This window comes from Myotis brandtii, unplaced genomic scaffold (assembly GCF_000412655.1).
Source record: "Myotis brandtii unplaced genomic scaffold, ASM41265v1 scaffold177, whole genome shotgun sequence".
In the NCBI taxonomy this organism is placed as follows: Eukaryota; Metazoa; Chordata; class Mammalia; order Chiroptera; family Vespertilionidae; genus Myotis; species Myotis brandtii.
This window is the reverse complement of record NW_005356555.1, coordinates 497,751-565,992: the sequence shown is the minus strand read 5'-3', so window position 1 is coordinate 565,992 and position 68,242 is coordinate 497,751. Positions and strand designations below refer to the sequence as shown.

At 39.3% G+C, this 68,242-nt stretch overlaps 1 protein-coding gene across 3 annotated transcripts; it reads right to left on the bottom strand.

Moving 5' to 3' along the window:
• Positions 1 to 7,633: 7,633 nt before the first annotated feature.
• LRRC8C (leucine rich repeat containing 8 family, member C) lies at positions 7,634 to 60,668 on the bottom strand. 3 transcript variants are annotated; one of them, XM_005863357.2, is made up of 3 exons: positions 60,544 to 60,668; positions 40,371 to 40,512; positions 7,634 to 14,106 (listed from the first exon to the last, which is right to left on the bottom strand). In XM_005863357.2, exons 2-3 carry the CDS (start codon positions 40,506 to 40,508, stop codon positions 11,833 to 11,835), a joined length of 2,412 nt encoding a protein of 803 aa, XP_005863419.1. In that variant the 5' UTR covers positions 40,509 to 40,512; positions 60,544 to 60,668; the 3' UTR covers positions 7,634 to 11,832. The 3 variants fall into 3 exon arrangements, with proteins under 3 accessions (XP_005863419.1, XP_014392832.1, XP_005863420.1); XM_014537346.1 differs by lacking the exon at positions 60,544 to 60,668 and adding an exon at positions 40,872 to 41,485; XM_005863358.2 differs by lacking the exons at positions 40,371 to 40,512; positions 60,544 to 60,668 and adding an exon at positions 40,193 to 40,358.
• Positions 60,669 to 68,242: the final 7,574 nt, after the last annotated feature.

Below are 68,242 nucleotides of genomic sequence, written 5' to 3'. Positions count from 1 at the left end.
TGTTACCAAACCTTAAAGATACACAACCGAAGGTTGTCTGAGGTTGCTGGCTAACTTTATTTTTCACTGAGTTACTCTCTCTTTTTGATTATTTTATTCTTTGTGTGTCAGAGCTGAACTCAGGAGCCAAAATATTTTTATACATATATAGATACATACCCATAGCCTGGTGGATTTGTATGCAGTATACTACATCCACCCATTCTAATAGCATTTATTTAATTTTGATTTGAAATGGAAGGAAGGACAATGTCCCAAATGAGTTATCTTTAACAGAAAAGCCAAAATTTTAACTTTCATTACACATATAAAATTGATTATCACCAATGGCCATTCTGAATTTTGTATAGTACTAGGTTAGAATCTTGCTTAACCCTTATTTTAAAATGCATTTACATAAACAAATACTCAAATTGTCAGATTTTTAGAAACTATATCTGATATGATTTTATTTATCAATTATATTACACATTCAAGTTAGCTTTTAAGCCCAGATTTCAAGTAGTGGAGGAAAAAAAAAGCTGTATTCCAGGGTAAAACCCTTAAAAGAAAATAAAAAAACAGAACTGTAAACACACATGCTTGCAAACAAACATTAGTCGTGAAATCCCTAGCAACAAGTCACTGAATTTTTCTCTGTCAGCGCGCGTGTCAGCTGCCAAAGAATAGACTTAACTGAAGAAGTGCCCACATGCTGGCAGGGGCCGGCCCACTCTGGCCAGCCAGATTCTGCTAGATTGTAATATTTAAGGTCGAATTTCGACCTATGGTACACAGCTGTTCGATTCCTGTTCAGTGTACATGCCCAGGTTGCAGTCTGATCCCCAGTAGGGGATGTGCAGGAAGCAGCCAATCAATGATTCTCTCTCATTGTTGATGTTTCTATCACTCTCTCCCTTCCTCTCTGAAATAAATAAAAAAAATATTTAAAAAATATATAAAGACTACAGTTTTATTCTTCACTGGATCAAATCTAGTGATTCTGTTTTAATAATCACTCCAGAATCCACTGAAATGGGTGATGGACATTTTAAGGGCTCAGACCTGAGTTTTCCTATAATAACTAGAACAGTTAAAGACAGCAAGTCAGTTAAACAACAACAACCAAGGGGCATTACTGATTGACCCTAGCGTTGGGTCTTACGTTTGCATTGTGTGTATGCAAGGTGTATACTACATTGCCATTTTTGTTTGACTTTTCACTACTGAATGGCAGTGTGGTTCAAACAGATCTATGCACATAGAAAAAGAGGAAGTTACTTCCTTTAGGGCAGTGGTTCCCAAACTTATTTGGCCTACCGCCCCCTTTCCAGAAAAAATATTACTCAGTGCCCCCTGTCTAATTGAGTATTAGCAAGATAGCATCAACTGGACTTTCGCATCATATATTTTATGATTTCACAATTAAGTAACTGTTGCCCTGGCTGGTGTTCTCAATGGTTAGAGCATTGGCCCATGAACCTCGTGTTTGATTCCAGGTCAAGGGCACATACATGGGTTGCTGGTTTGATCCCTGGCCTGGTCGCATGCAAGAGGCAATCAATCAATTTATACCTCTCACCTCTCTCTCTCTCTCTCACCCACCCCCCCCTTCCACTGTCTCTAAAAATCAATGGAAAAAATATCTTCAGTTGAGGATTAACAACAACAAAAAAATTAGATAAACATTTTTTTCAATGCCCTTCCATGTTTCAATGAACTACAAGGTAGTTTATAGTTCTTGAATGATATAAAATTTTCAATAGTGTAAAAAAACATTTTTGCTATATATTGCATCATTAAGTTTAAAGAATGTACAATGAATATGGAATGCTCTAGAGTTACTTTTTGAGAATCATTCTGTCAAATATATTATGTTTTCATATACAATATTGTAGCACTGTTTTATCTCTGACCTCCCAATTATCTATATATCTATATATATATAAAAGCCTAAGTGACCATTATGCTCTCAGCTCTACATTCTGATGAAATTACTGTCTTTTTCCCTAGTATTCCCTATATTTTCTCCAGAAAAAAAATGTATTTAATTATCCAAATAATATTATTTTCCTCAATAATGACTTTATGTTTTTATTTTCTGATTCTTTTAATTTTAAAAATTATTTTCAAATGTCTAGTAAGAAGTTATATAATATCTTAGTTCTGTGTTTTATCTCAGAATTTGTAAAAATTTGAAACCATATATACAAAAATGTTGCTAAATTTTAAGAGTAATTACTGTTGCCTTTATGATTTTTCATAAGAACAAGAAACAGCCCTAGCTGGTTTGGCTCAGTGGATAGAGCGTTGGCCTGCAGAGTGAAGGGTCCCAGGTTCAATTCCAGTCAAGGGCACATGCTGGGTTGCAGGCCAGATCCCCAGTAGGGGGCGAGCAGGAGGCAGCCAATCAATGATTCTCTCTCATCATTGATGTTTTTATCTCTCTCTCCCTCTCCCTTCCTCTCTGAAACCAATAAAAATATATTTAAAAAAAAGAGAAAAGAACAAGAAACAAGTGCTCTTATATAATTACCTAGATATTTCTAAATTATTTGTTTTGCCTGGAGGATCAGGATTTTTTTCTTTTTCTTTTCTTTTCTTTCTTTTTTTTTTTTTTTAACAAATCTTAGAAGTTTTACTAAGTTATATCTTAGAATTAACTGCTACAGGTCAATTTTTCCCCCAGGCACACAAAGGACCTCTTCAATAATAGCTCTTTTGCCCGGCTGGTGTTGCTCAGTGGTTGAGCATCAACCTATGAACCAGAAGGTCAAGGTTTGATTCCCAGTCAGGGCACATGCCCAGGTTGTGGGCTTGATCCCCCAGTGTGGGGCATGCAGGAGGCAGCCAGCCAATCAATGATTCTCTCTCATCATTGAGGTCTCTCTCTCTCTCTCTTTCTCCCTCTCCCTTCCTCTCTGAAATCAATAAAAATATATATTAAAATAATAATAATAGCTCTTTTTAAAAGCCTTTTCTGCTCTCTAGACTGTACTGGCCTCTTATTGTTACTAAAATTAAATACTCTTTAATTTCAAGCGAGTCCCACAAGATCTGAATAACTTAGCCTGAAGAATCTAAAAGGTAACCCATCCAAGTCCTCGTGTGTTACAAAAATGGAAAATAATTTTTGGTAAATCCATCCAATCCAATCCATGTAGACTTTTTATTGGAAAAGAAACCAATAATACAACAAAGCATATGTTTATTCAAGTAATGAAATATCTTTTTGTTTCTTTATAACATTGACATAATAGCCTGAAGTAATCCTTTGTATACACTACTCTGAAATTTTAGAGGTTGCTGCTTAAATTTGGTTCCAGCTTTTTTTATTCATACCCTCTCAAACTTGGCAGGGCCAACATGCAACCACTTTAATCCCAAAGTGCAACCTCTCTGAAATTTTGAAGAACAACAAACAGCCTTTACCTAGTTGGCTAATACACAGAAACTAGAGGCCAAGAGGTTTAGCCTGACACAGCTATTGTGTTGCTAACTACTGCCAGAGTCATGAATCAATCAAGTTTGGCTTTGTACACCTTTGTTCATTCATTTATCTTATTTTTTGTGGGTGCCTATAATGTGCTGGATATTGTTAAGCCTCAAGAATACAAAAATAAATAAGAAATTGTCCTTGTCTCAACGAGCTTATAATCTAGTATGATGGTCTCCAAAGTTAGCTGCATGAGAATCACATAGGAAACTTTTAAAAATAGTACTTCCTGCCCTAGCCGGTTTGGCTCAGTGGGTAGAGTGTTGGCCTGCAGACCTAAGGGTCCCAGGTTTGATTCCGGTGAAGGGCACATACCTCAATTGCAGGCTCCTCCCTGGCCCGGGCCCTGGTTGGGGCATGTGCAGGAGGCAAACAATTGATGTGTTTCTCTCACATCGATATTTCTCTCTGTCTTTCCCTCTCTCTTCCACTCTCTCTAAAAATCAATGGAAAAAAAATATCTTCGGGTGAGGATTTTTTTTAAAAATATATTTTATTGAATTTTTACAGAGAGGAAGGGAGAGAGATAGAGAGTTAGAAACATCGATGAGAGAGAAACATCGATCAGCTGTCTCCTGCACATCTCCCACTGGGAATGTGCCCGCAACCCAAGTACATGCCCTTGACCGGAATTGAACCTGGGACCCTTCAGTCCGCAGGCTGACGCTCTATCCACTGAGCCAAACCGGTTTCGGCCGGGTGAGGATTTTAAAAAGAATGCCTGTACCTAAGGTTTTGGAGTCAACTTTCAGACATTTTTGATGCAAGTTCTTGATCAGATTTATAATTAAAGCCCTCAAAAGTCACTAGAAGTTTCTTTTTAAGAAAACTTTTATTTATCTACTAATATATTTTAGCAATTTTATATTTAGTGAGTTAGGGAAAGCTATCTAAAAATAATTGTCTAGCTGGTTTGCCGTACTGGGATTTGATTGTTTTAACGTTGTTGTTGGTAGAATTTGTAGGGCAAATCAGCCTGCATTTTAGAAAGTGTATTGAGCATCTTTTATCAGGAGGCTCCCAGTTCAGTGTAGGGTCCAGAACTAGTTTCTCCAGAAAGTGCCACAGTGGCATGCAGATTATTTCATGTTAAAAACAATGAAAGCCCAGCAAACGGAAGAAGAGTTTTCTGTTTTGTTTTTACCCCCGCCCCTCCTTACCAGCCTAAGAAATTCAAATAGGACAAGCTGCTTTGGGAAGGGAGCCTTGGTGTATTGCCCTTAGCATGTATGAATTAAATGCGGCAGACAGGGAGGAACCAGCAAAGTCTGTTTGTTAGATTCCCATTGTTGTGTCCCATTGTTTTCAGTTGGCCAAATAAATATTTGCCACTTGTTTGCTCTTTCTCATCTACCTGTGAATCGCCTGGCTCCTTTTGAAATTCCAGACTCCGCCCTCCCTCTTGTTAGTCCAGAATGGCATGTAAGCCTCAACTATCCAATATGTCCTCAGGTCTCACAGTCTTATAGAACCCCCGTGTGTACATACATAATAAATTTGGTCATTTTCTTCTGTTAATCTGTCTCATGTCAATTTGATTATTAGTCCAGCCAGAAGAATTTAGGAGGGTAGAAGGAAAATTACTTTTCTGCCTCCACACTTCCATTTCCTCCTCCCCTCCATAAGCAAGTCTTATGTAATGTAAATCAGGTATGTAATTTCTGTGGCATTCTTTGTATTTGACATTGGACACAGGTTATCTGGACTTGACAAAATATTTATGTAGCTAAATGGTTAGACTGAGTAGTTCTGGTTGAAGCTAAATCTCTAGCTTTCAGTTGCCCAAGCATAAACTTATTTTAAACATTTTCTCATTAAATAAAGGCTGTCAACATCCTGTCTTTGTTTCTGGGTGCATAGAACAACTAAATCTGTTAGCGTGCTGACCTTGTTAAGGCTCTTAAGGCTCGGAAAGTGACCACCCAGAAAGTCTGAGTCACATAGGACCTGGGGAGAGTTAAGAAAAAATCCTGAATAAAGTCTTCCTTAACATTTTAACAAATGTCAGAATAATTTTTTCTTTAACACCACTTAGAGATCATTGATATACATGAGCTTTCAAGTTTTTGCTGAGATTGGCTATGCTACAAAGTATTTTTCATAAAGCAACTTCAATCACTAAGAATTATAATTTATACATATAACTCAGTAGGCACAAATGGAACTCATCAACTATTGCATAAATTTGTGGACATTTAGTCTTCAAACCTACAGTGAGTATGCCTTAATGTGTTGCATTGGTTTTAATTATTATTTGATTAAATTAACATGGTATGTTCAAAGCTGTCCAAATGTTACTTGGAGTATTATTTTAACAAAATTACTCCACATAGTTTATGTAAAATTATAAGGGAACCCCAAGAATCTTTGCATATCAAATAGAAGAAATGTTATAATGTTTTCTTTATCAAAATCACTGCTAGGAAGTTGATTTTTTTTAACAAGAACTATGGAAGAGAGATAAAATACAAAACTTACATGTTGCTTCTTTTGTGTCACTTTTCCCAAGATCTATGTTGCCTGAGACTACTAAGAAGATGGAACAAAAACATCTTTTTAAAAATGGTGATGTCTAGATGTAACTTGAGTTGAAATGAAATTAATTCCTTAAAGAGTTAAAGAAATAAACTGAAGAGAAAGTCCATCTTCCACTTGTTCCCAAACTTTCAATAAAATATATTTAAAAAAAAAAAAGAATTAAAGAAATAAACTGAAGAGAAAGTCCATCTTCTACTTGTTCCCAAACTTTCCTATCTAATAAAGAGGGAATATGCTAATTGACCCTCACATCGTCGCAAAGATGGCAGCGCCCACAGTCAATAAGGAGGGAATGTGCTAATTGACTGCCTGCCCTCAAAGATGGCAGCACCCACAGCCAATAAGGAGGGAATATGCTAAATGACTGCCACGCTCTCAAAGATGGCAGCGCCCACAGCCACAAGATGGTGGCGCCCAGTCCCCTCAGCCCCCCAGGTGGGCCTGGCCACTCCACGCATCTGCCTCCAGAGTCCCCCAGTCCCCTTAGCCCCCCAGCTGCCCAGGACCACCCGAGGCGCAGGTAACAATCAGGGCCGGCCGAGGCTTGCGCTGCTGGCAGTGGCAGCAGCATAGGTGTGATGGGGCGTCACCTTCCCCTGATTACTGGGTCGCCTCCTGACCCTGAGGGTTCCCAGACTGTGAGAGGGGGCAGGCCAGGCTGAGGGACCCCCCTCCAGTGCATGGATTTTCATGCACCGGGCCTCTAGTATAATTATAATAGAAGAATCCATGAATCATAGTAAATAGAATGGCCAATTTGTTTAGATGTTTGGTGTTAACATCTTTGCCTAATGCTGTGTCTTTTATGCAAAATATTCAAATTCTGAAAACACTCTATCACTTATGGCATCCTGATCATTTTTGCACCTTCTTTGTTCAAATACATTCAAGTATGAAATTTAAAGTATAACCCGTATTCAAAGATTTACATATGTTGCATTTCTCAGTTCTTGTCCAAAATTCCTCCAGAACTCTCACACAATGCCTTCTAAGTGTCTGATGCACACATTCACATGGCCCCTTCCGCCACACTCCGTCCTTCATCTCAATAGTCCTTCTTCAAAGGACTGTCAGTTGGTTATCAGTAAAATAACTGAGCCATAAGTGACCATAGAAAAATATGCAAAGTCATAATTTAGTTTCAAAAGTTACCAATCACAAACTTTTATGTATAAGTGGCACAAGTGTTCTTATGAAAGGCTTTCCTACTCCTGGAGCATATGTGGTTAACCAGGGGAGTCCTCCTAGCTGTGCAGAACCATTCTGACCCCTTTAAGTAACCACAGTCATTTACCAAGTATTTACAGAAAGCTGGGCTGGCTGGATAGCAATTGTACAATCTGATCTGGCACATGTACAGAAATTGCATATTACACATTATGGCACTAATTACCCAAATGAAACTCCAGGGGCACCTTGGGTAGATGCAGTACAGTGAATTAAGGAAGGAAATAATTAGTCACAATTGCAGAAACTAGCTAAACACAAAGTGAAAGAATGCATGCAGCCCATTTCCTGCAGAGTACAGGGAGCCTTAGTAACAGAATATGCAAAAACACAACAGAAATGCCAAAGGTAAACAGGAGTTCTTCAAATGAGTAAGAAAGGGACAAATCCCAATTTTACATTACAAAAATGACTTTATTTAAGTTATTTTCTGTTCCTACGTACTACATAGCCAAATAACATTAAGACATTTTACCATGAATTTGCACGACGACAAATCAAATTTCAAGCATTTTCTTGACAGTCTTAGAGGTTTTGCCAGCATTCGACACAATGTGAACACATACAGACAGGGAGAGAAAACACGAGGCCGAGGGAAAACTGAGTGAGCACGTAAGGCGTTGGATTTCAAACTTAGTAAAATAGTCATTAAAGAGACAGAATCAGGTGGGAGGGGGAATGGTAATTAGCAGAAAGCAAATTTATATCACATTAAAAACCATGCGTAATAACTGTTTTTAATATGGTCAAGAAATTAAGTTCAAATGTATATATCCCCTTTCAAGGTCTTCTAATTTAAAAAAATTTCCTTGGGGGTGGGAGGAGGTCCTTTTTCCTTCTACCCAAAATGAACCTAGGGATGTTACCTGTGTCAGTGACTGGCTTGAGAACATGAAATAAGAGTGGATCCCTAAGCATGTCACTGAAGCGTGAATCTGAAAAGCCAGCAGCAGGTCTGGTTGAGACTGTCCAGATTTTCTTACAATGTGTCTTAATAGACAAGGAAAGATGAGAAAAGCTTAGACCTTCGAGACATCCCCTTCACTAACAACTGTGTTGTTTTGCTAATTTAGGTTTAGTATGGAACTGGACCCTGAGTTATTGAGATCCTACCCAATGTAAACTGTCTGAATAACATGATCACATTCAGTATTAATAGGAGAATATGAATTGAATCTTAATTTAGTCTCTAAACACAAATTGAAATTATATTGAAATTTATCTATTCATTACTAAGTACTACTGACAGTTTGCATACAGATGGATCATGAATGCCCACTGTTTAAGTAAATATGTCATTACTATTGATCAGGTATGAAATTAGAGAGTAAAATAAACTACTTAAAAATGAACTTTTCTTACAGTAGAATGAGAAAAATAAATAACAGCAAAACACCTCTTGGGGGAAACGGCAATAAGAGATGTGAAGATTTTGTCTTCTCTTCCTTAATATCAGAGATCATATTGCAGGAACTTAAACTTTCCTCATCCCAAGTAACTCAAGGCCTTGAGAGACAGATAAGGAGTCACCTCTAAATGAACAAAATACTGACAGCAGGCATATTTCCCATACCGTTATGAAAAAGCAGGATGATGCCATGTAAACTGTTAGAACTCACTACGATTAGCTATACGGGGAATGTGTGGCAGGAAAAAGGGTGGGTGAACAATAAAAAATTGTAAATAACAGATTTTACTGTATCAAGAACCTTTATATTAAAAGTGCAGTTAAAAACAAATGAAATGAAAACCCAACACATAACTAGTTTTCTGAGGTGTGATCTTAGGCGAGTTCCATTGGGATATACTTAATACGCTCCGTTTCAACCAGCCCATCAGCCAGGCTATCTATACTTAACCATTGAAACAGACCAAAAAGATTAGCTGTTATGGGCTTCAAGCACCCAAAGGAGTTAGAGTATATATGGTGCTTTTATATTTATACAAGCAGTTTCCCATGGATCCTATAGAAGTTCTCTCTCTTTTTTCTTAGCAAGAACATTTATAAAATATGGGAAAAGATTAGGTAAACATCCCTTTTATATGAAGTGGATCTATTAAAGGACTTTAGAAAAGTGAGCAGATTAGTTACCTGAGTTTCTCTTTTAAAGGCAAAATACTTGAATGCTTTTTTACTTAAGAATGTGAACAAAAATCTATAATATTAAAATGGGCCAGCGTTAGAAAATTTCGACTCAAGATAGAGTTTGAGAATTTTGAATTTTTAAAAAAGCTAATAGAAACATCTATGAATTTTCCTTTTTAGTGAAAACAGAAAGTCATGGAACTATGCTGATTTATTGGATGTTATTTAGAACTTGGGTGAAGGGTCAGCCTGCGGACTCTTTAAGAAAGCAAATCGAGTTCTTTTAGAATTTTGAGCAAGTTGTTATTAAGTGATAAAATAATTACTAGTGACTTACTTCAGTTATGAACCCATGTGAGATTATGAGTTAACACCAGATAAAGACTTTAGCATCAATATGATTTTGAACCTGAATAGATCCCTTTTGAAGAGTGATATAGAAAATAACCATAAATTTTATACAGAAAAATAGTGCACCCAGTGTTTTAACAGTAGCTCTTGAAGTTTACCTTTCAAGGGGGTATTTTTGACATCCTCAACTATGGACAATCTTCCAGGTTTTTTGTTTGTTTAAAACAGGCCTATGTTTCTAAATATAGCACATTAATATGAGAGATTATGTGGATTATTTTGTGCAGCAGCACACTGTTCATAATCAGGATCCTAACAATATTCTGGAGTTGAATATTTTACCCTACAAGAAATATAACATGTTACTATTGTTTCAATTGCAGGTTGAAATAAATCAGTTATATTAATCACCATTCTAACCCTTGGACATAGAGCAGAAATGTGAAGCACTTTGGTCTACAGGATTAGATTATTAAGTAAATGAAAAGCATCTTTCCCCAATTCTTCACCCCATGCTGTACTGCAATATTAAACACACGACTGAGGCACATGTATCTGCTGAGTAGTTCCTGTGGTTGTGTTTCATATGACTCAAAGTAGCACTGAGCAACGTCACCAGGATCAAGGGGCAAATTTTAAAGGCAGCATTTTGAAACCCCAAAGCATCTTCCTACTTTCTCTCATTGTTAAGCCACAGAACTTTCGTAGAGGAGACTAGGGCTTGGCAAATGGTCCAGGTGATCTGGTAAACAGAACAAAATTCCATGATCAGTAGTACTGGTCCTGGATTGTGGGCACAAATAGTGTTTTCATTTTCTGTTCCAAACACTTTTACAGTTAGCGAAAAATTTTGCCCACGACCTAGAAAATGTTGGATTTTTAAGTACAAAGACATGAAAGCTCTACTGATCATCAGGCAAAATTGCTAAGTGATATCCACTTAGCAATTTCAGAAAAATGTAATAGAACCATTCTACATGATATACTTATTTTAAGCCAAAGAGGACATACAGGGTTCCTGTGTTTGAATCACTAGCGTCACAGCAAGGGCAGACTTGAGGGGAATTGATTATATATATAAATATGTGGATTATTTTGTGCAGCAGGCAGAATTTGAATAGATTCCACTGCCACACTGCCCGGAGGAACCAGTGGGCCTGACTGGCGTGTACCAGCTCTTTAACAGAATGCTTTAGTAGTGAAATATTTTTCCATCTGATGTATCTACATATCAAGACATCAAAGATGATTAAATTACTCAAAAAACCAGGCTTCTAATTCTATGATTTTTAAATTTAATTACCTGTTTTAATGAAAATAAATCTAGCTTCTCTAAGGTTGCTCACCAGTACTACTTAGCTATATTGAGATTTATGGGGGGAGCCTCTGTATTTAGCTTTTACATATTTTTAAATGTTGGTAAAAATGGTAATTGATTAAATTATAAATGACGAATTCAAGCATGCCAACTATGGGAAATTATTATCTTCACTCACTTAAAAAAATCCTTGCCTAAGGATAACTTTAACTGTCAGGTATATGAAATAACGTAATTTAGGATTCTCTTGGAGGTGGGGGGCGGGCGAATTTAAAGAAAATAGTTTGTGTCAATGCACTTATGTGAATTTAAACTCCAGAAAAGAGTGTTTTATAGAATGAAGGGCTTGGTCAATGGAGAAGGCAGCTGGTATTAAAATAACTAGCACAGATTCCTTGGTATACACACAATGACAGAAAGAGCAAGGAACTGTACAGGTGTAAACAAGCTAACAATGACCTTGGCAAAATATCTTCATCTATTTAAAAAAACACCTGGAAGCATGCAACTTAAAATGCTTTCCCTTTCACAAGAATTAACTGAAAAACAACGACAACAAAAACAACAAAAACAAAACAAAAAACAGATGGAACCATCAGTTTCTGTTAGTAAAAAACAATAATAGGTACATTAGGTTCCAAGACAAATAAAACTTTAAAATATTAATATTGAAAAAATACAATTAAATTTTTATTTAAAAATACATACTCCTGACTTGATCTTTGTGTACATTTTGTTTTGTGTGAAAAGAAAAACTGGAAAGGCATTAACACTACCTAATTATTTATACTGTATTTGGTAGAAGCATGTTTCAGTCAAACTTTAAACAAAAATAAGTTATTCTGTTTTCATTTGCTCCCGGACATCAGAAGGCAGAGTGTCAAACAGGGCATCTTCCACAACTAAACCAGCTCTCTTCAGAGCTCGACAGTCACCTAGTTCGGGAGGAAGGGTTTCAAAGTGATTGCCTTTAAGATCTAAGTAGGAAAGGAACAGTAAATTTCCAATTTTTGGTGAAAGTACTGATAGGCTGTTTTTCCCAATCTTCAGAGTTTTAAGTTTCTTGCAGAAGTAGAGTTCGTCTGGAAGGTTCTCCACTTTGTTACAAGTGATGGAAAAATACTGTAAACTTTGTAGAACTCCGACTTCAGGGGGGATAAAACGAATGTCATTGTAGGACAAGTCCAAGTATCGGATTTTGTTGCATAGGAAGAGGTGGGAAGGAAGCACCTCTATTTTGTTGTGACTGAAGGACAGACGCTCCAGGCTGGTGAGTTTCTTTATATGCTCTGGGATATAGGCGATGCTGTTATGCCACAGTTTTAACACTGTCAACTTCCTCAGGTGCTGGAAGCTAACGATCTCTTCTATAGATTTCAGATTATTCTCCTTGAGGTCCAATTCCTGGAGGCTGAGCAGGCTGAACACGGCGTGAGGAATGCGCTCCAGGTCACAGTGCACCAGCTCCAGCTCGGTCAGGTTGGTCATCTTCTTTAAATTGTTGAGCATCACCAGCTTGGTGCCATCGTTATGTATGCACATCTTCTGGAGATGGCTGGACACATCCACCACTGCCTGAGGGATCTTGGAAAGGTTGCTTTTGATAGAGAGGATTTTAAGGCTTTTGAGGTCCCTCAGAGACTCCAGGGCGACGTTTTTGGAAATATCGTGACTTAGAGAGCCAACCAGGTAGAGCTCTTCCAGATTCCGGAGTCCATACATCCAAGGGGGCAGCTCTCTCATGTCATCAAACTTGACGCTCAGGACCTTGAGGTTTTCCTTCAGGAAGGAGAGCGCTGCGCTGTGGATTTTGACCGAGCACTGGTGGAGAGAGAGCTCTTGGAGATTGTCTAGCTGCGCAACGGTGGCTGGTATCATCACGTTCTTAATGATCTCAAGCTTTAGCGACTGCAACTCTGTAATTTCAAAGACAGTGTCTGGAAGGCCAGAGAGCATGATGAGAGGCAATTCCAGGCGGTTGTGGGCATTCGTCTGTAGCTTCTGCCTCAGCTTGTCGGGAGTCCACTCGTTATTTAAGTTCAGCTGCTTTAATTTGTTTTCACTCACTTCAGACAGGAACACTGCAAATCGCTTGGAATACAGAGGGTCATACTGATCTATCATATGAAGCATAAAAGCAAAGTCATTTTTCACGTCTGGAATATCATCGATTCCAGTCTCCTGTCGGACATACTCAAAAGAGTATTCCTTTAGAGAGCGGTAGAACAGCCAGTATAAGGTGTAAAGGCACGTCAGCCCGTAGATGCTTACGAAGCACAGGTAGCAAAAGGAGAGTTTTGAGAACAAGTGTGCCATGGTGTGATTGCAAGAAAAGTTCTTATACCCAGTCATGTCCTGGATGTCAACATTACAGTCCACTGTAAACTGGACCTTGGAAACCAGGGCGCTGTTGTATGCAATGATGATTAGGAATTTTATAACCTTAAGTACAGTCTGGCGAACATACATAGCATATAGTATATCACCTTCTTCTACATGCAGCCTGAACTTCTTCACCTTCTCAAATAAGGCCTTCGCTTGCTCCCCTTCCTTCTTATCCAGAGCCCCTGCAGTGGATTTGTCAACCACAAACTTCTCAGGAATTGACTTTAATGACTGCGAGTTGACCAGGGTGCCTTCTGGACCAGACTGGATGGTGTTGGACCTGCTCATGTTGTTCTTCCTGTTGTCCTTCTCTTCTGAGTCCTCCCCAGACACTTCCGATAAAGCCCGTGTGGTCCAGGGAGAGTCAAAACACTTCCCCAGGATGGAGATGAAATGTTCTATTTTGGAGCTGGAACCAGGGAACTTGAACCAAAAGTTGCTGCACAGCATGAAGATCAGGGTGTGGATGAGGACAAGGTAAGGGAAGTACTTGGCATACCAGTGGAGGGCTCGCTCATAGCACATCTGGTTTATAAAGCTGTACTGCTGAAGGTCCAGATCTGTCTTCAGGCCTTTCATTTCCACAGTGACCGGGTTAGTCGAAGATGGGTTAGGTGGAGGCAGTGGGGTGGTTCCGGCAACTGCTTGAGAGACATTCAGAACGGAAGAGTGGTTCTCAGACGGCTGAACTCTTTTCGGAAGGCAAATGATCTTGTCTTGCATGACCTGAAACACAGAAATAATATTTTCAAATTATATTATTCAAAGAGCTTTCATAATGTCATTAGTGCAAAGAAAGCAGCAATAACATCCAATAAATGTCCATTTCCTTTGTCTGGAGAATACAATGTTCAATTCCTGCACAATGTTTTATTCTTAACCCGCATGTTGGAAAAATGAAAATTTATGACTTTGTTAATCACGTCTAAGTTATGACATAAAACACCGCAGTTTTGTTGACACAGAATGATTCATAACAAAATAAATCTTTAAATAACTGTCATGTATTTTTAAAATGTTGCATTTTCTCTCTCTCGCTGGGGCCTGGGAGAACCAGTCATTGGTCTGGGAAGTACATCCCTTTATCAGGCTCAATCTTGAGCTGGATGGCTCCCAAGATTTAGATTCACTTGTGTATGAGAAGTGAAAGGATTGAAAGGAGAAAATATGGAAGAAATGCCTGTCTTTACAATTTCCTCTTCTCCTTCTAACCATACCCTGGACGACATGCACAGATGAAAGTGAATGGTTTTAATAGGATGGGAATTTCCCAAGCTTTTATAAAAACCATATCTTCAGAGAGAGGGGAAAGAATACACAGGTGTTCAAGAGTGAAACAAGTATGTTTAATCTTGCTTGCTTTTCAAAGTATTACATTGAGAACTTCTCTCCCTCAATAAATACTGCAATTTGTTGAAAAAAATTTTAAGCCAGCATAAGAATGTCTAGCAGTCTCATAAGATTGCAATTTGGGTAAGAGAGAATGTATCCTTTGAGAAGATTAGGTAGTATGAGGCAGAATACAGCTTGAATCGATCTGGAGGAGTCACCCCCAGAGAGAAACACATGGAACTGGGACTCAGTGAACAATAAGCAAACAGTTCAGAGGAGTAATAACCAAGGAATTGACAGCAATAATATGTGGAATTAATAATGCAGGGAAAGTCTACTTGTACCTTAAAATATCAAATGACTAGAAATCCATAGTGTTCAGTAATTCTGCAACAGCAAATGTTTAGTAATTTGGCAACAGCTAAGTCCTTTATATTGACTAGAGAAATAGAAACTGAATCCACTGCAAAGCGGACTGTTAAGGCTACAAACTGGTGACATGGGAGATACAGCCCACCAGACAGAATTACAAGGTCTGACAATGAGGTGGAGCATCCAACAGAGTAGAGTGCCTGGTACATAGAAGACCACCAGCATACATTTGCTGAGAAAGTGAATGAACCCAGAACTGACACTAGTCCTTCCAATTCAGAGTTGCCATAGGTCTGTATGTGGACCACATCTCTTCTAGAAATGAAGATAAGGATGGTTATTATAGTAATGCAGCAGCAAGCTTATGTTGTATTTAACATGCAACTGACTACTTTAAAAATGTAATGGGTATTAATTCTTTTAATTGTCACCTTAACCTGATGAGGCAGGCACTCCTATTATTCCCATTTCACAGATGAGGAGACCAAAACACAGAGAGGTTACATCATTTGCTCATGTCATCTAGCCCAGCCCACCAGGACCCAGAGTCAACATTCTTATTTTATTTTACTGAATTTCTAGGATTAAACCAAAAGGATCCCAACTTGATAGTAATTTAAAAATTACCATATGAGTTATTCCTGTTTTGGGGGAAAAGCTTAAATTTTCCCATATCCTAAGCAGATAACAATGTAAAAAGAGAGGTTAGAGGAAGGGGGGAAGGGCAAGTTTCACCACAGAATTTATAAAAGCTCTGTCCTAAAATGTAAACTAGGGGGCCAATACTTATATAAATCAAAAGAAGAATAACAAACGTAATTGCATTCAGAGGATTCAGGGCTACAGAGGTGTGAGAACTGAACAGTGGTCTTCATAGAATATTATCACTTACCCATGCTAGAGAAAAAATGTTGAGCATGCCCATTCAGTATATCTATGTTTATTCATAAGTATATCCATAAAGTACTGTCAATCTCTATGTCAAATATTAGAAAAGCTTAGTTCTTTTCCCTTTAAGGTAAATATAAGTAAAACTTTTAATTTTTATCTAATATCTAAGTGGAGCGTCCTTCATTTATCTTGGGGTCAAGCATTATACCATGGAATCCCAGGAACAGAAAACAGTAGGAGAAAGCCTAAACAAATGCCAGACTACCTTGGAGGAATATAAAAGAGAACGAGTAAGAAAGTCAGTGTTTGTGTTATGTTCTGAATGTTTTCCTATTCGTGGTCTCAGCAGGACTTCAACAGTCTGTGGAGGAGGCAGAAGGTGGGGGCCTGAGACCAGCAGGGAAGAGGGATTACTTCCCTGAGCACCTTCTCCAAGGGTGACACCTTTGCGCTAACATGCTAATATGACATTGCCAGTGGTGTGATGAAAACCGGTGTGAAAGCAGTTAGAAGGTAAAGGTGCTAACTCCCTGCCAAGCAACCAGGCAGCCCCATTACTGTCCCCCTGCCCAGCCCTTTCCCAGGCTTGCCCCTAATGATGGAAGGTGATAGACCTCTGCACCGTGGTTGGGTAGGTTTCAGGTTATGCACTGCATCAGGGTGCCCAGCTAAGGGGCACCTTGCTTGGCTATGGCCACACAGTAGGGGGTCCTTTTATTTATTCTGAACAAAGGCCCCTGATCAGTGCCTCTGCCATGCTAGGGAGGCAGGTCATATTCTCCCCATTCTACAGAAGAAATCGACCAAGGTAACATACTTGCCCAAGTTCACATAGCTAGAAAATGATGAAGCAGGAATTTGAACCCATCTTTTCCACAACCTACTGTCCTTCCACCACTCCACACAGTCTCCCCAACTCACCAAGCTTCTGCTAGGATGCCTTTATGGAGAACGGCCCAGGGTAGGAGGGTAATTAATACATAGACTGTCTCCAGAAACTCCTTTCAGCCTTCGGCATCTATTTCTCTTTCAATCTTCACAAAGATATAAATTTTAAAATGTGCCTACTTAAATCCCAGAAGGGTAAAGACAGTGGCCTATTTTCCAGAAGCTGTTAAACTCTGAGAACTGAGTGCAGAGTAGAAAAAAATACTAGACTTGGGTACGAAGAACAATAACTGCTTGTGCTGCTAAGAGAACATATGCTAAGAAGACTTCAGCAGAGACACAGCTCAGAGTAGACTTCGCAAGGAAGGCGATGGCAAGCTGTCTAAACCAAAACTATGAAAAGGAACAAGGCAGTTTATGGAGCTCACCAGTAAAGAGTGTGGAGATTTAAACAGTAAAATAATTTTAAAAAGAGAGGAAGTTTTCCAGTTATCCTCCATGTTTAATGGAAACTGTATTTCTGAACACTACAACTTGGAGAAGAACTGGGAGAAGGATCAATATTTTCAAAAGTATAGTAAAGAGAAGGAAGATAAAAGAATAAGTCAGACAGGATTCTTAAAAAAAAAGAAAAAAAGGACCAGCTGGTGTGGCTCAGTAGTTGAGCGTCAACCCATGAACTAGGAGTTGTGCAAACTTTATTTCATACAGAATTATCTTGCATAGACAATTCAATATTAGGGCCTTTTAATAGTAATTTTCACAATTTTAAATCATGAATGTTCATAATCTTTGACTGTATGATATACCTTTGATGACTGTTATTTGATTCTCAGTCCTTTGTTAGAATCATAACACCATTACAATGGAAAAAAGTAAGATCTTAATTTAGGCAGTTTCCAGAAAAGCACTGCAATGAAAGCAGAACCCTGCAGGATAACAAGTTGAAAAAGTACCATATTTGCATGAATGAGAAACCAGAGGGCTGAAGTTAAAACAAAACAAGACAAAACAAAACCAAACCACTTAGCTTCAGTACAACAGCTTGAAATAACAAAGATCGAGCAACATAAGGACCAAGCTTAGTTATGAGCTGTCAGAGATATAAATGACACGAATGGGGTGGTGTAGGACCATGTAGAACATAAATACTGAGTAGTCCTGAGTGCGCCCTCAGGAAAAGTTAACCATTTTGGAGGATTTACTATAGGTCAGCTATTATGTTAGGGATACCAAGAAAGATTAGCCCTCAAGGTCAAGCACAGGAGAGAGACAACCACATCTGCAATTACTGTGATAAGTGCTCAAATTCAGGCTAGTCTATCACAATGATCTTTATAATCAACTTCTCTAGATACAGAAAAAACAACAACACCTTATTGATGTTATTTTTGAGATAAGACTACATTTATAAATTAATTTATGAATAACATCTTTATGGTGTTGATTATTCCTCTCCATGGTGTGGGTTTCCATTTGTTCACATCTAATTTTGTGTTTTTCGGGAGTGTTTTATTACTTTCCTCACATAGATTTTGGATATTTATTAAGTTATGCTTAAATATTTTTTTGCTATCATAAATCTATTTTTCTTAAAAAACACTTACTTTTAACAAAAGGTAGAGTCCTCCCTTCACCTTTTCACACCCCCAAGCTGATTCTTAGTAAACCCTGATGGTGTTGCATGATGCTCTTCCAGATCTACACCTGTGCATTCACATCTGTATGATATATGCAGTCACTGAAGCAAGCAAGCCTCCCTGCTCGCTTCCAGCTGCCTGGCTGCCGGCCGCCATCTTGGCTGACAGCCACCATCTTGGCTGACAGTTAATTTGCATAAGGATATGCTGATTAGCCAATGGGAAGGGTAGCGTCGTACGCCAATTACCATGTTTCTCTTTTATTAGTGTAGATGCTTAAATATTTTTTTGCTATCATAAATCTATTTTTCTTAAAAAACACTTACTTTTAACAAAAGGTAGAGTCCTCCCTTCACCTTTCCACACCCCCAAGCTGATTCTTAGTAAACCCTGATGAGTGTGTTGCATGCTCTTCCAGATCTACACCTGTGCATTCACATCTGTATGATATATAAACACATGGGACCTCACTATGTGTATTGTTCCTGCACCTGGAGTTTTCCATTCTCACAGCATGTCTTGGAGACCTTAACACATTGGCACACAGGGATTTAATTCATTCTAAGGAACACAGAATCATAGAGTGGAGGCACTATGTAATTTATTAATCACATTCCCATGATGATGTGCATGTAGGCAATTTTTCTACTGAAAGAAGTACCAGTCTCAAAAAATTACATGCTGTCTGATTTTACATGACATTCTATAAAGTAGAACCGAAACCAGATCAGCGGTTGCCAGAGGTTCACTGCAAAGGCTCAGCACCAGGGAATTCCTTGTGGTGTTGAGATTCTTTTGTAGCATTTTTGTGGTGGTGGTTACAAGAATTTGTACATGTTTTAAAATTCAAATATATATCTTGATTTGATAAAGAGTGCATTCTTATTTATTTTTTGTTAATCCTTACCTGAGGATATTTTTCCCTATTGATTTTTAGAGAGAGTGGAAGGAGGGAGGGGGAAACAGAGAGAGAAAGAGAGAGAGAGAGAGAGAGAGAGAGAGAGATTGGTTACCTCCAGCATGTGCCCCGACTGGATCTGGGGATTGAACCTACAATCCAGATACATGCCCTTGACTGGAAATTGAACCCACAACCCTTCAGTGCAAGGGCCGATGTTCTAACCACTGAGCACACTGGCCTGGATGATAAAGAGCACAGCATTCTTCTTCTTTTTTAAATATATTTTTATTGATTTCATAGAGGAAGGGAGAGGGAGAGAGACAGAAACATCAATGATGAGAATCACTGATCGAATGCTTCCGGCATGCCTCCCACTGGGGATTGAGCCTGCAATCTTAGCATGTGCCCTGAGTAGGAATCAAACTATGACCTCTTAGTTCATAGGTCAATGCTCAATCTCTGAGCCATGCCAGCCCGGTAAGAGAGCATTCTTGATGAGGGAGAGCTAAATGCTATCTAATACTAACAGTGATCCACCAGCTACTTTTTTGTTTTTTCATATTGTTCTTTAATTTTTTTAGCAATTTTATTTTTAAAAATTCAAGTTAATCACCTCTTCCGCTTCACAAGTGAATTTAATCAATTACATTATTTTGCTCACTCATACTTATTTACTAATATTCAGATTTATTTCTGTATTTTTTATTTTTCTAAATATCCTTCCTTCCTTATTCCAGCCTTCAATTGCATTGATAACACTTTCCATATAAAATTTCCCACCTCAGCTGGTTAGGAAAGTATACACTGTTATTTCTATAATGCAGATTGTACTTCTATAAGTACATGCACACTTACAGGTTTTCTCTACACCCTTCCAAGTGTGTTTTAATTACCCACTGAACTACCCAGAATTCCTTTTAGCTTTCTTTTGAAGCACACTTTTTTGTATGATCATAATTGATTGTAATTATTTATATATTTATTAAATCATGTGCTCACCAGTTTTCTTAGATCCTCATATTATCTCCCTGGGTTCATTTTCCTGTCGGTTGAAATATATCCCTTGATAATTCTTTTAATAAGGATTTGTGGGTAGAAAACTCATTTATCTGTATGTTTGAACATGTCTATATTGTTTTCAATCTTAAGTAATAGTTTAGTAAGTTATAAAATTCTCTGTTGATAGTAATTTGCCTTCAGCACTTTAAAACAGTTTTATTCCATTTTCTTCTGGCCTATATTTTTGCCAATAAGAAGCCTGCTTGAGTTTCTTCTTTTGTGGGCAATCTATTTTTCTTGATGGTAGCTTTAAATATCTTACTGTTAATCCCACATCTTTTACAGTTTATTTTATATGCATGTGAATTAACACTGCTCGATATCTGTAGTTAAGGACTTTGTACAATTTGGGAAAATTTTAGCAACATCTCTTTAAATATTGCTTTACAACTTGCTTCATCATTTCTTCCTTTTTCTGCAATTCCTATTAGACGCAGGTTAGAGCCTGTGATTGTCTTCCATGGGTGTGTGTGGTTTTAAATCCTTGTCTCTGTGTGCGAAGCTCTGAGTAAGCTCAGAACTCTTATCCAATTCATCACTTCTTTCAGCAACTAAGTGCAATTTAGTTATTCCACCTGCTGATATTTTTAAATTCGGTGACTTTTTTTATTTCCAAGATTTTTAACTTTTTTTATATCCATTTGCTCTTATGTCTTATCTACCTCCTTTTTTATGTTATGTCTTCATCCCTTTGGTCATTGTAAATATACCTATTTTAACTTCATTGTTTGTTTCAAAGCTTAGTTTCATTGTAAGGGAATCAATGTTTCAACTGCTAATTTTGTTGAGAGCCTTTCCTAGCATCGTTTTCTTCACGTGTTCTGGGCGTTAGGCTTGTTCTGAGAAGAAAACTGTTTTCCACCACCTCTCACACGCTCTTTTGTGGTTTCCTGCACCCAACCCCCAGGCCCCGAATCCACCCGTAGGCCTTCTCATGGTATTTTGATGTTCCACTGCAATGTCAGGATCTCACGAATCCATTCCCGAAGCCCGTGGCAGGCTGACTCAGTTCCTGGTTGGGAGGCACCCCGATGCACAGCTTCCTCTAAGGCACCAGACCCAGCATCCAGTCAATCGCCATTCTTCTCAGCTTCCTTTTGGGAATGGGGGCCGCTGGCTTCCAACAGTGACCAGGCTCCAGGCTCTTATCAAGCCCGTGCATTTTTAGTTCCCTTTACTGGCAGGAGCTAAGGCCCTGGCTGCTACTACCTCCTTTTGGACGAGAGCCCAGCAGTTGTTTAGCCCCACTCAGGCTTTCATTTGTACTCGACAGTAATGTGTATCTTGCTTTTGAGTCTATGTCTGAATTTTTGTTATCTTTCTATACTTTATCTATCATGGCTAGAGTCATTGAACAGAGGAAGTATTTTGAAGTATAAGACTTGCTTTATCTGTCTTTTCCAGAAGACACAGTGTGGGTGTGGGTGTTTTCAATAAAAATTAGTGTCCAGACTCATATGGAAAATCAGCATTCTGCATTCTTTGGGTAGCGCCAAACAAGGCAAACCTGTAATGCCAAATTCCCCTCCCCACGAAAAAGAGGCCGAATGTCTTTACACATCTCCCACTAGCAGCAGATGAAGCACTTATCTTCCTACAACTTCAACAATTAAGTCCATTACTATTTTTCTATGAACAATCCCCCAACAACTATTTCCCCAGTTTAGACTTGAAATCATAATTGTGACTATATTATCACCAAAAGAAGTGAGACAATTTGCTGCGTATGATAAAACAACTGGTGTTATTATACGTTAACTTGTCATCCAGGGGTACTCTTCACATTGCAGTTTATTCTTTAGACAGTGTTTTCATATTGTTATGGCAAGTGTGATAAAAACAGGAAGACTGGAGCCACAGAAAGGGCCGTGGGTCAATATAAAGGTGATTTATTTTATCTTTTACCCCCTCTCCGCTCCACAGACTCAAATACAGCTGGTTCCTGATGGTTCTACCCTAAAACTGATCACCCAGATTTGTCCCCATTCTGTTAACAAACCCAGTTATCTCCTGCTGACCAAAGAATGACCTAGCAAAACAGATTGCAAAGACCTACTCCCCTGGATCTGTTCATCCTTACCAAGGACAGACTGTCCTTTATCAGCTAAAACTTAGTGAATATCTACCATTTGCTAAGCATCACAAGAAAATCAAGGAGTCAGAACCAATGTTCACTACTCTGAAAGCACTTAAAATCTTGCTGGAGAAACGTAAATAGCCATATGAAAAGTCAAACAGGAGTGCGAACGAGGCAATACATACACGTCGTGAATAGTGTGGTAAGTACAGTAAGTGCTCAGGCTTGGAGTGAGCAGGGAAGGCTTGATGGAATAGGAGCAGCTTCCCTGGGACCTCGAAGCTCCTGGGTTTGGACAGGTCCGTGGGGAAGTGTAAGGTCAGAACCTTGTGGGTTCCACAGACAGCACCAAAGGTCTGCATTTAGGAAGAGCAAGGGAAAAGCTAAAGGAGGTGGACTGTTGCTCTTCCTTTCTAAGGTAGACCTATTTCTCCTGGCAAAAGGGATGGAGATGTAAGGGAAGAGAATTAATTTTCATGTCACTAAGTTATCAGTTAATGTACAATCTTAATTAATCATGTTCTCCCAGAAGCGAGGTGCTGGAGGACAAAGCCTCTATCCTCCAGAGGCGTGAGAGTCACCCTTATCAGTGCAGAATTAACTCTGAAGATGCACATTTAGTTTCGAGGCTAACTACGTCCTGAAAATATTTTAAGTCCAAAAAATATCTTGGTGGGAAAGAAAAGGAACTGAGAAGGCAGAGAAGATAGTTCCAGAGGGGAGAACATCTGCATGCTTTCATCTCCAGTAAGTGTCTTATTCCTTAGTCTTGCTATTCTCCACATCCAATCCATGAATACTTGGGGGCCATCGCCACTGGGGCACAAAAACACACCCATGGGCACCACAGACACTGCCTCACTCTCTCCAGCACAGCCAGGTCCTTGTCGAGATGGCAAAGCATAACTGCAAGGGTGTGGCCCCGTCATTTCCTGCCCACTGTGCACACGTTCTCTTCCTTGTTAATGATATTTAAAATGTATATGATCAACAGGAAGCAACACATTGTGTATGGACAAAGATCTGATCCAGATAGTAAAGAGAGAGAGAAAAAAGGTCTAAGCAACCTGCCAAATTTGAAAGTGTTTATTAATAGATCCAAGGGCTGCTGTTTTTATTGGTTGCTCATTTCTCCAAGAGCAACAGAAAAAGGAGAAGAAAAATCATAGCCTGGCAGCTCTGAGGCATGGAGTTGATGTTCTTAGAAAATATCTAAGGGATTGGAGGGATGAGCTGATTAAAACTTGAATTTCTGAAGTTATGCATTCTCTCCGTAGTAAGGTATAACAACAGTACACTTGCTATAGGGTTCATCTGTACATGATTAAAAACCAGACATGAAGTACATCTTCTCACGTTAAGCACTGTCAGAGATTTCTGTGCTTGAGGACCAGCAAATGACACTAGTCTGGTAGGAGAATTAAGCACTGAAAAACATACACCATAATTTCCTGAGTCATTACTATACAGAACAAGAATATATAGTTAAACAAAACTGGACCAGTGTTTTTACATCCCGATTCTCCCTCTATCAGAGCACCTAAGAAAACATAGTGTAAAATTACTTGTTTTCTTTCTTATCCTTTACTTCCTAGACCTTTAAACTCCTTAAAAGTAGGCTTCATCCTTCTTGACATTGACTGGCACAAATTAGATATACAATAAGCGAACACTGTGCCCCGCCAACTCAAAGGAAAACAAAGCACAACAATAGCAAGTACGCACATTATATAATCAGATGCCAGGGGACATCTGGAGATATTCGCCTGCTAGCTACTTTCCTCTGAGATGAAACAATTCATTTCACACATCCTCCAAATTGGCAAGTGATGTCAGCCTAGTGATTCCTAAAGCCAGAGCGAAGTGCTGACTCATTTAAGAAACACAAATGGTGCCAGATTTGGGAGGCACTACCCATTTATTCCTAAGTAAAAAACCATCAAATCTACATTAGGATCATGTCTACATTTTGATAATTCCATAAAGGCAATTCTACTATCACTGTAAATATAGAAAAACTGAGTTTTCCATGGGTAAAGATCACTATACATACTATGTATGTTAATTTAAAAAATAAACATATATTTTTATTGATTTCAGAGAGGAAGGGAGAGGAGAGAGAGAGAGAAACATCAATGATGAGAGAGAATCATTGATTGGCTGCCTCCTGCATGCCCCTCACTGGGGATCAAGCCTGCAACCCGGGCCTGTGCCCTGACAGGGAATTAAACTATGACCTCCTAGTTCATAGGTTGCCGCTCAACCACTGAGCCACACCTGAATGTTAATATTTTAAACCCTTGAGAGCCCGAGACTTTCCAGCTATCAAAGATGCTTTCATTTCTGTAGTTGCATCTTAGTTGCATTTGCTTTCTTTTTTTTTGAGGAAAGCTGCTCCATGACACAAAAGCAATTAGGAAAAAAAAATTATCAAAAATGAGGGAGTGAATGCAATTCAAAACTGTTTTCATCTTGCTTTATCACAGTTTTCCATAAGCCAAGTAGACTAGTGAATTACCTAACCCATGGCAATCTAAGACTTAAGTGCAAAGCACTCATTTCAAAATCAAAACCATGTGAGAAAATTCAGTGGATATACAAGAACTATAGATAAACATTAGGAACATACAATTTATGATTCATGAGAGACAACTTGTTTCAGTTGTTTGAAAATTTTGAAGTATTTATAATTATGCTCTTGAGATAATGAAGGAAAAGCTCTTTTTGAATCCACCATCAGGAACTGAACTCTTAGTTCTGTACTCAACTGACTAAAATCGGGACACCCTGCAGTTCACTGACAGATCTGTGAGTAGGAGGAAGATTAAAAAAAAAAAATTGGGAGAGTCCAAACAGAAACATAAATCCTTCGGACTATCCACACACAATGTCAAACAGGACAAAGTTACAGAATTCTAAACACCGGAAGAATCCAAATAACAACAACAACAATACATAACTGGACTGAAAGCATATTTTTAAAAATGATCATTTATTTTAGAAATTTACTATAATAATCAAAAGAATAATTTGCTATAGTGCTCAGCAATGAATGATGTCATCTGCCAGGCTGTGGTCCAATCTATGTGAAGGAATAGATGGTATCATTTATGAGAGAGAATGAGCTGTACCTTGTTACATCATAGAAGAATTGCAGGTAAGACACAAGTCATTACAATTCTTAGTCATTTAGATGCGTTGGATGGTAGGACAGTTTCATTTTTCAGTCATGTGCTTTGTGGAAGTTAAGCTATCTGGACTCCAGAAATACCATTAATTTGGATAAGAAAGGTTCCACACATTCCAGGCAAATAGATCGAACTTCAGTTATGGATTTTTTCTTTTACCTGACTTATCTCTGATTAGAACTCAAGACTATTCTTTGTTCCTCCTTCTTTCTAGGAGAAAGTGGGCTGGTAGAGATGGTAATGTCAAAGGAAAAGTACTGAACCTTGGTGCTGATAGGGTTTAAGGTTTAGAGTTCAAGTGGCTGGGGCTCTCTGTTGAACTCTCTTCAGAGCTTCTCTTGGGAGTCATCAATGTGAAATTTCTCTTATTCCCAGAAGCTGGAAGCTGGTGTGATATGTTGGGTCTGAAGCTGCCTCTTAGAAGTGGATCATACCCTATAAGAACAGCTCAGACAAGCTCTACTCCTGGCCTTAGGGACAATCAATAATCTCCTCTCTTGTCTCTTCCCTTTCCCCTCCTCCCTCTGACTCTTCCTTGCCTGGGTTCCCTTTTGTTTGCTCTCAAGTGCAAGGGAGGGGGGGGGGCGTGGAGGATGAGGAGGCTTCTTGAGCTGCCCCTCTACCTTCTTCTGGTCCAGGTCACATAGGCCTTCAGTGCTTACCTGAAGTCTGGCTGAGTCACCAGAAGATTGATAGCAAAGTCTCGGGCCAGAGCTTAGCTGTCGTTAAATGTTCTTGTCCTCTGTCTATATAGCTCCTACAAATTCCTCTTAGAGAAGGAAGCAGGGAGTGATGGGCAGGAAGAACTGGGGCATCTGGTCCTTGATCTTAGACTTCTCTCACTCTGTTTGACAGAGATGCAACTAATCACAATGAGGACTATATTGGAAATGCCCCAAACGAGGACAAGACATTTGAAGTCTATATAGTTAAAGAGACTAAAAGTCATACTTCGCCATCTTATTTTTCAATCTGTGAAATGGAAATGCCTATCCTGCTCATTTAATAAAACTGAAGCTCAGGAGAAATTCATGTGTTTTACCTACAATCATATCAGAGAGCCCCAGCCACTTGAACTCTAATATGATTATAATATGTCCATGTTTTCTGTGTGAAGTTTTGGAGAAAAAATTTAGCTTTTCTCTTTAAACTTATTTGAGCTAACTGAAATTATAAAAATCAACCCAGATTTTGTATTTCCAGTGAGCATCTGAGGTCTCTTACAAGGTAAAATGATGATGTAGTTGATGGTGTATTTGTTAGATAAAAATTTGTGGCTTATAGTCCAGAATTTCTAAAAATATAAAATTAAGTGACTAATCAATATAATCATGCACAAAGTAATCTAGAAGGAAATGTTTTTTGATCATGTATTATGTATTTTCTGAGTCCAATATCTAACACCTACATTTTAAAGGTTAATATCAATATCCCAAAACATAAGCTAACATATTTGAACTTAAGGTTACATACCCTTAGTTTTAGATATCAATGCAAAGAATCTCACCAGCTCTGAAGGACTACCTTACCTTGAGTAGGGAGATGTCAGCTCAATTTATAAAATAGCTTACTCTAACACTGCCACTCAGCATAGTTTACTTCTTAGGGAAGCTAATGTTTTGAATTTGCTATTACATGATGAAAAGTCACTGGGTACATTTAAAAGCTTTTATTCCTTTATTCCTAGAAATAGGAAGTGCTATTACATCAAAGAAATTGAAAGTCTTTATTTGCTAGAAACTTCCAAATGGACATTTTTTAAATTTTACTTTACCTCACAAGTCTTATTTTTAAAAAAAATAAGTTTTATTCTTTGTAATACACCATATTATGCGCCCCCTCCCCCCGAATATAATTTAAACCACCCTATACAGAATATAGAGAAAATTGATTTCCCCAGGTAGACCTAACTGTTCTTCCTCCTTTGCAGCCATTGCAATATCTGGTTATTACAATATGATCTCTCTCTCTCTCTCTCTCTCTCTCTCTCTCACACACACACACACTGCAGCAATTATCTTATGTTTTAGAAGGATATACCCAGTGACTTTTCATCATTTTGCCCCTCCAACTGTTTCTTAAGCTCCCTTGAAACATAGATGAAACCTTAAATTATTTTGTATTCCCATATTGCCTAACACAGTGCTGGGAACCTAGTCAAATTCAATAAATATGCACTGATTAATTTGCAGTTAAGCATAACACTTCTCCCTAACCCACACATATATACAAACAGAAGCTAGAGAGTAATCTGTCAAGAATGTTATAAAAGAGATTTTTAATTGAATGGGAACTTAAACATGATCACCTCTAAATTCTCTCCCACTTTTGAAATTGTTATTTTTATATTTTAAAAGAAATGTAACTAGCACAGGACTACAACCTTTATGAATTAGAATAAACCAATATCATGAAAATATCAACATTACTAAAAAGTCACTAAACTTAAATACATTTTTAAAAATCCCTTAAAGACTGAAGTATATGAAATAGTTGATAAACATAAGCAAGCCCTCAAAAGTTCACTTGAAAATTGGTTGTTTAGAATGAAGGAAGCATTTTCCCACAAAACAACATGGAGGTTTTCAGATTGTCAGGGCAGCTCATAAAGTCCAATCCCGGGTACAAAGTCAAGCACTAACACTGTTATAGACCTTTTTCACCACTCATCATGGGGTTTACTGCAGGATGCTGGCAACAGGCTTCACACAGCATCTGTATGAAAGGGCAGTCATCGGGTCAGGGCAACCTGCTTCTCATCATGGCAGCCGACTAAAAATTTATTATAAAACAACTACATATGGCCAAAACATAACAAATTCTCAGTTCTGTAAAATACAGGGTGGGGCAAAAGTAGGTTTATAGTTGTGAGTACACGAAACAGAGTTTATTCTTGTATTATTATTTATAAATTATTGTATTATTTGCCATATGAACAACTGTAAACCTACTTTTGCCTCACCCCATATACTCCCATAGGTCTTACTGAGAAAACTCTATGACTTGGTTTATGAGGTGCCTCAATTTCTGTAGCTTTTTACGTTTCTTTGCCGTAACAGCATGATTTCTTTTTCTATACAAATTTTAGCTATGGTTTTCCAACATATAAGGGCATATAACCATATATAAATCAGGATTTATCTCTTATTAACACACTATTACAGTACATCCTTAAAGGGCTTTTCCTCCAAGTTTACTGCACAAACATAAGGCCCTGTCTCATTTCTTTGGCACTGGATTTATGCTAATTATTCTAAGGATGATGATCTGCAGAAGGCTACGGTTAATCAAAGAAAAATCATTTTGCTACTGGCTGCTTTTTAGACTTTTATAATTACCTCACATAAAACTTTCCTCCATCCATTTATAATGCAGTTTTAAATTGCATTTGCATGATAATTATTTTTAATCCTCACTCGAGGATATGCTTTTATTGATTTGAGAGAGAGAGGAAGGGGGAGAGAGAAACATTTATCAATTGCCTCCTGTGCACTCCCAGACCGAGAATTGAACCGGCAACCTTTTTGGAGTATGGCGATGCTCCAACCTAATGAGCCACCCAATAAGGGCAGCATAATTATTTTTATTAAGACGATGATTTCTTTGAGATGCTGGAGCGGATTAATTCACTCAACGCATTTGTTGGGTGCATGTTCAGTCTAAGACAAGCAGACGAATAAAGATGAACCATATATATATAAATCCTGCCTATTTGGCAGCTTAAAGTCCTGTAGTGGCAATGATATATGCTCTTAACATTTTCTGCCACACTGTGGCCAATTAACTGTCAACAAAGAGGTAATGCTAATTGCTTTGGCAGTCCCTAGGTCCCAGGTTCCAAACACTGTAGGATTAAGTCTTTTGTCCTAACTTTGACAAGCCATAATATTGAAAGCTGGAAGCTTAACTCTAAGACACCTGATATTTGTGGAAGCACGAGTGCTCCAAAGCATTAGTGGTGATACTCAATTTGGGTCAATGATGATGTCAAGCCTAACAAAGTAGATCCAAGCAAGAAAAAACTGAAAGGGGCCACTCCCTCCGGGTTCCTTCTGTACCTGCCACACTGGCCTCTTCTGTTTCTTTTGCCTGGAATGTTCTTCTTCCAGGTACCCACAGACCCCCCTCTCTCAGGTCCTTTAGTTCTGCTCAAATGTCACCTCTTCCAAGAGAACTTCCTTGACCCCCTATTTAAAGTAGGACCTCTGTCACTCTCTCCCTTACATGGCTTTATTTTTCTCAAAGCACTTATATCTGACATTGTAGTTGGTTATTTTTTTGGCAGGATCTTGCCATTTTTATCATGGCCTAACTGCACTGCCAAGAACTATTTATTATATGTAAAGAACAAATGAACATGGTTCTCATGACACATGGATTCTCCTTGCAGCCTCCCCTCACCAGGGCATTCGGTCTCTGAAAGGGCATCTCCAGGAACAGCCCTTCAGGTATCTGCTGTCTGTTCTCATGTTCCCTTCAATCTTCTCAATTTTAGGCTAAGAATACCTTCACCCAGGCCTCTTGTAAGGGTCTTTGGTCTCTCTCTTCTACTGCTCACAATGACTTCGGTTATGGTGTAAAATACTAAAAAATGCACATAGTAATTCAAAGGTCTCAGCCCCCTTCTAAGGCCATTAGATGGTCACTGTACATTAGCAGATGGCAAAAACGTCTCATCTACACTTCCCACTCTCTCACCCCCTTTATTCCACAGAACAAATTCTGGTGAGCTCCTATATGTGCCTGATACTGTTCTTGGTTCTGGGAATACAGGAGTAAATCCTACTGATAAAGCTTAGCCTTATGGAGTTTATATCAATTAGAGGTAATTTGCCAACAAATTTTTGTTTTTGAAACAAAAGGATGAGATATCTATCTTAAAGCTAATGATTTTCCACAATTATGAAATTTAGAGTTAAATTTCCCTCTTATGAAATACAAAAGAAATATTTGCATAGAGATTTAGAAGTTTACATTGAAGAAACGAATAGGATTTAGATGGAGCATCTGACTCAGAGTCTGTAAACAAAACTTGAAGAAATTAGTTTATATAGTCAGGGTGGTGTGTATGTATGTGTGTGTGTGGGGGTGGGTGGGTAGGGAGAGGGGGACCTCAAGGGTGGAGGGTTGAATTATCTATGTTACTCAATGCATAGTAAATCAGTTCCTTTCTCCATCTCCTTTTTTCCTCCCCTCCCCTCCCCTCCCCTTTCTTTTCATCCATCCCCTTATGCCATTCTATTCCCCACTACCACAAGTGAGTACTCTTCATATAAATTTTGATATGATTATAAAATTTCTCAAAAAGTCAAGTCTGAATTTTGTAAATATTGCTTTTAATTCATAATATAATTTGTGGGGATTGGACATCTTTATAATATCAAGTCTGTGCCATCCAAGGACATACAATATCTTTCCATTTGTCCAAATTGTTTTACATGTCATTTATTAGACATTTTAAAAGTTTTCTATGGAGTTCTTATGTATTCTTGGTTAGCTTAATATCTAGATACTTAATCATTTTTATTGTTATTTTTAAATGGTATCTTATTTTTTGTTACATATCTCTTAGTTGTCATGTATCTTTCTCATTGGGAGTATTTTATTTCATATTTTGAAAAGTGGATACAAAACAAACACTGAATTAATTTTGTTTTTGTTATATAAAACTAGGTGTTCCACAACAGTAGGCATTTAATAAAATAAACATAAAAATGCAGGCGTTTATAAAGGAAAACAGTAGCATAGGGGAAGAAGGAACAGCACTCTTTATGTTAAAGAGAAGACTCCAGACATAACCTAGAAGCTTCCCAGCTTTGCAATAAAAAAGTTGTCCCGATGTTGGCGGAATCCTTACCACAGGGCCTTTGTGTGGTGACTGAGAGGAGTCAGATGTTCTCAGTGAAATGAGAAAGAGAGGACTGTGAGAGGAACTGAGTGAGGGCAGAAGAGGAAGAGTGGATCTGTTTGCCTGATAGGGCCAGGAGCACCACCAAGTCCAGGGCTCAGATTTGAAACACAAGATCATCGCGTCCATATCACAGCAAACCCACTTAATAGAGACCTTTAAACACAGGTTTCGGTGATTTACACCCACAGATCAACTACAGAGAGTAAATCTCACTTGCTTCTTATAGGAAAAACCCAGTGCTCTGTCAATAATTTGTTGAGGGAAAAGATGTATCATTAATCAATAGGCAACATGATCATAACCATCCATAACAGTGAGAGCAAAGGAAATGCCCCTCATCCACTGATTGGCATTGGGTGGCATCAGAAGATCTAAAAAAGGCATTTAGATTCATGCCCTGTGTTAAACCCAAGAGGGTGAGGTGAAAGGCACTCGTATATTATTCTTGCAGCCAGGCATACACTGCACATTAAATTGTCAAGGTGACAGATGACAAGAGGTAAAGTTCTAGGGAAAATGAAAAGTATCAGTTTGAATAAACCACCATGACAAGACTTCCTAACTAAGGCATATTTTTGTTTCTAGATGTAACAGGGATTTTGAAACAGTGTTTTTCTCTTAAAATATCCACCACTATCCCTACAGATGTGAGAAAGGCTGTTCTTTAAAATTATTTTCACCAACAAATGACTTTTGTTTCATATTCTCCAAACACCCAAGTAGAATGGTGGGTGGCATGTGGGTATATAGATACTCTAAAATAGAGGAGGTCTTCATTATAAGGCTACCCATTAGTGCTATCAGCGATTTCATCTGTGCTCTGAGTTTCACCTTTAACAATAGGCCAATCTAAGTATGAATTTCTGAGCTTCGATCTCTAAATTGAGATTGAGCAAAAGAGAAAGATATACTAGAAATCCAGACAGTGTGGGACAGAGGAGGGGGAGGGAGACAGAAGCAAAAATTCAGGGCACATTATCAAAGTGAGCTCCTCTGAAATCACTCTGGCATCTCTATTATTTACCAACTATAGTTTCCAGTGAACTGTTTGTGAGCATTTTCTCCTGAAGGCCATTGGCCATGGAGTTGGCACTATTGGCTCCAACTCAGAGAAGCAGAAGTTAACTTCAGCCAGTTTGCTCCTGGTGATTGGGTTAAGTCTGCAGGGACTTTTTGTAGGTGGTTTCAAGCCATTGAAATCATTCTCTCCACCTCCCTTCAAACACGCCGCCCCCCCCCCCCCCCCCCCCCCCCCCCCCCCCACACACACACAATTCAGAAAGCAGGAAATGTCTTTCCTGTATAATGGTCACAGAGCAGTCCCCTAGGGCTTCCAGGGGGCTTGTATCTTCCAGTTCCTGTTTCTGGTTTCTAACTGCTAACTCTATATTTGGTAATGGCCTGCCTGTGGGCTGTTTTGGATTTGGTATTAATAAGATAACCTGAGTCACTGAGCAGAGATCTAAAGCAATCTTATTTTTCCAGGAGGCAACGTGTTGACCTTTGAGGATTTGGTCTATTTTATTAAGTGTGTTGAGTTTTTGAATAGTGTTGTTTATAGCACAGCGTTGGGTGTTTACACGATTGGTCCTTGAGGGTGTATGACTGTACCGGAATAGGATACTATACGCACTCGCTTGCTTTACAATGAGTTTATATTTGTTTCTTATGTGGGCAGATGTAATCTAAGCAGTGCTCTTTATAGTATGCGCTCTTATTCCGTGGCAGCCTTGAAAATAGCTATTTGCTCAGAAATGAACAAATACTTGTCAGATGAGTGAGACAAGAGTGTGGATTCTAATTCTTTTACATCAGGGCAAGAAAAAAATCAACACTGTATTGGCAAATAATAACTTCCTCTTTCCCCCAGTATTTTCAAAGCTGTGTAGTGTTAAATCGTTAGGAACATAATCTTTTAGGAGTAAACAGAGAAAGAATCAACTATTATTTGCCATTGGAAGAAGTCATTTAGAACAGTGGTCGCCAACCTTTCGGACCTCATGGACCACCAGTGGTCCGAGGACCACTGGTTGGCGACTGCTGATTTAGAAAACAATAAAAAAGTTATTGGATTACTATTTTATCACCAATCTATGCTCTTCTCACCCTACCTGAGATTTGATTTGTCCTGTTTTCAAACCCTAAGAATTAATTTGTTGTATAAAAAAGATCAGAAACAATGATTGCATTTTCACTTTATAAAGGGAAAATCAAATTCGTGCACCGGTGGGGTCCCTCAGCCTGGCCTGCACCCTCTCATAACCCGGGACCCCTTGGGGGATGTCAGACTGCTGGTTTTGGCCTGATCCCCGAGAGATATAGCAGGGCCCGAAGCGGCAGGCGGCCGGGAAGGAGCCCCAGCCTGGCTGCTCCTGCAGCGCCCGAGCCCACTGCGCCTACTGCTGGCTTCTGGCTGGGCTGTGCTCCCACTATGGGAGAGCATTTACCACCAGGGGGCAGCTCCTGCATTGAGCGACTGCCCCCTGGTGGTCAGTGCGCATCATAGTGACCAGTTGAGCGGTTGACTGGTCGTAATGGTTGCTTAGGCTTTTATATAGATAGATTGTAATATCACCTTGTAAACAGGAAAAATATTTGAGCATCACAGAGAACCTTTATTTATGAAGTTATCAGTCATAAGTCAATTATCACAGTAGGGCTAAAATAAGAACTTACATTTTCCTAAGGAACATTCACTTGTTATATGGATACTGGTTGGTTTTACTTCCTTTAGTAATTTGCAACATATTTCCTTTTTAAAAAATATGTTTATATAGTTTGAAAGTTACTCTTTTTTATAGCAGGTAAATAATTTTTAAAAAAAATCTAAACTGTCAAACAGAAAAGTCACTCTTTTTATAACTTTCTATTTTAAACCCTTAGTCATTTGCATTTGTTTTTATATTTAAAATCCTGTTCTACAAGCCCACAGTTGGCCACACAATCTGTACAACTGTAATAGTTCCATAATACAGTGGGGCCTTGACTTACGAGTTTAATTCGTTCCCTGACGGAGCTCGTAACTCAAATTACTCGTATGTCAAATCAAAAAGTGAACGAGTGAGACACGTGATGCTGGGCTGATGTTGTGGCGTTCACTGTGACATTTGCTGCACCAACTAGCGGTGGGGTATCTGAAGCTGGCTCGTAACCCGAATTTTAGCTCACAACTCAAAGCAAAAAATCGGCCGAGAGACGGCTCGTATCTCGAAAAACTCGTTAGTCGGGACACTCGTAAGTCAAGGCCCCACTGTATTCCATACCAGTGAGCACAGGGGTGAAAGACACATGCTACAAAATCATCCTGAGATCTGAACCCTTGCTGCTTCCCTCTTGGCTCTGGGGCAAGTTGCGGAACCTTTTATGTTTCAGAACTATCTTCTACTTCCACAGGTTCATTCTGGGAGCTAAAGCACACATAGGTCCTAGCACAGGGTCTTTACCAATGTCACTCAATGCAAGCGCTATTAGCACTCTAGATAGGACGGGATGTGTGAGGAAATGCCCCTAAATGCCATCTGCACCAATTAATGAGGGCTTTGTGACACAATCACACTACAGGGCTTTGTGACATGATTCCACTGACTTTTTTCTTCCATTCCTCATTCTAAAATATATATTTAAGCCCGGCTGGTGTGGCTCAGTGGTTGAGCATTTACCTATGAACCAGGAGGTCATGGTTCAATTCCTGGTGAGGGCACATGCCGGGTTGCGGGCTCGATCCCCAGTGTGGGGTGTGCAGGAGGCAGCCAATCAATGATTATCTCTCATCATTGATGTTTCTCTCTCTCTCTCCCTTTCTCTCTGAAATCAATAAAAGTATTAAAAAATAAAAGAAATATGATTTGTAAAATATATATTTAATTTTGTATACTCATTCTTTGAGACGAGGCTCAATTTTTACCTCCTCAAGTCTCTAACTCCCAGTAGCTGAGATGATAGCGTCAAATTTAAGGTTCTAAAGGCGCTTATACACCGAATGACATTGCTTATGTATTTCTATGCTCTTTAGACTATTAGTAACCTGATGGCAGGGGCTGCACGGTATTTCTCTTTCAGGGTCGATAGCCCCGCACAGTGCCTGCTATATCACTGGTGCTCAGAGATATGTTGAATAAGACGGTCCACTCCATAAATGTGCTGAGCCTGGTGGTCTTCATATTCTGATGCAACATTCCTTTGGGGCATCTCAGTCTCTTTTCAGAACCCTGACATCTCAGACTACATTTCCTGTACACAGTCAACTGCCTCCATTTTCTTTTGAAAGGCTGGAAGGATGAAATAGGCCTATGTGTGACGGGCCCAGGTTGGGTTATGTGCCTGAAGAGTGGGCAAAGAATGTGGGTGGTGGTGGGGGTGGGGGTGGTGCAGAGTAGGGTGCTAAGTGGAGCGAGAGAAGAGCGTCTGTACAGCAGAGACCCACGATGGGGGCTGGGCCTGGGGAGGTGATTCTGACCGGGGGCCAGGAAAGATGCTGAAGTTGTGCTGGAATCCCCTCCTGCAGTCACTGCGGCACACCTCCCAAGTGATGTTCATTACAGATATTTTCATAGGCACATGCTCTCCTTTTGTGTTCATTTTTTCCAAGTTCACTACTAGCTCTTAAAGATTTCCTGTGAGGTTTCTCTTTTCTGCATTTCCTCCTGCCATGGACTATGTACACAGAGAAGCGAACCTCGTGCTTGTGGCGGTGCTGGGTGCTGGGTACAATGACAAAGGAAGGCGGATGTGCAGTCTTCCTGCTGCTCTGTGTCACCTCCCTCTGTTTCCCGAACTGGCCATTCCAAATCTTTGCCCTTCTCCTTGAGGATCCTACTCTGCTCGCTTCCTTGTTGCCATGTCCTGTCTTCCTCACCCTCAATCTCTCAGCACACGTGCCACTTTCTACTCCACAGAAGCCGTGAGGCATACACGCCCGTCTCTCTCTGCCTCTCTCCTCCCTCTGCCCCAATAAAATGCACCTATACCCACCATTCCAATGTTGGGGGAAGGTGCTCCCTCGACCAAGTCAAGGATGATCCTCCAGCCTGGTTCCATCACCTCCTTCCTCCTGAGATGATCGCTCTTCACTTCCCTGATCTCCTGCGTCTTGTAACCAACTGCCTATTTAACATTTCTACTTGGGGAGCTAACACATATCTCTAACTTAACATGCTTAAAACTTTTTCCAGTTGCTCAGACCTAACCACTGTTAGAGTCATTTTTTATTTCTCGTTTTCTCTCATACCTCACATTCCATCTTTCAACAAATCTTAGTGATTTTCTTTTAAAATATATCCAGAACCACTACTTTAATCCTGGTCCAAGCCATCTGCTTCATGTCTTGCCTGGTTTATTGTGGTGGCCTTCTAAATAATCCCCTGCTTCTGTCCTTGCCGCTGCACTGCACTCTCAGCACCTAGAAGGGTCCTGTTCAAACCTAAGTCACATACTGACTACCCTCTGCTCAGACTCTTCCAAACATGTCCCATCTCACTGAGGGCAAAGCCAATACCTTTACAAAGACTCCAGGCTTCTCCGGACTTCATTCTTCTCCTCCACTCACGCTTCTCTGGCCTCCTGGCTTTTCCTTCAACATGTCAGGGATGCCCCTGCTTCAGGCCTATAACATCACCTGGGGTCCTTCTAGGTTCATCTCCACATTCAGACTTACAAGAATATCACAAACCTCCCTCAGCACCAGAATCACTTAGAAAGGTAGAGGATGGAGTCACAGCTTGCCAGCACGGTGACATCAGGCTTCCCCCTTTGGGGGATCTTGTCACTGTCTGTGTAGTGGTCCACGCTGCTGCCCAGAAGCTAGGCTCTTCCTGAGCCTCTCCTTCCCGGATCATCCCGGGTGCAAGGAAAAGACTTCCACTGTAGGCAGAGTCTGGATTTACCCTGGCTTAAAAGCCTTATGTTCCAAAGGAGCCCATATCTCTTGTAACCCAATAGATACCTCTTCCACGTGTCAAAGGACATGCCTAGTTACTAATGTCACCACAATCACGGAAGTTCTATGCTATGGCTTCCTACCAGCCCAGCCGCCGTTGACCAATCAGCAGTCACTTACATCATAAACAATGTTGCCTAGTAACACTAACATTCTACCTTTATCAGATCTCCAGAAACACAGAGTTAGCAAGCTGAGAAAGTAAATGTCAAATTCTCCCACAGAAAGGTCCTGTGTGAACCCTCTGCCTATGTGTTCCTTGCTCTTGCTGTTCCCTCTGCCTGGAAGGCTCCTCCCCGGACATCTGCATGGCCTGCTCCTGCACCTCCTGCAATTCCTTGGTCTAAGTCCCCTTCAGGTCAGCCTGTTTGAGAATTGCAACACCTAATCTCAGCTGCTGGGACCTCCTACAGTCCTCGTATGTTTGATTTTTTTTACATTGCCCTTATTACCTTCTAACATATGTAATTTACTAATTGATTTTCCTTCTGCTGCTGGTTTTTTCCATAGAATGTAAGTTCCCTAAGGTTGGGACATTAATTCTTTTATTTTTTCCCCGCCTGTATTGATAATTCTTGGCTCCTAGAACAGTGCCTGGCACACAGTAGGTTCTTCAACAACTATTTGTTTTATTTATAGATGAATTTATGCCTTTCCTCTCTTTCAAACTCTAGGTTTTCATTGCTCTTTTTTTTTTTTTTTTTTTTTTTTTGGAGAAAGGGAAAGGGCAACATTTTTTCAGCCAAGTAAAAGGTAGCATGGTGTTAGGGATTAAGAACAGGAAAGTTGGGGCCAAACTGTCTGGATTTGATAAGGGCTTTGCCACCCACCTTGGGAGGATGCCCAAAACGCTCTGTGCCTGAGCTGTCTCATTTGTAAATGGGGATAATAACAGTACCTCCGTCTTAGGATTGCCATGAGGATGAATGAGTTAAAATATATGTAATATGTTCAGAATAATGCCTGACACAGAGGAAGCACTACGTGTTAACTAGAGTTAAAATCAGCTTTAAAAAGGCCTTTATTTTTACTCTGCACCACTTCTATTTTTCTCTCTTCCAAACCCCTCTTCCTCTCAGCTGTTTTACCTGAAAGTCACATCTACCCCACAGCCTTTTGTTTTCAATTACAGTTTACATTCAATATTATTTTTTACTGGTTTCAGGTGTACAGCAGAGGGGTTAGGCCAGGGGTGGGCAAACTTTTTGACTTGAGGGCCACAATGGGTTCTTAAACTGGACCGGAGGGCCGGAACAAAAGCATGGATGGAGTGTTTGTGTGAACTAATATAAATTCAAAGTAAACATCATTACATAAAAGGGTACGGTCTTTTTTTTTTTTTTTTCATTTCAAACCGGCCGGATCCGGCCCGCGGGCCGTAGTTTGCCCACGGCTGGGTTAGGCAATCGTATACTTGACAAAGTATTCGTCCTAATATTTCAAGTACCCAACTGGCACTGTACATGGTTATTACAGTATTACTGACAATATTTCCTATGCTGTAATCTACATCCCTGTGACTATTCTGTAAATGCCAAGTTGTACTTCTGGGTGCAAACGGTGAAGGGATTCTGAAGTACCTTGCCCCAGCCTTTACTTTAACTTCCATCCACCCACTGAAACTAAGATTTCTAATGGCCTAGTTGCTACTTTTCTCTCCGTAGTCCATGAACTAGTTGCACTGCCTGCCATCATTAACCACACCTGCCTTTGACTTCTGAGCCCCTCCTCCCGTTTCCATCCGTTCTTACAGCTGCCCCTTCTTACCAGTAGTCTTCTTCAGTTGCACCCTTTTTTCTTCAATCACTCTTTAATGTTATCCCTAACATCATCTCACTGGCCAGTTCCCCTTGAGTGATTCCATTCACGGGCATGGCTTCAACTCTCATGCTGATGACACCCACTGAATTTCCTGAAGGTGCCCTGTTCTTTCTCATGTCCATGATTTAGAACTTCCCTTCCTCTTCCTGGCACCCTCTCCACCCTCATCTCCCTCTCCCTAACTTCAGCTGGTTGTCTAAATTTTAATACAACCATCCCCTTTTCTCTTGTTCCCAAGCCAAGCACTCCTCCTTTGCACTCCCTTATTACTTATGGATACATCCATCTTAGTATAACACAACCTTTCCTGATTGCCAGTTTATTCAGTTTTACCCCCGAAATAAACACTCTCTCTCTCTCTCTCTCTCTCTCTCTCTCTCTCTCTCTACACACACACACACACATATATATATATATATATACCCTCAAAGTACAGTGCCTGGCACATAGTAGGCATACAAAAATTACCTGGATTCAATATATGAATACATAGCATCTATACAGAATAAATTTTGATTGGGCTACCTTTTAATTCAAAACTAAACAATGGATAAAATTAAGAATGATATCTCATAAAAATGTTCTTCCAGAAAATATTATCAGGGGTTAGTGAAGAGGTAAAGAAAAGAGTTCCATTTTGACAATATAAATGGCGCTGTGGCTATACATGCTAGATTTTACCATAAAGCCAACTTTGAAAGATAAAGGACTTCCTTTAATGTTAGCGACATCAAATACTATTTGACTCCCCTTACTTCTGTTTGGGCCCAGTGAAACCTTACGAGTACCATATTTACCTTATTAGGAAAGTCCAGTAAATCAGGGATTCAGGCTCCCTGCCATGATCAAAAGCATCATCCATAAGGACTGAAGAGCAACTAACATTTACTTGGTGAAAATCACAGAGCCAGCTCTTGTAAGGGTTTCAATGACCATCGTGCTGTGGCTCCATCTGACATGAGTCTAGGCACCTACCTGTAAAGTACAACCAAACACCCCGATCATCAGCATGGCCACGGAGAGGTAATCGGTGAACACATCCCACCACGGCTTCAGCACCCGGAAGGCAGGCTGCTGCTCAGAGAACTGCCGGAACTCTGTCACGGGAATCATGTTTCTGAGAAAGGAGAGATTACTGGTGAACTCATTGATCTGCATGCACAACATACTCCATTGTTAACAGTATTCGAGATGCTGCTTCAACCCTCCAGAAATAGTGATCTGAGTTACAATAGTAGTGATCGCGGCACGTTGGTGTTTTCATTGACTAAAATAAGGGGCCTCACAGGAAAAAGACAAGTTCCTTCACTCACTACTGTCCAATAAGCTGGTTCCCTTTGGCTCCACATGGACCAGACAGTCCATGGCAGAGCAGTCTCAGAATCCATTATTTCCTGGATTCTCTCTTAAACAGAACAAGAGGGCACCAGAGAAAGCAGAGCCTAGCCTTAGAGATATTTTTGCTATTAATCTTACCATTTTGGGTTGTTGCTTTAAACTATTTTGTAAGTGTCATCTCAGCATTGGTTTTTGTTCATTTTCTACTGTGCCCTATAGGTTAAGTATTTTGCTTGCTCTTTGGGAGGCAAACAACTTTGCCATATGGTCCTTGTCTTGTAAGAGGGAAGATTTTCATTGATGGTGGTAGTAGGGGTAGAGGGGGACTGGGGTGATCTTCACTTTGTTGCAAGCCCCTCCCCCTTTTTGGTCCCTGTTCTTTTGACTTGATATCTTTTTCTATTCCTGTACTTATCACATTTTACTGTAAGCCCCAAACTTATCCTTTATCTCTTTTGAGAAATCAGTTGGTCCTGAAAACGTCTTACCTCTATCTAAATGACAGAAGATAAATGAATAGGCCGCACTGGAGACTCTGGGAAAATGGGAATCGGCCGCATCCTTTTCTTAGTCTGTATTCCCCTTTCTCAGCGCTCAGTCCCACTGCTTTTATTAAGATCAAGGACTTGAAGCTACTCATCCTGCTACTGTGAGAAGGAATATTCTTTCCTTACCTTAAGGCAACAAGAAAGAGTGGCCAAGGAGGACTAAAAGGAAATTTTTCATCCTTTTGCCATCGTTGGATCCAATAATCTAGCTCACTACTACATTTGTCCTGGTTATTAAAGAGTCTAATTAAGACAGGGGGAAGGCTACATTTAATGCTTATTCTCCCAAGCCTTCTTTGTTTCCTGGAGCTCTCTTCCCTAATGCTGAATTAAAGGCTGTACAATAAACAGCGCAAAGAAAAGCCACTGTTCTTTGAATTTACTGGTGGTTATCTTTGGAAACCATTATAATGTTACCCATTCTGTCTTGCTGCTTTATCTGACCTTTTCTTAAGCAGCAATATGTCTTCCTCTTGGATTTGTTTCTTAATACAGTGTTGAAAATTCAGCTGCTTGGTGTAGCTCTCACCTAAGACCTATCTACTTGGCATCTGTGCATTTGATATGACTTCCTTATTTTACCAAAACACAACTTTCTTAATTCCATTTTGTTACTAACACTAGGCTGCAAGCTATTTGAAGGTAGAACCTATGTTACACACATGCATTCTCCAAAACATGTTGTAGGTAAGCCACACAAGCTAAATAAATGTGTATTCTTAGTGCCATTAAAATTCCAAACTAGCTCAAAGTTTGATTTTTCTGACACTTCATAACCTCTTTTCTCAATGAATCATTGCAATCTCACTGCCCTGAATGTTTTCAAGTCATGGTTGTTCCAGCAGTAGTCACAAACAGACACCAGCTCATCTTAATTTCCAAGCTTGCTTCAGAAGCTATCATCTTCTATTTCACATCCCCATCACTCACCGCAACGTCTGCGAACAAGAAACCCTCAACACTGTCTGTTGAGTAAATAAATGAGTGAATTCGGATGATTGTTCATGGAGCAACGCTTGTCCAAATCAGATCTGGGGTGGCCCTACTCTGCTGCAGTGACAAGTTCAGTACCTGTGCTCTAGTCCACCTTCTTTGATAGATTTGGTTGCTGTGTCCTTCATGATAGGTTGCTGGACACCTTGGAAGGATTTGGGCTTACTCTTTGAAGTGGGGAGCAATTTCAGGAATAAAATGCACCTATGTAAAGAACTGGTTCTCAAACTTTTTAATCTTGTCCTGGCTGGTGGTTAGAGTGTCGGCTATCACACCAAGGGTCACAGGTTCAATTCCTGGTCAAGGGCATGTACCTGGGTTTCAGGTTCAATACCCAGCCTGGTTGGGACTTTTGTAGGAGGCAATCAATCGATGATGTTTCTCTCACTTTCCCCCTCCATCCCTCTCTTCCATTCTTTTAAAAATCATGGAAAAATATCCTTGGGTGAGAAATAACAAAAACAAAACAAAAAACCCCAAAACTTTTTGATCTCAGGACTCCTTCACATTCTAAAATAGATGGGGTGCTCAAAGAGCATTTTTTAAAATGTGGGCTGCACTTATCAACATTTACTATATTAGAAGTTAAAACCAAGAAATTAAAAAAATATATTAACTCATTTAAAATAATAAACCCATTTCATGGTAACATAAAATATGCTATAAAAATAATTATATTCTATAAAACAAAAAATAAGAATGGCATTGTTTTACTTTTTAAAAAAATATATTTTATTGATTTTTACAGAGAGGAAGGAAGAGGGATAGAGAATCAGAAACACCGATGAGAGAGAAACATCGATCAGCTGCCTCCTGCACACCCCCACTGGGGATGTGCCCACAACCAAGGTACATGCCCTTGACTGGAATCGAACCCGGGACCCTTCAGTCCGCAGGCCGACGCTCTATCCACTGAGCCAAACCGGTTAGGGCTTGTTTTACATTTTTGCAAATCTCTTGAACATCTGGCTTAATAGAAGATAACTGGGTCCTCATATCTGCTTCTGCATTCAATCTGTTGAAATATGTTGTCTTGATTAAAATTTATGAATCAGATACATGTTTGGAAAAGGGAGAAGTACCTTCATAGCCTTTTCATATAATTGTGGATATTAATTTTTGATAACATATCAAACTGACTTGGTTAGCTGCAATATGGAATCTGAAAACTATCAACTTTTCAAACTCCTGATATTAATACTCATTCACCTATCTTGCACTTTGAATAGATCTTTTACCTACGCATGATTTTTAACAATATGCATTGGTCATCTGGAGAATATTAGATCGCTGAGTTATGTAGCTCTTCCAAATGTTTACAAATTATATTAAAATTCATGCTCATGCCCTGGCCGGTTTGATCAGTGGTTGGAATATCTGCCCATGGACTGAAGGGTTGCAGTTTTGATTCCTGGTCAAGGGAATGTACCCTGGTTGTAGGTTTGATCCCTGTTCCTGGTAGGGGAGCGTGTGAGAGGGAACCAATCGATGTGTCTCTCTCACATTGATGTTTGTCTCTCTTTTCCCTTCCTACATCCCTCCACTCTCTCTTTAAAAAAAAAATCAATGGAAAAAATATCATTGGGTGAAGATTAAAAAAAATCATATTCATTAATATCACCACTACTTTCATCAGAAATGCTTTTAAGTAATGCAAAGCTGTCAAACTCATAGTGGTGAGTACAAGATTTCCAAAATTTTAATCATCATTTGAAAGTCTGAATTTCATTTCTGGCAGCACGTATAACTGATATATCAGTTGTTCTTTTTAAAGTGTCATTTTGTTCATTTTGAAAAAATATCTTCCACATACTGAAGTCTGAATAATCATTTGTTTCATTCAAGTAAAAATGGTGAAATATGATAAAGGAGCTAATTCAACTTTCAACTCAAGTAAGGACTTTCTCTTGAGACACCCATTATACTTATTTTATATGTCCTTCACCCTCACCACAGGGTATTAATACAATATGCAGTCAAGGGTTGAGAGTTATTAAAATCGTAATTTTACTGCTTCAATGAGGACATTACATAAAACTGGCCATTTTTTTTAAAGCAGTGTGTGCAAATGAAGACTACAATCTCTATAGTACAGTCTGGTGCCTCTATTTTGATTCATGCTAAGACACCTCACTCACCATCGCTTTTGTACCACCAGTGAAAAAGGCAAAAAACATCTTAGCATTAAAAAATAATTTGGGCCCCGCCTGGGTGGTTCAGTTGGTTAGAACATCATCCCATACACCAAAAAGTTGTGGGTCTGATTCCCAGTCGGCACATACCTAGGCTGAGGGGGAAGAACCGATCAATGTTTCTTTCTTACATCAATGTTTCTTTCTCTCCCTTCCTCTCTCTCTAAAAATCAATAAAACATATCCTCAGAAGAGAATTAAAAAATAATTTTGACCTTGTGGACCCCTTAAAAAGGTTTAGGCTACCAGGGTTCCATGAACCACACTTTGAGAACCACTAAGATAGAGGCTCATGTTCCTTTATCTATAACTCTCCTTGAAAAAAATCCTGGGCATTCATTACAGGTGAGGTGCCCCAAGGCTTTGGCTGAATTGTCTTCACAGGCATCATTCTCTTAACATGGAAAATAGACTAAGAATCTAAGAAACTTAAGGGTTATCTACTGCTTCCTAATATTGGCACAGCCTAGTTAAGATGGATTACAAGACTTGTTAGAGAAACAGCTGGTCAAAATGACATAGCCTTTCAGTGTTATCACTCAACTCAATGTAAATAACCTCTTGTGTGTGTGTGTGTGTGTGTGTGTGTGTGTGTGTGTGTGTGTGTTTATGTGCACCTTGTATGTACATGCTCATATATGTATGTACATAAATACTACATATAAATGTAGTTAGATGTATAATATACACACAGATGTAAGTACATACAGACTTTATTGTTTTAACATATCACAAGGCTCAAAGTCTAGCACAGCAGTAATCTTTGGAATAAGTTTTAATGCAAAAAAAGGGGGGAGTGTTGAATAAAAACTCCAAAACTGAAAAGAGGATGATAGACCTTTTGCTTTCTTAACTAAAAACTGTTTAGTATTCTTCTTACACAAATTTCAGCACCTCTGAAAGTCATACATTACAGTGACAACCACACTTGATTTCTTTCATTATTATTAGTTTCCATGTGATTTGTGACCATTTCAAGAACTAACATCTTAAGCTGTAGCAGTCATTTCTGAATAAACTGCTGGGATTAAATATTTTTTCCCCCAGAAGCTCAATCAGCATAATTTTATTTTTACTAAATTTTTTGTTTGTTTTACTAGAAATGCAAATGATATCTTTATATATTTTTTAAACTCCAATCTCCAACTTGTTATGTAAGATTTTAGTTTGTCTAATTAAGTAATGTCTTTGGAAATATGGCATTTCAACTTCAATCAAGAGATTCTAGTATTTTTAAATTAAAATATATATAAAGTTTTAAATTTTTCTGCTCTGTGTCCTACTGCAGAAATCAATGTGCACTTCCTTTATTAAAAACATTTATTATCAAAAGTCATCTTAATGGCTTCATTAGCCAAAAACCTTTACCTCTCAAATTTATCATGGCATATAATCCTTTGTTAAAGAATATTGGTAAAGTGGTTGCAAATCCAGAGTTTTTTATTGCTTTTATTTATTTGACTCTTCCTGAAACTATCTTCATTCCTCTCAGGAGAATTTTAGTATTATATTTTCCAGAATTAATGACACAGAACACATTCTACTCTATTAACCCATGACTTGAAGAACATCAAACTTATTCTACTTTGATTCAAACTTGACTGTTAACACTGTTCCTCTATGGCTATCAGGTGGATACAGCTAACTTGTGCTTTGTTCCAGATTTTTTTCTGGCATCATCTTTAGACAGTACAATTATACACGGTTCAAGGAAACAAGGGCCCATTCTATCATATCAGTAACATGGTCAGTGGCTCCTTAAAAGTGAAATTAAACAATTCAATAATTCCTGAGCATGTCAAATATGAATTCTACAGAACCTCCCCCCCCTCCCCCACTACATATATTATTCACCTATGTTGCTAAATCTAACAGTCAATTCTTAGCCCTCACCTATTTGCTCTATCAGCAGCATTGGCACAATATGACCATATTTTTCTTTTAAAAAATTTTTTTTAGTTAATCCTCACCTGAAGATATTTTTCTATTGATTTTTAGGGAGAGTGGAAGAGAGAGGGAAAGACAAAAACATCGATGTGAGAGAAACACATCAAATTGGTTGCCTCCTTCACGAGCCCCAACCAGGGCCTGGGCCAGGGAGGAGCCTCCAACCAAGGTATGAGCCCTTGACCGGAATCAAACCTGGGCCCCTTTGGTCTCTAGGCCGATGCTCTATCTACTGAGCCAAATTGGCTAGGGCATGACCATTCTTTACTTGACTTGCAGGACATCAGAGCCATTAAATTTTCCTCCTACTTCCTTGGCTGTTCCTTCTTAACTTCTTTGCTGTTCCCTTCTCTTCTCCCTGGCCTGTCTGGGGAGTGCTCAGTGCTTAGTCTCTGGGGTTTTCTTTTCCCTAACTCACTCATTCTCCTGGAGATACATCTAGTCACAATGCTTTAATTAGCATCTGTACTAAACACAAATTTATACCAGTATTGACTCATGGAACCAGCTGCCTACTTGACATCTCCATCTGGAGAGCCACTAGACACATGAAATTCATTATGTTCCAAACCAGCTCTAGCTCCATTCCCTTCTCCCCACCTCCTGTATGCCCACCAAAGCTCTTCTCTCAGTACTTTCCTGTCATAGTTGATGGCAACTCCTCTTTCCAGCTGCTGAGGCCATATGTCTTGGAGTCATCCCTGGCTCTGCTTTGTCTCTTACACCCCCAATCCAACCTGTCAACAAATACTTATTATATGTTCCTTAATATGTTGTCTGTCTCCTCCGACAAGAATATAAGTTTCATGAAGGCAGGGACTTTGCCAGTTCTGTTTTGTAGAGTGATGTATCCCAACTACCTAGAAAATACCGCTTGGCATATGGTAGGCACTCAATATTTGCTGAATAAATTAGTGAAGATGTAGTAATTATAATGAAGAAAAGTGGTGTAATTGCCTTTCATTTTAGAAATAATAATTGGAAAGGCCAAGTGTGTGTCTGAGTAATGTCAGGGGAGGACAATCCTGCAGCACAGGGCCAGGACATTTGCACATCTGAGGCCAGTATGGACAAAGAGTGCAAAAAAGGAACAGGCCAGAAACGCCACGATTTATTTATGGTTCTTCTCAGTTGTACCCAAAGGCTCCATAAATCAAAATAAAGTCATCAGGATATGCTCAATTATGAAACAACTGCTTTCCCTTTAGCTTGCACAGATGTAAATAAAAATCAGGAGAAAAAGCCAGTTTTCCAATTACATAAAAAATGATATCTTTCTCTCTTGGGAGAGCATGACTCTAGATTGTATTTTACTCTGCAGCTGTGGTACATGAAACAAACTATTTCTAGAAAAATCCACTGAAGAAGACCGTAATTATATGGCTCTATAGAAATATATTTAATTTAAAAATTACAAGTGGGTTATAAAATTGTAAAACCCGAAAGGCACTTCAGAGGTCATCCAGTCCATAACTCTCATTTTAGGAGTGAAAAGCTTGAGTCAAGAGAGATTAGGTGACTTGCCCAAGGGCCACAGCTAATGGTGAGTCCTGACTTCTAACCAAATCTTACTCCTCACTCTACTGTTCTTAGTTAATACTACATCACGCTGATTCGGATGTAGCGAATCTATCATATACTAAGAAACAAACAGTTTAAATAGAATATCTCCCATACTCAAATTCTCTTTTCATGCTCCTATTTGACAATATAAAATTTTTTAAATAAAATTTTATGAATACATTTAAATGATTCTTAAGCTATAGTGCTCTTATAGTCCCATAAATGAGAACTTTAGACTCAGAAGGAAAAGAGGCAGGTTGAACTTGCAACCCAATATACTTCTGTATTATCATCTCCTTTGATATTTCTATGATATCATACATTAAATTAGTGGCCCCATCACATTATTTGGAAAATATTCAAATTGAGCTTGTTTTCCTAAGGGTAGTGGTGGTCGGGAGCCACATGACTCTTCTCTAGCAACTCTTATTCTCTCTCATAACAGGAAGATGTTATACCTCTTCCTCCTTATACTTTGCACATATATAAAGAAAAATCCTTTTAATCACTTTACTTCAAGCCGTCCATCTCAAGGGCTCTGCTTTACATGACAGTTTCCACAGTTATGTTTATCGTATTCATAAGCCTTTGAATCCACTAACAATTTGTTACATATGATCAGCAGCGATTTTTCTCTCACAAGCATAGATTACCCTCATTTACTTGTGCACGTGCTATAACTAATTATGGATATAAGATATGTCAGGCACTGTGCTAGATCCTGGGGAAATGAAAATGAACAAAGCAGACAAAGTGCCTACCCTCACTCACATGTATCCTCATGGGAGAATGCGCATTAAAGTGATTTCTGTAAAAGCATGATTTGTGACTGATGATTTTTAATTTAAATTTTTTATTGTTGTGACTGATCTTTGTACATATGGTTATTGTTTCCTGTGCCAATGGTGCACTTTAAGAGGTGGTTGTTTTTATTTCACTGAGAATAGGGTTTATATCTTGTTTATCTCTGCATCTTCTAGAATATGGCACAATCCCTTTGAATAGAACCTAAATAAGTATTTGCTAAATTAAATTAGACCTAAACATACATAGACACTCACAAATACACACACACTATCAAGCATTTTGTAGTAAATGCTATTATGTTATTACTAGAGGCCCAGTGCATGGATTCGTGTACTGGTGGGGGGTCCCTCGGCCTGGCCTGCTGGGATCGGGCCGGAACCGGCTCTCTGACATCCCCTGAGGGGTCCTGGATTGCGAGAGGGTGCAGGCCAGGCAGAGGGACCTCACCAGTGCATGGTCAGGGCCAGGGAGAGACCGTAAGAGGGCTCCAGGGCGTGTCCAGCCCATCTTGCCCAGTCCCAATCAGCTGGACATCAGCAGCAAGCTAACCTACCAGTCAGAGCGTCTGCCCCCTGGTGGTCAGTGTGCGTCATAGTGACTGGTCAAATGGTCAAACAGTCAGACACTTAGCATATTAGGCTTTTATTTTATAGGGCTAGTGGCCCAGTGCCCTGTCACAGTGCGGAAGCCCTGTGATCCATCACCCCAAAGAGGTAGGCCCTGCCCACCCATCCAGGCCTCCTTGGTAGATTGCCCCAAAGAGGTAGGCCAGAGCCAGGGGAGGCCCCGCCCCAACGCTGCAAGTTCCCGCCCACCCGCACCTGCTGCGCACACAGGCTCCAGCTGATCGGTCATTATGTGTGAGGGTGTCCCGACCACTTGCATATTACCCTTTGATTAGTATAGATCTTGTTATAAACTTTGACACTATGATAAATAAAAGAGTGACTATTATTATATAGCTTCACATTATAAGTAATGATTATTCAAAGAACATCCACTACCAAAGAGAAAGCTGGAGAAGAGGAAAAGAGTCAGGAATAATTTATAATTTCAAAGTTAAGGTTCACCGGAATTTTAATGCACAATGTTCTGTCATTGTTATAAACAGGATGTTGGACCAATGACTTCTTAGGTCTCAGCTTGTACCCAATGGCTGAATTTTTGGACTCCCTTATCAGAACATTACACTGTTAAGAAACAAGTGAGCCGAAACCAGTTTGGCTCAGTGGATAGAGCGTCGGCCTGCAGACTGAAAGGTCCCGGGTTCGATTCCGGTCAAGGGCATGTACCTGGGTTGCGGGCACACCCCCAGTAGGAGATGTGCCCGCACATCTTTGTTTCTCTGTCATCGATGTTTCTAACTCTCTATCTCTCTCCCTTCCTCTCTGTAAAAAATCAATAAAATATATTAAAAAAAAAAAGAAACAAGTGACAGAAAATACATCCAAACATAAAAGTCTTGTCTATAATATAATGGTTTGGAATACTTCATTTATACATAAGTATGACAATAATAATTATTTAATGCTTATTCTGTATATTTTAAGTAAATTTAAATTCAGACATTTTTTTCTTTTCTGAAATGAGGCTAATGTGTAATCTAATAGTCTTTAAAAAACTGGATCAGAAAAGATTATCACCGGATGTTACTCATTCCCTCCCTCATCTCTGTTATTCTGAATATACCTAGAGCCTCTCTGAGAAATATGGCTTCAGCTCTCTCTGCATCCCACTGGTCTTCTTGGTCACCCCTCATTCCATGTTGTCTCTATCTCCTTTAAATCAGGTACAATTTTCCAGAAGGCAGAGTGTATACTTACCCACCCCTCCCCCCCATAGGATCCCAAATCCTTGAAAAGACTATGTGTTTCCCCTCAAACTCTCGATATCATTCAAATGTGATTTAGACAAGGTTTCAGTTCTTTTGATCAGTCTCAACATTAAAAAATGAAACCTAGAATTCGTTTTTTGTAGTTTTTAATGATTGTTTTCGAAGACTACTGGTATGTCTTCTTCCAAAGGAAAAAAAGAGATGGAGGTTTTTATCTCCAATCCACTTTTCCCCTGGAGCAAAAAAAGCCCAATAGTTCTAAGCAGCAGACATAACATGAACATACATGTATGTACAGGCCAGAAAATGCAAACCAAACAAGTTTGGAGAGTCTATGAGGAGGGCTCCTGTTTTCCTGATGAAGGGATCCAAGGAGAGAAAGGTGGAGGAGAACACAGTAAAAGTCCTGCCCTTCAGAACATTTAAACGAATGTTTTTTGTTTATTTTTCACCCTCTGGAGTGTACAATAATCTGAAAAGGCAAGGGTCACCTTTTAGTTCATATTGCTAGCTCCATGGCCTAAAATGCTCAATAGTTTGTTGAGTTAAATTCCAAATGATTCTAGGGGGGGGGGGGGGGGGGGGGGGGGGGGGGGGGGAGTTGTCTTTTTTGTTCCAACAGGAAGCTTGGTGTGTTTTACAAATACCTTTTCACAAATACAGATAGACTGGTACTTATAAAAACAGTCAACCAAAAGTGTGCCAGGGAAGTTAAAGCAACTTGTTATCAAAACTTTCCCACTAAGCTTTTTGTTTTTAATGGGATAAAATTTTTAAATTTCCAGCTACGTTAAATGCAACTAGTAGGAAACAGTAAACATTGCTCCGGAAACAAGAGATTGGTGTTTAAAGTGAGAGATTAAAAGACGAATGGATTTATAGTCTGATCATTTTTATTATCCTTTTTATTATTAAACTCATCTTTACTGGAATCTACCATCCAAAATTTCCTTTTTAAGATCAGGGATCTTAGAAGGGTTCCTAATAGCAGAAAAACTAACTGCTGAGTAATTCTGTTTGGGGCTTTTCAAGAGGGTTCTCAGGAAGTCAGCTCATTGTCTTTCCCCCTGGATGTGCTCCGTAAAGTGATGGAAGAAAGATGTTTAGGTCTCCAGCCTCCAGGGAAGAAATAAAAACCCAACTCTGCAGGAGGAAGTCAGCAACTACCAGACATTCACTGTCAGAATGTAAAACTGCCATGAATGTACCTAAGCATTAGAATATTTGGTTTCTGTCCATCCAACCAATAAATATTTAATTCAAGACTGCGTGCCTACAAGAAAAATATTTTTTTGAGTTTGGCTCTAAATTTAACATATTGATTTAATGGCCATCTTTTCCAAGTAAGACATTATTTCTCACAGCAAAGCTAAATAAAATCTAATGTGTTGATATTCCATAGTCCTAGAGTCTCAGATCCTAGAATCTGAGGGAGACATACAAGGCTCTAGGACAGTGGTTCTCAACCTGTGGGTCGCAACCCCTTCGGCAGTCGAACGACCCTTTCACAGGGGTCGCCTAAGACCATCCTGCATATCAGATACTTACATTACGATTCATAACAGTAGCAACATTACAGTTATGAAGTAGCAATGAAAATAATTTTATGGTTGGGTCACAACATGAGGAACTGTATTTAAAGGGACAGAAGGTTGAGAACCACTGCTCTAGGAGAAGAGGTCAAAGGCCACTTGCCTCTCAGACCTAGACTTTGACAAAAATCTAAACAGAAGAAATGCTTGGATTATATGAATCATTCAGGAAAATACATCTGTTTTTGAAGCGATTTATTTAGTTAAAAACAACAACAAAGAAGAACAACAAAAACTATCGCAAAGGAAACAGTGAAACTAGGTGATAGACATTACATAATTGCAAAGGTCAAGTGATATGTGTGGCTCTCAAAGGTCACTAAAAGGAGATACACGCAATAGTAGCAGGGCCTTGTGGTGCTAATACTGTAACTGGAATGTTCTTTCAATCCCCCCTTGCTTTGCAGACTCTGATACAATCTGCAGAGCTCAGCTCTAACACCACCTGCTCACGGAAGCCATCCCTGACCAGGTCAAATCCAGCACCAGAGGCCCCCACAGCACGGTGGACTTCCCTTGATGATGGGCCCCTGTCACAGACACCATTCTCCACTCATCTGTGTGGTTCTTGGATTAATGTCAGTCTCCACTGTTCTCCCAGCACCAAACAGTCTTTGGCACATAATAGGTGCTCAACATTTATCCATCAAATAAAAGAATAATGGATTAAAAACAAAGTCATGAGAATAGTGTAAGTGTGAGAGCTCAGACTTATTCATTTGAATACTTTGTCAGCAGTTTGGAATAAGACCCAACTCAATACCATCTTTATAGACACTGTATAGTATTTGGAAACTATTTACTTGCCGTTGCTATTGCTAATCAGAAAGATGGCTTGGGCCCAGATAAAGTCTTCCTGAGAAAACTATCTCAAAGACATTGAGAACCCTGCCCAATTTAAAGTGGTTGAGAGACCTAGAAAACAAGATACTGAAGCTGAGCAATATACCAACTGGCATGGTGACACCTAGTTATCTTAAGACAGTTTCAGAAGTGGTTTTATCCAGTAACTTCATCAATGGGATGAAAAGGTGGATACGGGATGCTTAAAAGGAGCAAAACTAGTTCAAGAGTTGTTAAATTGGGAGGTTTTAAGTATTAATCACAAATCCTAAAAAGTAAAAAAAAATCGTGTAGCAAGGTCACAAAAATTTATTTAAAACATTAGCTTTAGTAGAAAAAGCTAAGAAAGAAGCAAAAAGAAACTTACTTTTAAAAGTCAAACATCTCAAAACCTTTGTTGGAAGTTCGGAAGTAAAGTGGGATTTCGGAATGAGTGGATGATCTTTTGGGTGGCGTAGGGTCAAGGGAAAAGAGAAGGTTTGTGGAACAACTGTGGGATTTGTTTGTTTTTGGTTGTTGTTTAATGTTGATACTATTTTTCAGATGACCCATGTTAAAAACTTTTTTTCCATGTTAAAAACTTAACAGACCAATGTTTTAGGGGCCTAAAAAATGGTTACACAAACATAAATTAAAATTGTTTAAAAACAAAATACATTTCCATTCAACAGAGAAATAGAAATGGTGGGAAGACACGTTGGTTCACATCTACTCAATGTCCTTCGTTACAAACAGGGTCAGTGTCAGGATTCTTGTGGGAAAGAAGTGGGGTTTGGGAGAATGCGATGGAGAGAGCCATAAGACCTTAATTCACCCTGGGCTCCTTCTGGAGGCTGAGAGAGGGATGAAGTACCATTGGATATTGCTACTCCAGGAGGACAAAGTTTCCCAGGGATAAAAGCAGTGAATGACTTTGAAAATCTTTATCTCCCTAGGACCTACTACAGGGCCTGGAAGCATTAGTAATTCTTTCTCTGAGTACTAGGGTAGCTTCCATCTGCAAGACATTAAGCTCCATAATGTGGCTATACAGAGAGTAAGAGAGACATAACCACTGACCTTATGAACCTTACATTACGTTGGAAAGACAGGTAGTAAATAATTACACAAAACCAGTTAGTCAAAATTGGGATAGGTGTGAGGAAGTGGGAGTTTAGGATACTCTGATAGTTATACACTGAGGCGCCTGAGCTACTGGGGGTTAGAAGTGATGCTGCATGGAAACATGAAGGACAGGCGGGAATGGTTATCTAGGGACAGTTGGAGGCCAGGGCCAGAGAACCTGCCGGGCAGGATGAAAGGTCTGCAGTGTAATGGCTTTTTGTCCCCCCCTCCGAGATGTATCATTTTGCCCTCCATCACTCACTATAAATATTCTGTTTTTGTTTATTTTGAATTAGGGTGGACCTCATATTTTCTGTCTCTGGAGACATGGGGTAGCCTGAGCTGGTCCTGATTCCGTGAGACCAAAGGAGCAGTAAGTTACACGTTCTCAGACTAAAATGGCAAAAAGCCACCAAGACTCACCAAGAGTCTTTATCTAAGGCATTTATGCAAATCTACCCCAAGCAACCTTTTTGTAGAAGCCTGTAGACCAAAACAGTTTTTCCTGCTGCTAAACTGTCTTCTAAAACACGTGGACCAAACTCCACTGGGTCTCCTGGGTCATCCTCCACGTGACGCCTCAACTCTTGTTAATGCAGTGTGAAGACGCCCAAAGTTCTGGTTGAGTAGCCCACACTTGTAGTGAATTTACAAAATTCTCATCACAAATAGTGAGCATCGTCCTAGAGCAGTGATGGCGAACCTTTTGAGCTCGGCGTGTAAGCATTTTGAAAGACCCTAACTTAACTCTGGTGCTGTGTCACATATAGAAATTTTTTGATATTTGCAACCATAGTAAAACAAAGACTTATATTTTTGATATTCATTTTATATATTTAAATGCCATTTAACAAAGAAAAATCAACCAAAAAAATGAGTTCGTGTGTCACCTCTGACACGCATGTCATAGGTTCGCCATCACTGTTCTAGAACCTCAGTGGGCCAGTCATGTCAGTGAGGGGGCTGCTCAGTAATTTCCTGGGACTGAACACAAGTGGCAACTATGAGGGCCAAAGACTGCTGCTCTCCCCTGCATCTGCCCAAACATGGTCCAGCCTGCAGGGTAGATAACACACTTAAGTTCCAGTTCCTGCTTAGGAACGGACTTCTGAGGATATTCAGTCTCTGGCTGGAGGATAGTCTCCTTTGGGTTGTTTTTAAATTTTCTTCTTTGTTCCCTTTGATATATCCTTTTTTTCTTCCTTTTATTTCTTCCTCCTGTCCTCCCCCTTTCCTTCCTCCCTACTTCTTTAATCATTCATTATCCAATTACTATGTGTCAAGTATTAGGGATAAAAGATAAATAAGAAGCTGTAGTCGAATATGTGGGGAATAGATCTGTAAACAAGGAGACTCAAAACGTGTTGTCCCTTCTCTTTGCTCCTCGGCACTTTCTATGGATTCAAACCCCAAGGGTTTGTGTGAGCCAGACCAGCATTAAAAAAGATACATGCCACATGGCCATTTAACCCCTACAGGTAGTTTGCCAAAAGGTCAGAGATATAAAACCTAGCACGAGATTGCCCTGGGATGAAGTAAAAATGGAAATAAACAGCTACCTTAACTTTTACAATCTGAACTTAGAACAGAATAGTTTGGGATAGATATTTTTTAATATAAATCCCCTGCTATATGAATTGTTGTAACTTGATATTCAAAACTCAAGAACCAACTAGATTTGGATAATAAGAGGTACTATGAGCCTGGCCTGCATGGCTCAGTGAATGAGCGTCGACCTATGAACCGGGAGGTCACAGTTTGATTCCTTGTTGGAGCACATGCCCGGATTGTGGGCTTGATCCTGAGCAGGGGCCATGCAGGAGACAGCTGATCAATGATTCTTTCTCATCACTGATGTTTCTGTCTCTCTCTCCATCTCCCATCCTCTTTGAAGTCAATAAAAACATGTTTTTTAAAAAGAGGTACTATAAGAGATGCTATTTATTAAATATTTCTATCCATTATTTATTTTTTAATTGACATACAATACTACATTAGTTTTAGGTATATACTAGTAACAATGATTTGATATATGTATATATTGTGAAATGATTACCAGAATAAGTTTAGTTAACATCCATCACAACACAGTTTCAATTTGTTTTTCTTATGATGAGAACTTTTTAAATCCACTCTCTGAGCAATTTTGAAAAATACAATACAGTACAGTTAACTATAGTCACCATGCTGTACATTATATCTCTTGGATTTATTTATCTTATAAATGGAAATTTGTACCTGTTAACCACCTTACCCATTTCATACCTGCTCCCTGCCTCTGGTAACTACCAATCTGATCTCTATATCTGTGAGTTCAGTTTTTTAAAAAAATTATTTTTAGGATCCACATATACGTGAGATCACATAGTATTTATCTTTCTTTGTCTCACTTCATTTACCATAAAGTTTTCATGTTGCATAAGGTCCATCCATGTTGTTGCAAATGGTAGGATTCCTGTCTTTTTTATGGCTAAATTATAGACACAATATGCATACATATTTATCACATTTGTGTTATCTATTGATGAACACTTAGGTTGTTTCCATGTCTTGGCTATTGTAATAATGCTGCAATGAACAAGGGATGCAGGTATCTTTTTAAGTTAGTGTTTTCGTTTCCTTTGGATAAATACTCAGAAGCAGAATTTCTGGATCATATGGTAGTTTTATTTTTTGTCTTTTGAGGAACCTTCATGCTGTTTTCCATAGTGGCTGCACCAACATACATTCCCACCAACCTTTTCTCCAAGTCCTTCCCAACACTTACTATTTCTTTCTTTTTTTTAATAATAAACATTCTAACAGGTATAAGATGATATTTCCTTGTGGTTTTGATTTGCATTTTCCTGATTAGCGATGCTGAGCACCTTTTCATGTACTTGCTGGCCATTTGTATGTCTTCTTTGGAAAAGTGTCTATGTAGGTCCTCTGCCTTTTTTTAAAGCAGATTAGTTTTTTTTTTCTATTGAGTTATATGAGTTCTTTATATATTTTGAATATTAACCCCTTAGCAGATATATTATTTACAAATATTTTTCCCATTCCATAGGTTGCCTTTTCTTCTTGTTAATGGCTTCTTTGCTGCACAGAAGCTTTTTAGTTTGTTGTAATCCCACTTATTTCTTTTTGCTCTTGTTGCCTTTGATTTGGTGTCAAATCCAAAAAATATTGTTAAGACTGATGTCAAGAATCTGACACCTTATGTTTTCTTCTAGGAGTTTTATGGTTTCAGGTCTTAAATTTGTCTTTAACACATTTTGAGTTAATTTTTGTGTATGGTAAGATAGTGGCTGTCCAGCTTTCCCAACACCGTTTATTGAAAAGACAATCTCTCCCCCATTGTTATGTTTACCCATTATTTCTTAAACTGGCTTTTTTATTTTTCCTGGCGAGAAGGCCCACAGCACTTTTTAAATCCTCAGTGGGATTTATAATCCCCCCAAATACGTAAACACTACACCAACAGTACATCAGCTATTATGACTATAGAAATAGCTGTGTAAAGAAAGCAGTTTCTGGAATTAAATGAGAAAAAAAATCAGAACAACATGAGTGAGTCAGCAGGAGGGTATAACAGCTTTAAAGGTATCAACTTCAAAGAAAAAATGAAATTATTTGGGTTGTCCTAGTAACACCAAGATAAAATGTGGAAGTGAAAATGTGAGACTTGACATTTAAGAAAACTTTCTTCAGCATAAGGTCTCTCCCATCATGGAATGAGCTTTACCATGGCGACAGGAAAAAAAACATATAAACGGATTAAAGAAAGAAAATATCCAAGGGAGGAGAAGCATAGTAATAAGGATTAAGCTGAACTAATAAATATCCGGTACCTTTCTTTCCTTTAACTCACATTATTAAATAGGGGGGAGCAAAGTATCTGCAGCGATCAAATTAGACTTTCTTCAGTGACATGTGATCTTAAATGATTTTAAATGTTCAGCTTTTGTATTATTTCCACCCACTCACTTTTCCCCAAATGGTATAGAACTTCTACTCATTCTAGAGCTCTGGCTTTATTAACAAGAAAAGGCAAAAGAAAAAACAAACAAACGTAAGGAATAGGTTACATTTCCTATGCTCGATCTCTACTTTTTTTGGAGGTGATAATCTTTGGTAATTAAGACCAGACCAGACGTTCATATTAATATAGCATTATAGTGGCTGGGGGCACAGCACTAAAGTCCAAGTGTCTCCTTCTCGATCCTGGCTCTGCCACTTGTATGCTGGGTGACCATGAGCAGGTCACTAAATCCTTCTGTTTCCTCATATTTAAAACGGGGAAAAGGGTATAGCTTCTTTCACGGGGTTGTAAAGTATGTAAGGGATAATCGTGGCAAACACTAATTACAGTACTGGGTAGGAAAGTAGCATTCAATATACTATCAATAAAGCTAATAATCAAACTTGATAAATGTGAAATAGGGTTTACTATTAAGAGTAAGAATTCCTTGGTGTTTGCAGCCTCTAGTTCTAATTTGAGGTATCACACTAAAAAATAATTATTTATAAAAATATAAGAAACAAACTTTGAAAGAAACATTTGTGTTAAATGGGAAAGAAAAAGTATAACCATGAACTTTTGAGGTAGGTATTATCTTGGCTCTACGATGAAGGAAATGTGCAGACTAAATAATTTCCCCAAGGTTGCAAAGCCTGTGAATGGTGCAGCAAAACTCCCACTCAGGTCTGTCAGATGCCAATGCCCAAGCTCATTCGACTTCATGAGAGAAATGTTTTCGTCTCTAACAACCTCCTTTATTGGAAATGTAGGCCTGTCATCCATGGGCAAAAACATCTATTTGGGCAGTTCGCTATCTGAGGACTGAATTCAGGGCATATTTACGATTTGCACACTCTAGCCTAAAATCTGGTGCTGGGAGAGAAGTCCAGTCTGAGGAAAGATTTCTTTAAAGGTTAGAAAGGACTCAGCTTCTCTCTGTAAAGGAATTACTGGTATGGGACTTACTCTTCCAGAAAAACAGAATTTTACCGCAGCCACAGGAGGCCTTTATGCTGTACTCTTGTTTACACCAATTTCTTTTGTCTGGTGCTAATCCCTTGGGTGGAGAACGCAATCCCCAAATTCCACGCAGTTCCAACCCTTTAGTGGGAAAAGTGTGTGATTTCTAGGAACTCAGTGCAGCAAAGCAACAAGAACCCTCTGTACCGGGAATTTGAATACTGGGAAATGTACACCAAATTAAAATAGAAGGACAGTGACTACTTACTTCCTTTTCATTGTTCTTGTTCCAATTAATTTGGGCAAGACAATTATTAACCACCTCTTGTCCCTAGAAAATGATTAGAATCTCCCTTCCCTGGTGTTTCAGTGAAGTGTTTTGCTTTATCGCGGATGCGCCCACAGAGAGGATTAGTTTTCATTTTAAAAAAATGATTCAAATGTTCACCGCTTTTTAAAAATTATGACTCTGCAATTTGCCTTTCCCATTCAGGCCCCACAATATTTCCAGAGAATTCCCAAGGGTATCTAAAGACTCTGTCCAATCCATGGCGCCACAGCCTTAGTTCTGCCAACTAATTTTTGACGTGAAGACATATCCAAACGTACTGGACACCTCTGAAGTTGCAGCTCTGTTAGAGGAATCTGACTTTGATGTGATTTCACATCCACTTGAGTTCCCCAGCTCACTTCCCTCAGCCTCAGTTTTCTTCATATCATCAGAGGCCACCTTGCAGATACTTATGTTACTGCCCTGCTTTCTATTTTACCTCAATTTCTTCATCCCAGCTTCCCAAATTCTTCCTTCTTGAGTCTTCCCTGATTTAAGGAATGCATGATCTACCTGATGGATCGATGTGGGGGCTGAGACAGGGAGATGACACCAAGATTTCTGACTTTGAAAATCAGAAAGGATGGAATTGCCATTTACTAAAGGGAGGGGGAAGCTACAGAGGAGCAGCTGTGGGGAGGGGGTGGGGAGGAGTTTCGCCAGAGACATGTTAAACCCAAGATGTCAGCCGTCCAGGTGGAGGGGCTCCATGAACAGTTGGGTGCATTAGGCTAGCGTTGAAAGATCTGGCCTGAGGATGTACATTTGGGAATGATTAGGGTATAGGAAGTAGTTAAAGCCACGGGAGAGAATGGAGTCACGTAGGAAGTATATAGAGAGAAGAAAACTACCTAAGGATTTCCAGCAGCAAGGGGCATTTTCCAACCAGATGTGGGATTGGATCACTCTCTTGCTTCCTGTATTTTTTTGCACAAATGTCTTATCAGAGACACATTCTCTGATCATCATATTTACAATATTAATACTAACTTGCCAACACCAGTAGCACACCATCCCAGCATTCCCTTTTTCATCCTCCAAGTTACTTTTCTCAACAGCATTATCTTAATTGATATATTACACATGTGCTTACTTGTGTTTTGTTCTGTCTCCCGCCTTACAAGGTAAATTCCATTAGAAAAGGGGGCTTTGTTTTGTTCACTCTTATCTCCCAGTATGCAGAACAGTGCCTGGAACATAAACAAACAAACAAAATACTGAATAGTTGCTGAATGAGTGAATGAAAAAATGAGTGCATATCTATTCTAGAATTCTCCCACTTGTGAAACATATATAACAGAAACATTTCTGTGAATACCAGAATTTAGGGTTAGGTGCACTTGGTTTTGGGGAAAAGAACCACTAGATTTCTTTTGCAACTCTGCACTTTTTCATGACACCTACATTATGCTTAGGCAAAGAAGGCATAAAAGGCCTCTTAGGAGATTTATGTGGAGGTTGAAAAGGAAAATCTTTCTTTGCCTTGTTCAGTGAGTTGGAAGAGGAAAGATAAGAATGAGAAAAGAGGTGTTCTCAGCCTGATTGATTTGGAACCGCTCCTTTATAACATTAGCAGTATCATATTCTTTCCTTTACTCTCATTGACTGCTTCAGTGACACTCGCCTGGCTATGGAATAAGGTAAAGACCACAAGAAGAGAAGAACAGGTGTGTGCTAAGCAACGGCAGTGCAGTAGTGACCATTGATGATTGGAGTCAAGAAACTCAATGGCAAATGACCAGCAACACATAAGTGCAGAAAAATGGGAAAGTGAGAACTGTGGGAAGTTATGGTGACTCAGAAGTGCAACAGATGAACAATACCGTCATTCTTTAAAAAAAAGATACTGAACTTGAAGTATTCAAGAGCCAGAAAGGTAATCGTTTGCTATAACAAGCATCATTTGGGTCCCTTACTAGACTTTGAGGCTCTATCTTTTAAGAGGAATTGGGAAAATATTAGATAGACATTTATTTAAAAGCAACAAATTATCAAAAATGTATCCAGATGGTAATAATTTCTGACTCATCTCCATTGCTATCACCCTGGTCCATGTCATCATCATCTTTCAAATACATTATTGCAGTAGCCTCATAATTGGTCTCCCTGCTTCTACCATTGACTCATACAGATAAGTCTCAACTGAGCAGCCAGAATGATCTATTAAATTATTGAGTTTCTCCTTTGCTCAAAATTATTTCTCAGAGGAAAAGCCAAAATCTGTACAAAAATCTCACAAGGCCCTTCATACTTGGCACTCCCCCAACCCCAATACCAGTGGCATAGCCTTCTCCTTCATTCTTGCTTTGCTCCAGCCATATTGGAACTTCTTGAACAACAGGTTCACTCCTTCCTCAGGGCTTTGCATTTCCAGTATCCTTTGTCTGGAATTCTCCTCTTGTTGTTATCTGCGTGGCCCAACCCCTGACCTTCTTCAGGACTTGCTGAAACTTATCCAGATTCCAACCACATTTCACCATCTCTGTCACTGTCACTCTGGTCCCAGCCTTTACCAGCCCTTGTTTGGATAATACTGCAAAGTCGGTGTAAAATTACAACCCCACCCACAGACCCAGCACTCTGTTTCCTCCTGCTTGCCTTAGTTTTCTCCAGAGCAGTTAGTATCTCTGAACATAGTACATTTTTTAAAATAGATCTTTATTGTTGAAAGTATTACAGATCTCTCCTTTCTCCCCATTGAGCCCCTCTTCCCCACATCCATCTCCTCACCAGGCTTTTGCCTCACTATTATCTGTGTCCATAGGTTATGCATATATGCATATAAGTACTTTGGTTGATCCCTTCCTGCCCTCACCCCTTCCCTCTGAGAATCCTGTCTGTTGCATCCTTCTTTGTCTCTGGATCTATTTTTTTGATCAGTTTATTTTGTTCTTTAGGTTCCACATAAAAGTGAGATCATATGATACTTGTCTTTCTGTGACTGGCTTATTTCACTTTGCATAATACTCTCCAGGTCCCTCCATGCTGTTTCAAAGGGTAAGAGATCCTTCTTTTTTACAGCTGCATAGTATTCCATTGGGTAAATGTATCACAGTGTTGTTGTTTTTTATCCACTCATCTACTGATGGGCACTCGGGCTTTTTCCAGATCTTAGCTATTATAAATAACACTGCTATGAACACAGGGGTGCATATATTCTTTCGGATTGGTGTTTTAGGATTCTTAGGATATATTCCTAGAAGTGGGATCACTGGGTCAAATGGCAGTTCCATATTTAATTTTTGAGGCACCTCCACAGTTTACAATAGTGGCTGTACCAGTCTGCATTTCCACCAGCAGAGTACTAGGGTTCCTTTTTTTCCACATCCTTGCCAGAACTTATCATTTGTTGACTTAATTGATAGTAGCCAATCTGGCAGGTGTGAGGTGATACCTCACTGCTGTTTTAATTTGCATCTCTCTGATGATTAGTGACATTGAGCATTTTTTCAGATGTCTCTTGGCCATTTCTATGTGCACTTTGGAGAAGTGTCTATTTAGGTACTCTGCCCATTTTTTTATTGGGTTGCTTATCTTCCTTTTGTTAAGTTGTCTGAGTACTTTATATCTTTTGGAAATTAACTGTTTATCAGATGTATCATTGGCAAATATGTTCTCCCATACAGCGGGTTCCCTTTTCATTTTGCTGATTTCTTTTGCTGTACAGAAGCTTTTTATTTTAATGTAGTCCCATTTGTTTATTTTTTTCATTTGTTAGTCTTGCAAAGGCATCTTATCAGTGACAATTTTGCTACATGAGATGTCTGATATTTTGCTGGCTACATTTTCTTCAAGGATTTTTATAGTTTCATGATTTACATTTAAGTCTTTTATCCATTTTGAGTTTATTCTCGTGTATGATGTTAGTGGTCTAGTTTCTTTCTTTCTTTCTTTTTTTTTTTACATGTACTTTCCAATGAACCCAACACCATTTATTTAAAAAACTATCTTTACTCTATGCTCTTGCTTCTGATGTAAAATATTTAATTGAACACAATGGCTTGGGTCAATTTCTGGGTTCTCTGTTCTGTTCCATTGATCTATGTGCCTGTTCTTGCGCTAGTACCAGGCTGCTTTGATTACAGTGGCTTTGTAGTATAACTTGATATCTGGTATTGTGATCCCTCCAACTTTGTTCTTCTCTCTCAAGATTGCTGCAGCTATGTGGGGTATTTTTTGTTGTTGTTCCATTTAAACTTTTGGAGTGTTTGTTCTAGATCTGTGAAATATGCTATTGATATTTTAATGGGATTGTATTGAATCTGTAGATTGCTTTGGATAGTATGAACACTTTCGTGATGCTGATTCTACCAATCCATGAACAAGGTATATTCTTCCACTTGTTTATATCTTCTCCTATCTATTTTTTTCAGCATTCCATGGTTTTCCGAGTACAGGTCTTTTACCTCCTTGGTTAAGTTTATTCCTAAGTATCTTATTTTTTTTGTTGTTACAATGGTAATCAGGATTTTTTTTTTTTAAATTTCTCTATCTGAGAGTTCATTATTGGAGTATGAAAATGCCAGTGATTTCTGGGTGTTAATTTTTTAAAATACATATTTTATTGATTTCAGAGAGGAAAGGAGAGGTAGAGATAGAAACATCAACGATGAGAGAGAATCATTGATCAGCTGCATCCTGCACACCCCCTACTGGGGATCGAGCCTGCAACCCAGGCATGTGCCCTTGACTGGAATCAAATCTGGGACCCTTTAGTCCACAGGCCAATGCTCTATCCACTGAGCCAAATCGGCTAGGGCCTGGCTATTAATTTTGTATCTTGCTACATTGCCAACATCATTTATTAAAGCTAGTAGTTTGGAGCGAATCTTTAGTGTTTTCTATGTACAATATTATGTCATCTGTGAATAATGACAGTTTTACATCCTTTTTTCCAATTTGGATGCCTTGTATCTCTTCTTCTTGTCTGATCACTGTGGCTAGGACTTCCAGTACTATCTATATACGTAAAAGCCTAACCGACCATTCGACTGAGTTAGGCCTGTAGTGCTATGAACTTCACTCTCAGGACTGCTTTCACTTAGTCCCACAGATTTTGATTTGTTGTGTGTTCATTTTCATTTGTTTCCAGGAAGTTATTTTATTTCTTCCTTGATTTCATTGGTAACCCCTTCATTGTTTAATAACATGCTATTTAGCCTCCATGTGCTTGAATGTTTTGGAATGTTTTCATTGTAGTTGATCTCTAGTTTCATGCCCTTGTGATCCAAGAAGATGCTTGATATGTTTTCAATCCACTTGAATATCTAGAGACTTAGTTTGTGTTGTAACATGTGGTCTATCTTTGAGAATGACCCATGTGCATGTGAGAAGAATGTATATTCTGCTGTTTTGGGGTGAAATGTTCTGTAAATATTAGTTAAATCCATCTAATCTAATGTGTCATTTAAGGGCGCTGTTTCCTTGTTGATTTTTTTATCTGGAAGATCTATTCAGTGATGTCAGTGGTAGTGTGACTGAATTGCTTCTGATCTCCCCCTTAAAGTTCTCCAAGAGCTTTTTTCAGATATTTAGGTGCTCTTATATTATGCATATACTAGTGGCCCGGTGCACGAATTCATGCACATTGAAAGGAAATTAATTAGAATAAATATTTTAATATCACTATTCGCCCTTTCTCTATAATAGAATTGTCAGAGATGAAAGAAAATTAGTAAAATGTACATGAAAATAATATACAAATTGATTAATAAAAAACAATAGCATGATACAACAACAAATATTTTCCATGAAATTTTTACTGTCAGAATCTTCATTTATCATTAATTTTTTAAAAATATGCCAGGTATTCTGGAAAATTTATATCATTTGGACAAACTCTGCCTTTGCTACAACATTGAGTAAATTTTCCATCATATGGTTTTTCATAAGAGAAATTTAGGGATAGGCAAAATTGACATGTAAGTCATTCCACCACAACTGTGTTCGATAATTGCATCCTCATTTACCTCATTTTCGATAAGAAGGCAGTTCCTAACAGTATTGGTATTACTTGTCTATGACAGTTCTTCAGACATGTTCTGTTGACAACGTTGCTTTCTTTCGGCTTCAGAGGTACATTGTGCCAAAAGTTGTTCTTCTGACATATTCTGTCGATGTTGTCACTTTCTTTCAGTCTCAGAGGTACACTGTGCTAATTAGTTGGTCTTCAGATACATTCTGTAGATGATGCCAGCTTCTTTTGGCTTCAGAGAAATGTTGTGGCAATAGCTGGTCTTCAGACATATTGTCAACAATTTTGGCTTCAGAATGTCAACAAAAACGTAATGTCATTGCCCGGCGCCCACAGCCACCGTTTGTGGGCTGGGCTGGGCCTGTGTCCCACTTGGGGGAAGCCAAGTGTTGCTTTGTTGGTGCTAGGTCCGTGGTGCCGTTTCTCTGTGCATATCACGGCCGCTCCTGCATTGAGTGTCTGCCCCTGGTGATCAGTGAGTGTCATAATGACTGGTTGGACAGTGGGAAGGACACTTAGCATATTAGCCTTTTATATATATAGATTTTTGCCAGGGTTACATCATCTTGTTGTATCAATCCCTTTAGTATTATGAAGTGGCCTTCATTGTCTCTTGTTATGGCCTTCATTTTGAAGTCTATTTTGTCAGATATGAGTATTGCTACCTCAGCTTTTCTTTTCATTCCCATTTGCATGGAATATTTTTTTCCATCCCTTCACTTTCACCCTGCATTATTTTTTTTGTTCTGAGGTGGGTCTCTTGTAGACAGCATATATATGGGTCTTGTTTTCTTATCCATTCAACTACGCTATGTCTTTTTATTGGTGCATTTAATCCATTTACATTTAAGTCTATTATTGACAGATACTTATTTGTTGCCATTTTAATTCTTTATGCCCGTGTTCCTCCCTTTCTCTCTATTTCTTCTTCTTACAACAGTCCTGTTAGCATTTCTTGCTTTGCTGGTTTGCTGGTAATAAACTCCTTTAGCCATTTTTGGGGTGTGTGTGTTTTTTTTTGTCTGTGAAGCTCCTAATTTCACCTTCAATTTTGAATGATATCCTTGCTGGATAGAGTGGTCTTAGATTCAGTCCCTTGCTTTTCATTACTTTGTATACTTCAGGCCTGAAGTGTTTCTATTGAGAAATCAGATGACAGTTTAATGGGAGCTTCATAGGTAATTCTCTCTCTCTCTCTCTCTCTCTCAGCCTTTAAGATTCTTTCTTTAACATTTTCCATTTTAATTATGATGTGTCTTGATGTGAGTCTTTTTGGTTCATCTTGATTGGAATTTTCTGTGTTTCCTGGACTTGTGTCATTTTTTTTCTTTGCCAGGTCAGGGAAGTTTCCTGTCATTATTTCTTCAAATAGATTCTCTATTCCTTGCTCAGATTCTTCTTCTGGTACCCCTATTATGTGTATGCTCTTAGTTTTATGTCGTCCCAGAACTCCCTTAAACTCTCTTCCTGCTTTTTAATTTTTTTTCCAATTGCTTATCTGAATGGGTGTTTTTTCTACCTTGTTTTTTAATTCACTTATTTGATCCTCAGCTTCTTCTAGTCTACTGTTGAATCCTTCCAGTGTATTCTTTTTCTTTTTAAATATATTTTTTATTTATTTCAGAGAGAAGGGAGGAGCGAGATAGAAACATCAATGATGAGAGAGAATCATTGATCGGTTGCCTCCTGCATGCCCCTAAGTGGGGATCGAGTCCACAACCCAGGTACATACATGCCTTTGATCAGAATCAAACCCGGGACCCTTCACTCCTCTATCCACTGAGCCAAACAAGCTAGGGCCGTCCAGTGTATTCTTTATTTCAGCTATGTCAATCTTCATTTCCAATAGATTCTTATTCATTGTTTCAACTTCTTTTTCATGTTGGTGTAGTTCTCAATAAGTTCCTTATAATAATTATTAAGTTGCTTAGTTCTCACTAAGTTGTTTGAGTACCCTTATAACCATTATTTTGAATTCTTTATCTGACAAGTTGCTTGTCTCCATTTCATTTAGTTCCTTTCCTGGTGCTTCCTCCTTTTCTCTCATCTGTTGTTTCCTTGTCTCCCCATTTTAGCAGTCCAGTAGTCCAGAGTGCCAGGTGAGGTAGGTTGGGTTGTGGGGGCAGGTCAATGTGTCCAGAGATGACTGGTCTCTCAGGGTCACAGCTGTGGGTCTGATCTTCTGGTGGTACTGGGTTAAGCACACTGGGTTGCTGTGGCAGGTCTGTGTGTCTGGGGGCATCAGGTCACATCTATTGGTGGTGTCAGGCGGTGGGGCCATTTGTCCAGAGGTGCTGGGTCAGGCAAAGTAGGTGGTAGTGGCAGGTCTGTGCGTCTGGGTACACTGCATCACGATGACAGAACTGGGCACACCACGTCAAGGCAATGGGGCCAGTCATCCAGGGGAGCCAAGCCAGGACAGCAGGTCCCCTGTGTACAGGCGGGCCACATGTCAAGGTGACAGGGTGGGCTGGGTGGTCCACTGGTGGGGGGAACAGAGTGGGCCAGGTGCTGCTCAGCTGGTGGAGGAGGTGGGGTGCTCCACTCAAGGTGATGGCAGGCCAGGCACTCCACTCACTAATATGGTGAGACAGGCCCTGCATACTGCTAGTCAAAGCAGCCGGCTGGTACTCCACGGCCCACAGTTTAGGAGCACTGAGTTGCTATGTCTGGTTTGTGTGTCTAGAGGCTTTAGCTCCTAGCAGTGTGGTCAAGGGCATCCATCTTTGGCCTAGGGGCACTGGGGCAGGGTCGCTCCCCGCAGCCTCCTCCTGTGGAGGACCCTGCAACTCCTTCATAATACATATTTTAATTACTA

Coding starts and splice junctions, on each gene's coding strand:
- LRRC8C (XM_005863357.2), bottom strand. CDS start 40,508: ATGATTCCCGTGACAGAGTTCCGGCAGTTCTCTGAGCAGCAGCCTGCC. Junction 14,107..40,370: donor TGTTTGGTTGTACTTTACAG/GTAGGTGCCTAG, acceptor TCTGTGTTTCAG/GTCATGCAAGACAAGATCAT.